At 39.2% G+C, this 72,089-nt stretch overlaps 1 long non-coding RNA gene and 1 other non-coding gene across 2 annotated transcripts; both read right to left on the reverse strand.

The window, feature by feature from the left end:
* Positions 1-18,987: 18,987 nt before the first annotated feature.
* Positions 18,988-41,888, reverse strand: LOC123644539. Its single transcript, XR_006737171.1, has 3 exons — positions 41,877-41,888; positions 40,555-40,747; positions 18,988-19,960 (listed from the first exon to the last, which is right to left on the reverse strand). It is a non-coding gene; the product is annotated as an uncharacterized LOC123644539 (long non-coding RNA).
* LOC123645305 lies at positions 38,690-38,796 on the reverse strand. The gene has a single exon (XR_006737498.1). It is a non-coding gene; the product is annotated as a U6 spliceosomal RNA (small nuclear RNA).
* Positions 41,889-72,089: the final 30,201 nt, after the last annotated feature.

Raw genomic sequence — 72,089 nt, forward strand, 5'->3', positions numbered from 1 at the left:
AATAAGGTAAAATGGTGACTAATGTGTTCCAGTTTCAGGCTGGGACAAGATAACCCTTCCCAGAAAGCTGGTTCACTTTTTTCAAAGACAGAACTGTGCTGTGCAGTTGAAAGATCAGTTAGGGATTTCCATTTTGGTCGGAAGTCTGGTAAATGTATGCTAATTTTCAAATACAGGGTTGACTTGGACTTCCCTAGTGTAAGGAGATTCTGTTTAGAAGTCAATGGAAAATCAATTCCTTGCTGATTTAAAAAATAATGCACTCACTTATTTTAAAAGTGAAAGAGAGCCGGAAATCAGACTTCCTTTTAAACTTGAACTTATCAGGCCACAAGAGCTTCCTTAGCAAAATGTTTTTCTTTTCTATTGCATACAGTGTAAAGTAAATGCTTGACATCGAGACCAGACCAGCATAAATGTTGTAATTAAATGTCATGATATTTCTATTCAGCATTCAGAAAATGATTTGCATCTCCCAGGAAAGCATTAGAGCAGCTTTTCTACTGCTCCAGTTCCGGAATGTTTTTCCTCAAGAAAGTTCACTGTAAAGGTCTGGTTTTCAGATTACCTTACTAAACTAGCTTTGGAATAGGCCTGAATGCATCTAAGGTGCTGAGTTACTTAAGCATTTCTACTATGGACACGTGCTATAAAGAATTAGACAGTAAAATAGTGATACTGCATACAGTGTGTGTTATTAGATGCTTCACAAAGTGTGCCACAAGAGTCATCATCATGACAAGTGCCTTTTGTTGTTCATTTTTATTTTGATTTCTTCATTACAGCAATTCAGATTCATATGCAGCTAATGTTTGTAGGCTCTTACTGTGTGCCAAGCACTGTGACTGGCATTTCATCTGTTATCTCATGTAATCCTTGCGATGAGCTTCAGAGGTTCCAATGACTTACTCAAGCTCAATCAATTGTGGGTGGCCAGGGCACTCACTTAAAAAATGGCAGAGCCAGGGTTTGAACCAAATTTTCTCAAGCTAGGGAGTGGTTGTACTTTGCCAAATCTGTGTTCAATAGAACACAGTCCTATTGCAAAAAGAAACCAGAAAACAGCCCAAAAGTTCTGCGGTCAAAGAAATCTGGGAAGCATGGAATAATAGTTAAATGATATCTTATAGGATTTTCTTAGAACTAAGAACGAGATTTCGTATGAGTCAAGAAGAGCCTAAGGTTGGATTATGTTCCAAACATTTTATCAATGAAATCCCTTTTATAAGGAGCCATTCATAGGACTCAACACACGTAGGGAGATGTTCTGACATATTCTGAGCTTTCCATTGTGTGCTATTTTCTGAACTGTTTGTAATATCTCAGAGAGCGGCAAAGCTCCTTTTGGTTCATAACACAGTCCTACTGTTCAAGTTATTTAACACCTACCTGGGAAAACATGGCCTATATCCATGAAGGCATTACAAGCCCACAGAGGGTAGATCATGCTAAGTTTAGTTCAAGCATTTCTACTTATCCAAAAGCATTTCTAGGATCCTTTACCTAAAAGCATGGATTTGGAAATGTCCTATGTAGTGAGTGTCAGACTCCGTCTTCTACGAATGTAGGTTCTAGGAGCTGCAAAGGGACTTTTTATGTTTCATTGTGTGATTCTCTGCTGGAACTTTACAGGCATCAAAATTCTGGGAAACAATAAACCCTTGTCCTCAAAAGGATCTGTTCTTTTTGAATATGTGTCTGAAGAAGCATAACTTCTCAATGAGTTCATTCAGTCCTAAATCATCTGAGAAGGAATCGAGAGAAAGGAGATTGAAGAATACACAGTTTCTAGATATGACAGATGATAGAATCCATCGAACTGAAGCAAAACTTCCTAAATCTTAGATATCCTGTGTTTCCCACAAACAAACCCACAACTTTGGCTGGTTAATGTGGATGTGCAGATGTGATGAGAACTGGAAGTCATGGGGGAGGGGGCAATCTCTTTGTCCGTTAACTGTTGTTAACAGAAAATGTACAATGTGAGACAAAGAAGGTGAAGAATGACTAATTCCCTCACTTTAGGTTATTGTGCCCACTCTCTGAAGATGTCACTGCAGCTGCACTTGTTTCCCATGTGTGAATGTGGCTAGAATTCTTGATGCAACTGAAGTTCCTTCATACCAAGGGCATAGTAAGTCTGTCTTCCGTATAATGTCTATACTAGCAGTGGGTAGTTCTTTAGTCCTGGTGACTGTTGGACTACAACCCCATTCATTGCCAACTCTCTGCAGCTATTGGTTCACATTCTCAGCCTCTTCCTTTCCATCAGTCACCTCAACACCCAGGGCACACCACTTGGGATCACATCCCCCTCTGTTCTAGCAAATGTGGCCACCATCTCTGTCAGCTAACTGCCAATTCAGCTTTTGTTGTTAACATATTTCAAGTTTTGGGATATATTGACACACATATACACACATGTAGCCACATGCAAATACATTCCTAGGTATATATCTTAACACATGTAATATACTATATGCCTATATGTACATAGTTATGTGACTTCATTTATCCATCATCTTCCATGAATGTGGGTGTAGGTAGAGGACACTAGATTTATTTGGGTCATACCATCATACCAGGCATTTGACTTAACTTCTCCAGGAGACCAATTCTTCATTTGGAAAACAAGGATGATAATAATTACCTCGCTGTGTAATTGTGATATTGTCCATTTAAAACCATTTTTCAAATTATGACAAGTAATCAATTTGTGCTATCTTAGTCATTGATTGAGTCAACACAAATATGTTTGAATCTACTATGTGAGAACACTAGGCAAGGTCCAGGGTGCCCAAAGTAAATAATGTCTTGTCTACCCACCAGGACATCGTACCCATTATAGAAGTACATAATGCAGCAATACTTATTTGATGACTCCTTAGTAGCATTTAATCACATCTTTCTTCTTGAAACCCTTTTCTCTTGTGTTCAGTGGAAACATAGTCCAGATGTATCTTCTCTCTTTTTATTTTTTCCCTTTCAATTGCTTTGGCCAACTGAGTCCTCTACACAATTTCTAAATGTTGGTGTTCCTGTGGTCTTAATCTCAAGCCCAAGCCAATCCATGACTTATATTCTCTTGTGCACTAACTTATCCATTGACTTTAAAGCTTATCTCAATGTCAAGACCTCCAAATTATTTTTTCCCCAGCCCAAAGTGTGATTTCTTAAATTCAAGATTGTTGATATTAATGTAACTAACTGGCTTGCAAACTAAACATGTCCGTATTTGAAATCTTGATTTGCCTTTTTAAATCTGTTACTACCCTTGCTTTTCTTACTGATAAATGTTACCTCCATTCACCCAGGTGAACAGACCAAACACTGGCCGTTATTATTTGTCCCTTTGACAACACATCCTTTCAAAGCCTATCATGAATCTCCCCACCTCCTCTGTCACCATATTAGTAAAATCTACCAGCACCATTCACATGAATTGTGGCAGTAATTTTCTAATTGATATCTCGGAGTCATCTTTCTCCAACAAAAATGTACTTCCTTGCTGAAAACTCTTCAATAGCATGCCGTTCCATTTGTCATAAAAAAATAAAAAATTTCTTAACACAGTGTATTAGGCTAGGTTGACCTGACTTCTTACCAGTCACATTTGAGGTCACCCCCTCGCTGCCATCCAATTACTTTAACATTCTTTTGGGTCTATGGACACACAAGCACTCCCCTGCCTCAGGATCTTGCATTTGCCACAATCAGTTTTGACACCTTCTCCCATCCACTCCATCTCCACTTCACTAAGACCTGCTCACACATCCAGGTTCAGCCTGATGTCACTTCTTCATTTAGCAGTTAGCCTGCCCTGACTCATCTATGTAAAGGAAATTGCCTCTGTTATCTTCTCTCATATGAGCCTGTACTGTCCTGTCGTGGCACTTATAATGATTATAGTTATGTATTTATAGTTATATCCTCATTGTTTATCTTCCCCACTTGAGAACACACTCTATGAGGGAAGAGATTGGGATGTTTACATTCCTGAATATCCACCCCTTAGTACAGTACCTAGCAAATAGCAGACATTTAGAACATACATATAGAATAAATTATGTAAATGATAATAAATATTTTTTTCACTCAGATAATTGAAGCTTGACCACTTAAATAACAGGTTTTAAGTAAAATATTTTGGAAGACAATTTTTATCATTTACCTGACTTCTTATATTGAAGAAATAAAACAACACCATTTTTTCTTGATGATCTAGTTAACCAAAGATCAAAGGATTAAAAAATTTAATGCATACAAGACTTACATTTAAGGTCAAAAACTAACTGCACTCCTAGCCCTCTGGGAGGTCGAGGCGGGTGGATTGCTCGAGGTCAGGAGTTCGAGACCAGCCTGAGTGAGACCCCGTCTCTACTAAAAATAGAAATAAAAATTATCTGGACAACTAAAAATATATATAGAAAAAATTAGCCGGGCATGGTGGCGCGTGCCTGTAGTCCCAGCTACTCGGGAGGCTGAGGCAGTAGGATCGCTTAAGCCTAGGAGTTTGAGGTTGCTGTGAGCTAGGATGACGCCACGGCACTCACTCTAGCCCGGGCAACAAAGTGAGACTCTGTCTCAAAAAAAAAAAAAAAAAAAAACCAACTACACTAGCATAAGTTGCAGAAATTTGACTTTATAAGTTAAGGAGAACATACCTCAGGGGTTTTAGTTTGACTCTAAATTCAAAATGAGTCAATAGCAGAATATGGCTGATAGACATAAACACAGGCTGTATTAGCAGAGCTATAGATTCCAAAATAAGATAGGTGAAAGTTTAGCTCTGTTCTATGCCTATTTTTCTTATATTTATCCCAGGACACCAACATTGAAGAGACACATACAAAAACTGCAGGGTATCACAGGAAGAGGACTAAATGCAGAGAGGCCATCTTATTGTTTTCATGAGTTTTCTGAGCTGTCTCATGTTGCTATTCTATACAACTCTGAGTCCAGCTGACATCTCCTGTCATTGGACAATTGTAGACTCTTAGGCAAATTTCTATATTCTTACTGTTCCAAGGACCTATTATTAGTCACTGATTCCCCAAACCTATACTGCTTTCTCAGACCTCTCCCTGAGCTTCAGATGATCCAAGGTCTGCTGAATATCTCTCCCTGGTTATCTCCCTGGCTTGAGGTAACTCAAACTTAAGCCAGTACCTCTCCCTAAATGTAATGTTTCATTCACAGTAGTACCACCCACCCGCCTCCAAATCAAACACTGAAGAGATTCTTGTCTTAGTCCGTTTGTGCTGCTATAAAAATACCACAGACTGGGCACTTTATTAAGAGTAGATTTATTTCTCACAGATCTGGAGGCTGGGAAGTCCAAGATCAAGGTGCTGGTAGGTTTGATGTCTGGTGAGGGACAGGTCTCTGCTTCCAAGATGGTGCCTTGAACACCATGTCCTCACATGGCAGAAGGCAGAAGGGTAAAAAAGGGCCTACCTTATTTCTTCCAGCCCTTTAAGAGGCACTAATTCCATCCATTAAGGTGGAGACCTCAATGCCTAGTAACTTCCTAAAGTCTCTACTTCTTACTAGTGCTGCATTAGAGATTAAGTTCCAACACGAATTTTGGAGGAGACATAAACATTCAAACCATAGCAGTATCTTAACTTCTTCATCCTCAGTTGCCAAACCAACTGAAGTGATTACAGTGTTTTTCCATCCTTTGAGAGCAACTGTCTCTAATGCCAGCTCTCTCACTCACCTACAGGTTGCAGAGGCTTAGAAAAGCAGAGGATTAAGTTGCCTGGTTTTTCCAGAAAAGAACAAGTAATTAGAATATAAATGGGGCTCTCTGGGTCCTCTCATGGATGTGTAGTACAGCTTTAAACAATTAATTTAGTTATGTGCATTTTGTCTGATTAATTGTGATTTCTATTAGACCAAGCTATTCCACACCACCATGCTTTGCTTATTTTGTTCCCTCCACCTGTAAAGCGCTCCCTATCCTCACTAATTCTCTTTGCGTGGAGAGTTCCCACTTATATGTTAAGTCTCACCCAAGGCCATTTTCTCCAAGGATGTCTTCTCCAGTTGTTCAGGCCAGGCTAAGCCTTCCTCATGGTGGCTGCCTAGCTCCCTGGCCCTGCAGCTGCCTGACATGTGTGAAGCTATGTTCTGATGGTTTGCATAACCTGAATGACTCCAAAATACCAAGCCTTAATATGGAATTAAAATGTCATGAGTAACTGTTCCACATTCTGGGGAAATCCCAGGGCCCTCTCAATGTTTCCAAGGATTCTGAGAAGGTAGGGGAGGGCGTTACATTTTCTTTGTCCCATCTCACTCTGAACCTACATACCTTTGTATTCTTGATTCCAAACCACAAACATGAGCTGCTTCCCTTCCCAAAGATGCTTCATATAGTCAAGTCTCAGTTTTCTCATCTGTAAAAGGAGAAGTGATGGGACCTTTCTTTGGATTGTTGTGAGGTTTGAATGCATTACTAGCACAGTGCCCGGTACCTAGGAAAAGCTCAATAAATGTAGGTTGCTCTTGTTACTATCAACATAATGCACAGGTAAGAGTTGTTTTGTTTTGATAGACTTTATTTTTTATATTAGCTTTTGATTCACAACAAAATTGAGCAGAAGGTGCAAATTTCCCATGTGTCTCCTGCCCCTGCACTGGCCTAGGCTCTCTCATTGTCAACATCCCCCACTAGAGAGGCATATTCGTTACAATGGATGAAACTACATTGATACATCATTAACGCCTAGAATCCACAGCTTACATTAGAGTTTGTCTTGGTGCTGTATATTGTATGGGTTTGGACAGATTTATAATGACATATATACACCATTATTGTATCATAGAGGACAGTTTCACTGCCCTAAACATCATTTGCACTTTGCCTATTCATCCCTCCCTCCCCTGACCCATGGCAAACACTGATCTTTTTGTTGTCTTCATAGTTTTGCCTTTTCTAAGCTGTCAAATACAGTCAGCTCTGGAACAACACAGGTTTGAGCTGCATGGATCCACTTATGGAGAGATTTTTTTTTTCAATAAACGTACAGGAAAATTTGGGGAAATTTGTGACAATTTGAAAAAGTCACAGACAAAACAGATAGCCTAAGAAAAAGCCTCTGTGTTTCAGTAACTGAAGATTTAATGAAGATCTACTGTAACAGGCTATGGTTCCACTAGATGATATATCACAAAAATTAAGAAAAAGTTAGGTATGTCATTAATGCATAACATATGTGTGGATACTAGTCTATCACTAACCACCCTAAAATGTACACAAATCTACCGTAAAAAGCTAAAATTTATCAAAATTTACACACATAAACGCAGACTGTACATGGCTCCATTTGCATTGGGAGATATGTAAACAAAGGTAAAGATGCAGTTTTAAATCATAACCACATAAAATTAACTGTAGTCCATACTGTACTGCTATAATAATTTCATAGCCATCTCCTGTTGCTACTGCAGCAAGCTCAAGCATTGTGAGTATCCACTTAAAATGCTCCATGATGCTCACCATCTCCATGTGAGCAGTTTGCCTCTCAGTAAATTACAAATCTCAGTAAAAAGTGATCTTGATCTCTCACTTATTTTTCATCATGTCTAGTGCTTGCTTTAGTTTTCATCATGTGTAGGGCAATACCGTAAACTTTGAAAAACACCAAGGGACCCATACGAAGTGCCACTAGTGATGCTAGAAGTGCTCCCAAGAAGCAGAGAAAAGTCCTGAAAAGAAAAAGTTGAATTACTTAATAGGTGCCATAGATTGAGGTCTGCAGCTGTGGTTGCCCACCATTTCAGACGGATGATTCATCTTATAAACAGACAACATACACATACGGTATCAATAAATACAGCACAGCACTGTATGTGTATTTTCCCTTCCTTATGATCTTAATATTTTCTCTAGCTTATTTTACTGTAAGAATACAGTATATAATACATATGACATACAAAATATGTATTAATAGATTGTTTATATTATCCATAAGGCTCCCAGTAAACAGTAGGCTATTATGAGGTAAGTTTTTAGGGCATCTACTCCCACATTGTTCAAGGGTCAGCTGTAGTTTGACTATGCAGCCTTTTCAGATTTGCCTCTTTCACTTGGTAATATGCATTTACTTGTCCTCTGTCTTTTCATAGCTTGCTAGCTCATTTGTTTTGAGTGCTGAATATATTCCATTGTCTGGCTATACCCGTTTATTTACATCATTTTTGAATCATGGTTTTCCTCCACTTGACTCAGGTCAAATTATTAATCTGGAATCATGACTTTTCACATAACTAGAAAATATGTTTTCTCCTAAGGCAAAGAGAACTCCACAGTCTGCTGCTTGTCCTCCCCACCCTACACTTCTCCCACCTCCCCATCGTCCTCCCTCTCCTTCTTCCTCCTACCCTCTCCTCTTTCTTCTCATCCTACTTCTGTGGCAGAGTTTTGTGGTCTATCTTTCCTGCTAGATTTCAGACTTTTTGAGGGCAGGAGTTATGACTTATTCATCTAGTGTGACCATAGCTTGTTACTGTGGATCTTCATTAAATCTTCTATTACTGAAGCACGGAAGCTTTTTCTTAGCTGACCTTCAGTTTCCTAAATGTGTCCTGGATACTGCATTGACTTAGTAAGTAGCCTCCAGATACATATTTCTTTGTGATTATTTATTTGTGTATGTGCACATTCATGTGTATGTTTGTGTGTGTAGGTGTGTTAAAAATAACAATGATATCTAGCACCATTAGGGAAACTGTGCATTACTTCATGTAAGTACTACAAACAAACTATGAGATATGTATTATCATCATTTCCATTCTACAAAGAAAACTGAGGCTCAGAAAGTTTAGGTAATTTGATTAATTTTAAAATAATCATTAAACACATTAAGTCATGAATTAAATCAAGACAACTTAACTCTGAACCTTGTGGTTTAGCTATTACACTATACAGATAAATACATGCACTACTTTTATCACAGAAAATTGCTGCTAAAAGAAATTTGCAAAGGCCAATGTTTCTAAAGATACTACTATAAAGATGTTTTAGCCCATATCTAATACAGAATAAGTTAATAAAATAAAAAAAATGATAATGAAAATTTAAAATCTTTTCTAGGAAACTAATCCTTGCTCTCAATCATTCTCTGAAAAATAAATCAGTAAATTAAACTCCATACCCAGACTCAGAAGAAAGAAGAAAATTACCCAAAAATGTCATTTTGTCATCTTTTTGCTTAGACGCATAAAACTGCCTTGACACTATGATTTACAATGGAGACAAGGAAAGATAACCACAAATCTTACTTTGCCTGTTCATTTACTGGAGTAGCAGCTACATTCTAGCCTTTTGCTGATTGGGTGGACTCAGTCAATGATCAGCTTCTAAAATCTGAATAGTAGTAAGCAAGTGGTAACATAGGTTAGCAATTTCTGGTAATGTGCTTTGGAAATTAACTAAAATAAGAGGTCAAAGACAAGAGAAGAGGGATGAAACATCAAACACACACACACAAAGTAGGCCAAATTCCTGATTTTGATAACATATGCCACATTGGACTTTAAAAGGTCTGTTGAGTATGTTTTTACATCTTAAGATTTCTTTGGTGAAAAGTCAACATAAAGAAAGAAGAAGGGCATCAGAGATTTAGTGAATTAAACAAATAAAGAGAACTGATGGAATTTCTGGCCTCAGACTCCTCTCAGTCAGGGGAGCAAGCATCTTTCAAAAAGGCTTAAATGGACCATGACTATCGTCTACACCAACAATCATTCTCCATTTTCCAAGATGCAATATGGTACGCACTAAAGAGCTTTACACTGGAATCTCAGCTGTACCATGGACTCCCTCTGTAGCTTGTGCAAGTGATTTCTCTAAGCTTTAAGCCCCTTGTAGGATTAAGAGGACCATATACAAGATATGCACAAAGCCCCTTGGGCAATGTTATTTCCCTTCTTGATCCTTATGGGTGAAAAATATAAGATCCCTGTAGTAAGCGCCCTGTTGCCACCTCTTCTCTACCATCCAAAATTTTTGTTTCCTTACAGTCACAAGTCTAGTCTAAAAGCTTTTCCATAAAGGGCCATTGCTGTAATCTTCCTGCACTTACCTTTTCTCTCCAGCTAACATCTGTCTCCTCAGTTTGATGATCAATCCATTCCTTCCATCCTCTCTACTGCATTGAAACATTTCTCTTCAACTTCAAAGAGCAAAACAAGCACCCTTAAGCTTCAAGCACTTAAAGGGTTTCCCATGGATTTTATAATAAAGTCATAGCTTACACTTCTAGCATTATTTTACATAAGCTTTCCACTCACTCTCAAATCCCAAATCACGGTGGCCTTTCCCATGCGAGAGTACACTAGCCCTTCTCCAACCTCATAGCCTTTGCACGTGCTGTTTCTTCTTCCTGGGCTGTGCTCTTTCCATCCCCACTTAGTTAATTCTTATCACCCTTCAGTTCTTAAGGGTCAAGTCTGCTTATTCTATGTCCTCATGGGCGCCTATACCATGAGTTGAAAACACTCTTTGTGATCATCATTCTATGGTCCTTCGATTAATGGTGATCTCATTAAACCACGTGAGCCGAAAGGGTGGGGATTCTTTGTTTCTGCTCATCGTGGTAGGGACTAAGTTATTCACTGATCTTAGAGCTCTCCACTGTCTAGGCAAAAGGTGGAGTTGCACTTCCCTGCCCACTCCAAGTCAGGAGAGGCCGTGGACTTGCTTTGGTCAATGCCAGGTAAGTGGAGATGAGATGTACCTTTTCACGTCACATGGCCAGTGCACGACTCACCATGTTTTCCTTCATTTTGCTATTGCCTACTGCTGTTGCCTTCATCTGACTCCAAACTCTGATCCCTACCAGTCCTGTCAGGACACTACTTAAGAACCAAGTTTATTCTAACTGTGACACAACAGTTATGGTCCAGGTGACACAAAAGAAGATAGACGAAACAGTAGCAAATTCAGTTCATAGCAAGCAATCAGAGCTGTAAGTACAGGAAAGAATAAGGAGAGTAAGAAGGCTGAGAGTTAATTTTTAGAAGATTGTTCTGGAGAGACCAAGAAGATTCGAGATGTGGGGTAAAGTGAGGACATGAAAAACAAAATGACATAAAAATTTTCTAAAAGACCTGTAAAAGGGTTAGTCTGATCAACACTGTCTCTCAAAGATAGATCAGTGCAATTGTGAAGAAGAATCACCCTTTCTACACAGAGCCACATTTCCAAGATGCCACATTGAACATCATAGAGCCCAGTAAGTCCATGATTCCAAGATGCAAGAAAACAAATGACAGCAAAATCTGTGAAATATCCATCTGTCTCCCCGGAGAAATGAGCAGCAAATTTATGGAAAATGAAGCCAGCCCCTAAGGAGATAAGACATCAGGCTGGAGGGCCTTTGAGATGACACATACAATCTCAAAAGGAGTAACAGGAAGGCCATCGTGTCAGATTTAATGTGTGCTGTGGGGAGTGTGGAAGGAAAGGCGAAACAGAAAAAAATGATTACAGCTGAAAAGGTTAACAGATTGCAAATGGAGGAGGGGTTTTGTTCATGTTTTTAAGCTCTTTAGTGGAGCTTGAGTGAAAGTGAAATGTCATAGGCAGTAATATAAAAGACCCAACAAAACCTACAAATTCTAAAATGGTGTGGGACCCAAGATGCAAATTACTCTCAAGGTTTGCCAAGAGCTTGGTCCATCATGATGACCAGGCAAATAGACTTTAGAGGGGAGAAAAAATCCAGACAGGTACGTTCTTAAGTGGATCTTTCATAATGCAAGGTTGCTATTAATATATACGTTACTCATCTCATCCCTCCAAGATCTTCATATGCATGAGGCTGTGCATGATCTATCTACGCCTACCTTACTTATGTCACCTAGTGCCACTAGCCTTCTGAGGCTCTATGATCCAGACACTGTAGTCTTATTTAGCTCCTTGGACTCAAGTTTCTTACATTAGAGTTGCTCATGTGGTTCCCTCACTGCACCTTACCCATATCCCTCTAGATCATCTGTTCTCCCCAGGGGACATTTGGAAATGTCTGGAGACATTTTTGTTTGTCACAACTGGGTGGAAGTGCCACTAGTATTTAGTAAATAAAGGCCAGTGGTGCTGCTAAACATCCTACAATGCACAGAACAACTCTCCACAATAAAGAATTACCCAGCCCTGAGTGTCAATAGTGCCAAGGTTGGGAAACTCTGCTGTAGGTAACTCCTAGTTAACTATCTTCCAGGTTTCTGCCTAATGGTCCCTGTTTCTGGGAAGCCTTCTTTGATCTCTGTGGTTAGTTTAGATAGTTTAAGTCACCTTACTATCCTACTTTGTAGCAATTATCACAATCGTAATTAAGTCTCTTTCTGTTTAAGTATGTATATAACTCAGTCAAGGAACAGCTGGAAGGATATACAGAAAGAGGTTTATCTCATTGATAACTGAACAAGAAAATGATCAAATTCCAAAGGATAATGGAAACACTGTTATCATTTCCCTTACTCTGTGTCCAGTCAGCTTTCAGTGGATTCCCCCATTCTACCTTCCTTTACTCTTTTCCCTAAGAGTCCAGATTCATCAAGAACACCCCTTTCACTCACTCCCATTTCACTCTGAGGTTTCTTAAATCCAAGGCTCAAGTTGGCACTTTCAGTTTATCTCTGGACCTCACATTCTTCAGTGTAGAGCACTGGCATGTACTACAGCTTTTTAAAAAATATTTTTGCTAATAACAGTCACCTCTCATAGATAATTTTGATGTATTTTCATGCCCTAAAAAACCCTACTTTAATAAGGGTGAACATTAAAAAAACCAAGTCCAAACAACTACTTCCTGCCTGCCTGTGGGGAAGGGCCGGACAAAGGAAGTTAAGAGGCAGGAAAAGTTCACGTATCTGGAAGTCAACACATACCTTCAACCCCCTCTCCCATGTCCTAAATGTTCTACCTCACTGTTTCCCTACTTCCTCCCCTCACCCTAAATCACTTCCAACACTGCCTTATTGCCTTAGTCCTTTTGGGCTTCCATAACAAAATACCACAGACTGGGAGGCTTATAAACAGAACTTTATTTCTCACAGTTCTGGAGGCTGGGAAGTCCAAGAGCAAGGTGCCAGTATATTCATGTCTGGGAGGGTCCTGCTTCCACGTTCATACATGGCTGTATTTTCCATGTGTCCTCACGTGGAGGGAGGGGTGAGGGACTTTTTAGGGTCTCCTCTATAAGGGCATTATCTCTTTTATAAGGGTGCTTCTCTAAAGTCCCATACCAATCACCTCCCAAAAGCCCAACATCCAGAAATCTCACACTGGGGATTCAGTTTCAATGTATGAATTTGGGTGGGGGTTAGGGGACCTAAACATTTAGTTCATAACACTTATTTTAAGCCTTATCCTTTCTTATTGCTACAGATCTTACTTACATAAACTTTCTCTAAGTTCATAATGTGGCTACTCTACCCCAGCACCTATTTATAATACACTGTAATGGATTTTTTCTCGTGCTTCTTCCTATGAAATTGTGAGCTCCTGGGGTTGAGAGACTATGTCTTGATTATCTTTATATGCCTAACATATAGCTGTAACTCCTAACATAAGCATAATGGTCATGTTTCCATTCTGAAAGGGTAAATATTTCTTGGAGAGACTCACCCTATTTTACAGCTGAGAATAATAATTTTACCCAAGTATATTACAGTGAGATTCTGATACATTTTGATATGTCCTTTAGTTGCAAATCTCCAAAGACAGTGGTCTAAGTGTAGTACCAAAACCTAATTCATTCTTTGAACTGACATTCATAAAATTGGAAAAACAATTGACTAAAAATGATATGGAAAAATACTTAACCCCATGAGTAATCAAATAAATACTAATTTAAAGCAATTAAATAGAATTTTCACTTTTTTAATAAAATGAGAATATCTGTGGTTGGCAAGAGTGTGAGTACACAACCATTCTCATCTGTGTTCAAAGTGCTAAAATGTCTTTTTTAAAGAAATTCAGCAATAACTAGCAAGACACTTGAAAAACAACTGATATCATCAATAAAAATTTGCTTACTGTGAATTCAAAAATTAATTTAAAAGCATCATAGCTTTTCCTCTTTCTCTTTCTCTTCTTTTTCCACTCTCTCTTCCTTCCCTTTCCTACTCTTATTGGTGGCATGACCAGGAAACAAGAAGATGGCAGGACCGGGACATAGCAGGGCTGAGGATGTGAGGGCAAGAAACCTAATGAAGAAGTACAACCCTCATGATAAATGTAGGGAATCAGGAAATCAATCTCACTAAGCCAGCAACCGTCATGGTTTCAGAATAAGTCAGTGTTGTAAGCCCTTCAAACAGAAAGTCATCCAAAGAAATCATTGGGGATAGAGGTTAATTAAATACATAATTAGAATCCGATTTCTTAGAAAGACCTAAAGGAAGACTAAAAATAAAATTTTTTCATTTGCACTTTTTTGGTTGTTTGCTTTGCTTTGGATATTCTAATACCTTGAAATTTATCTTTAAAACCCCAACATAAGATCATTACTTGTAGCTGGGCATGGTGGTACATGCCGGTAATCTCAGCTACTCAGAAGGCTGAGGTGGGAGGATCACTTGAGCCCAGGAGTTGGAGACTTGCTTGGCAACATAGTGAGACCTTACCTCTATAACAAACAAACAAACAAAGACAATTATTTTTTTAAATCCTCATTTTTTTACTCTTTAATAACTACTGGAGACTATTCAGATTTTTTCTCAGGCTTTACACAATTATTGCCAGTTACATTACTCTTTATCTCTTAGGCTCTTGATTCATTTAAACTGGACAGGCATGTATTAAGCACCTACTGTGTACAAGGCACTGTGCTAGGTAATAAGCATGTAAAAATGAGTGTGGCAGCATCCCTGTCCTTACAGAGCTCATGGCCCAGCAGAAGGGACTGGCATTTATGCAAATGGTGACAGTCAAATGGGAGAAGTGTCAGAGTTGACTGAGATACAAAGTATCACAAGAGCACAGGAGAGGAAACAATGTAGCACTGCCTGAAATGGCCCAGCACACCAAAAAAATGATGTCTGAACTTGGCCTTGATGGAGTAGCAGTTTACCAAGTAAAATAGAAAAGGCACACAGAGAGATCCAGAAAGTGCCATGGAGAATTCCAAGACCAGCAAGAGGCTTACGTGAGTGTGCAGAGCACACAGGGACTGGTTGGGGTTAGGGTGGGACTTAGTGAACACCATGCGTTTCCCTTGCTTTATAGAGGCCACAGGGAAGATGCAGAAACTCAAATGTGTCCAAGAAAGATCACTCAGGCAGCAACATGGAGGGAGAGCTGGAGCAGAGAGACAGAAGAGCAGCGGCATCAGGCAAGAGGAGATTGCAAAGGTCAAAGAAGAAAGCACGTGGGCCTAAGAAGAGCCTGGCACCAAGTACCAGCAGGAAGCCACTTCTGTGGAAAACCTCGGGATTCCAGCACGGTCCCAGATGCTCAGGGCACCTGAGTGGAGGGTCTTCTCCTCATTTCCGCCTTGATACGCATGGACCCTTCTCCTCTCACCCCCAGAAAACATGAAGAGGCATGGACAGAGCTGAAACAAGACGGTCTCAGATTCACAAAGGATAGGATTCAGAAGGGGAAGACCTGAAGGTAATACTAGTTTTCTGGGTTTGGAAACCAGTGCAGCTGGGGTTGACTTCCAGCAAGTGAATTGATTTCCTGTGCCGATTCTGTTTTAGTTTTTTAGAAAAAAAAAAAGATTCTGTTTTAGTTTTCTTAGAAAAAAAAGTTTTCTTTTTCTAATTGATAATTGTATATCAATATACAATTGATAAATTTATATATATTTATTGTGTACAACACAATGTTTTAAAAGACGTATACATTGTACAATGGCTAAATTGAACTAATTATGTATTACCTCACAAAGTCATTTTTGTGGTGAGAACACTTAGAATTTATTCTCTTAGCATTTTTCAAGAATATGATATGTTGTTACTAACTATAGTCATCATGTTGTAGAATAGATCTTTTGGACTTATACCTCCTATCTAGCTGAAATTGTGTGTCCTTTGACGAACATCTCTCTAACCTTCCCTTGACCACACCGTCCCAGCCTCTGGTCACCACCATTCTACTCTTCACTTCTATAAATTCAACTTTTTTAGATTCCACATATAATTGACATCTTTGGTGTATGTCTTTCTGTGTCTCGCTTATTTCACTTAACATGATGCCCTCTAGTTCTGTCCATGTTGTCTCAAATGACAGGATTTCCTTTTTTATGGCTGAATAGCATTCCACTGTGTATGTGTACCACATTCATCTGTTGATGGACACTTAGGTTGATTCCATACCTTGGTTATTGTAAATAGTGCTACAGTGAACATGGGAGTGCAGATACCTCTTCAACACACTTATTTCAGTTCTTTTTGGATACTTACCCAGAAGTGGGATTGCTGGATCATAAGATAGCTCTATTTTTAACTTTTTGAGGGATCCTGTGGCTGATTCTAAGTTATTAGGTGGAAATTAAGAACCAGGGCTTAATTTCTATTCCTAGAGAAATGTTTCTAGTAGGAAGACTGTCACATGTAACCACTGGGGCCAGCGCTAGAGTAGCCCTGGGAGCTGGGGCATCAGATCAGGCAATGGAGATCTGACTCCAGCTTCTGTCCTTATCAGCTGTCATCTCCTGCATGCTCCCTAAACTGTGTGAGCCTCAAGCTCCTCATCTATATAATGGAGACATTACCCCAGTGTTGTTGCTGAAGGCACAGATGTCATTTAAAGCCCTTAGTCCAATGCTCGGCACGTGGTACACACAAAAAAATATTGGTTGGTTGAACTGACCAACAAATATTATAGTTTATAATACTTTGAAAATGGACATTTACCTTTTTTAGTAGCTCTGATACCCATCTGATCCACTGGATCCTATAATTGGAATTAGGCCAAAATATTTATCTCCACTTTTATTAATATAAATAAAGAGGCAGGGTCAGAGAGACTAAACATATAGCTTCTAAAGATTGCACAACAAATACAAAGTAAACCTGAGAATAGATTCCATACCTTCAGACTAGGTTTTAAATGCTTTATATTGTGTCACCCATCCATTGTTCCTTCCTGCCTCCCACAAATATTTATTGAGTGTCTGTGATGAGTTAGTCCTTGTGGTAAATACAGTATTCTATGTTCTAAGGATGGAGGCTTAAATAGCTTGAAATCCTGCCCTGTGTGTCTTACCCTCCCCACCCCACCTTTTAGGATGGGGAATGTGGTCTAGTCAATGCTTTCACTGGAAATTAGTAGAGAGCCTGGCACAAAGTAAGTATGAGTTAAATGGCTAGCATTAATAAATGGAATCATTGATGAATGGATAATTCTAATACAATCTATTCCATGACAACTGTCCCAAGAATTATGGGTATTGAGAAGAAGGAGAGACCTCTACTCTGCAGAACCAGAGGTGTGCAATCATACAGGGGCTTTGAAGTCAGAAAGACCAGTTTTAAATCCTAGCTCTGTGTGAATTTAGGCAGCACACACTTCAGTGAACTTTGGAACAAACTTATCTGAAGTTTATTTTGAACTCCAGTGTCTTTATCTGCAAGATGTAGCCAATTATACTTGCCTTGGGAACTTGTGGGGATTAAAAGAGATGGCCAATTGAAAGCACCTGGCTTAGTAAGCCAGCACTTAGGAGGGGCCCAATCAGTAGTAGTGATTATTACCTGTGCAAGGTTACAAGAGTCGGCATTGATTTGAGATTTACAAGCATGGTAGGTATGCAGCCAGACCATCACTCTAACCAGAATTATGGCTAGAATATCCCACCAGGTCAAGCCACACTCTGAATGAACACAGGGTTTCTTCTCAGAGTGAGCAATCCTTTGCTGGCCTTCCCTTCCCCACTGTACTCTGGAAGTAGGAGCAAGTCCTGGCCTTACAGAACTGCTTCCTTTCCCTCTGGGTCTGAGTCATGCTGACTTGCACCCAGTGCAACTTTGCCCGTGTCATTAAAGCGCAGAGGCCCCGCGGAAGTGAGCGCTAGCTTTTTATCCTTCTGACTACAAAGTCCAGAGTCACACATAGAACAGAAATGTAAACACACTCTGCAAGCTTCTATTTGCTCTCAAATTGGCCAAAGTTTCCCACCCCCACACTCCCACCCTCAACCCTAAACCTCATAGACTGGAAATGCAAATGAGCGAAAGCTTCAATGGCTACCGATTCAAAGAGAAGCTTTGAGCTTGAAACCCAGGATTTTTAAAGATTATTTATAGCAATTTTAGTAAGAACTGGGATAAAAAAATCATTCTCTGCATAGTTTTGAAAAAGTATGAAAATGTTAATATTAATACAATAACTGAACCGAGGAATATAAAAGGACTAAAACCTAGACATTTAATAAATAAAAAATGGAAATAATATTAATGATCAATAATAGGAAAATGATAAAGTAAAATTGTGACACACCCATATATTGGAATATATGCAATCCCTAAAACAATGTTAGTTTTAGTGACATCAGAAAATATCTAACATACAATACATAAAAGCAAAGATTAGAAAATTCTGTGTATGGCATGATTCCAATTATTAAATATACATAAGATATACCAAAAAGACTACTTCTATATGGAATTACAATACTTATTTTTAGTTATGCTCTCTCTATATTCACATTTATACAAAAAAAATGCTTAAAATCATTTATATTGAAAAATGTTTTTAAAATGTGTAGTATAACTAATTTTCAACCACCTTTGCCCTTAAAAGGGAGATGAAAAACATACATTCAAAAAGAACTTCGTTAATAAGCACTTACTTCATAAAGTTCTAGTCATGCCCCCAGACATGAACTGGTTAAAGACTGGCAACAACAGTGGGTATGGCGAGGCCAGTGACGTCTTAGTTGCCAAATTTCTGGAGAACAGTGTCATACAGAGTTCAAAAAAAAAAAAATAAATCTTGGATTGTGCTTTAGGAAATCAAAGTGTTAATCCTAACTCTGCCACTACCTGTTCATTAAACTTGACTACTTTATTGACCCTCCCAGTTTTTTAGGTTTTTCATTTATAAAATGAGGGGAAATCATTTCTGTACATGTTCATTTGTTCACTTATTCAAGAAATATTTCTGGAGGGTCTAGGATGGGCCAGGTACTCTTGTGGACAGTGGGAACACATCAGTGGACAAAACAGATGAGTGTCTCTTGCCTTCAGGGAATTTATACTCCGGTGGGGGAAGGTAAACGACAGGCGACTAACCAAATAAATACGCAAAATAATATCAGGTGTTATGAAGAAAGATGAGGCTGGGTAAGAAGAAAGGGAACAGCCTAAGAGGTCTTCAAGGAGGTGATTTGCAAGTAGATAACTAAAAGGAAGCCATGCTGTTATCCGGAGGAAAGGGTGTCCCAGGCAGAGGGACCAACTCGCCCAAAAGCCAGGAAGCAAGAGTGTGGCTAAAGAGAGACTCAGGCAAAGCATGATGGAAACGAAAATCAATTCTTTGCCACTGCCGTTTAACCAAATAGAATCCACGGGAGAGGCTGTCAACAAGCTCCAAATGCGCTGGGTGCACTTGAGCTCTAAAGTCCAAGGCCTTAGCACAGACAGTGCATTACAGAAACTTCCTCGGCCCCACAGCCATGCTTTGAAGGCCCGCTGTGCAACTATTAGCTGATCTCACTTAACAAACAGTGACGCAGTCACCAGGCCTGTTTGTGCCCAAACAGGTGATGATTTTCTCTCCACTGACTCCAGTCAAGGACTTTCTGCTTCCAGATTTCAGACTCCAGGTGACGTTGAGCACAGAGGGTCAAGTGGAGAGTGAACAGGACACGCACAGGGCAGGTGGAATGATCTGTACTCAGCTCGCATTTCAAAGAGTCCACTTTTCCTCCCCCATGTCAAGCACACAGCTAGTTTGAATGCTGCAGCGTAGGATGATTCATCAATTTCCAAACCCCTGGGAAAGGAAGCTATTGTTTAGATATTTTTAATATGTTTTACTAACCCCTACAGAGGTAACTATAGCTCAGGAAGATAAAACTGGGATGAAGTTAAGGACAAAACAGAAGCAATTACTGTCATCCATAATTATAAGCCTTATCATTTACTGTGCACTAACAGTGGCATTTCCAAGCAAACGCTATTAATTAGTGAAATAACAAGGCACTTTATGTTCGTCCCAATTCAGAAAAATTCAAACTACTTCAACAAGTCAAACATAGGTAACTCAGCTTAATTACTTTTTGGTATTTTAATAGATGGGGAAATTGAGGCATGGGAATTGAATGAGTCGTGAAAAGAATTAAAGTAAAAGAAGTTTTAGTGAAAATGTCATAGACATCAGATTGTCACCAAGGATAGCCGTGCATTGGGATAACTTACAGAGATGTGTTAGAGTAGAAAGTGGAGACAGAGACATGGAGCCAGGGGGATTAGGTTAACTGCTCGTTACCAACATCAGCTTTGGCGTGTGGTCTCATCTCTCTGAGCTGGTTTCCCTATCCATAAAATGGGGCTGTCAGTCCCTGCCTGACATACATGATCGTTCTGCAGAATAAATGAGAAACCTATGTGCTTGCAAAGCAGACATGCTTTGTCACGTGGATGGATGCTGCCCAGAGCCCAGGAGAAGTACTCTTTCAGGAGGAGGAGTAGGACCTGCCTTAACCTAGAATGTGTGGGGCTAGATGATTCTTTCTAAAAATAAAAAAAAAAAAAACAACTTTTATGCAGGGATACTGGGACCACACAGCCGGAAGGAAATGGAAATCATCTTAAGGAAGCTGTTCACAGTTTACTTGGGCTTTCAGCCTGAGGCATGAGAAAGAATCCTAGCAGGTCCATTTTCCATAAAAAAAGATACAACTAGGAGGGTGTGGAACAAAGTGGGCCATGCACCCAACCATCCAATGACTTGGTTCTGGAATGAAGTGATTTGTGAGAGCATTTGTAGGCCTGCTTTTATGAAATGCTAGAGATTTGTGACATGGAGAGGTATTCGTGGCTAAAATGTTAGCTCTGTACGATTAGAACTTGTGGCATATATGTAAAAAATGGCATTCACAAATTTCTTTACACACATTAGGAAAACACATAAACTGGACAAATATAAATAGCAAAGGTGTCCAGGAGTGTTTTCCCATGTTATTTTCCTTTTATTTTGTTTTGTTTTTAAATAGGGGTCAACCAGTGTGAGGCAAAACAGAAGAGAAAATAATCATCACACTATAACATAAATCTGAGACACAATCTCATACAGCCGGTTTGCTTTTCAAACTTAAAGAAACGGAAGCTGTGAGAGGTTTAGTTGCTTCCCCCAGATTACAAAGTGTAGACAGTATTTCATCGGGATCCAGACCAAGATCTTCCCTTCTAAGCACAGGGTCTTCTCACCCCATACAACATGGCTCATTGCAGATGCACCTTCCTGAGTCTCAGCCAGCTCCTCAAAGGACAGGAGGACTGTCATTTCTGAGTATTAAGTTCAGGCCACCCAAGATTCTCATCCCAGAGAGAAAGAAATGAAAAGCAATGGGACTGAGCAAAAGTAAGATGGTGTTTGGACTCAGATCTGCGATCTCAGATAAGTCACTGTACTTCCTGGGCATCAGTGTCGTCATCTGTTAAATGTAGGTAACAGAGGCTACCTCACTGCTTTGAGCATCATATTTTAAAAGGAAATTATATATGAAAGACATTGATAAAGAGGAAAACAGTAAAGAAAAAAATCCCTGTTCTTTCTCCTTCTACTTTCCTTCCTTCTTTTCCTCAATGCTGTTGTTATTCTTAACAACTTATCCTCATTCAATGGCAAGAAAATAGCCTCTCATTTCATCTAGGGCTTCATTACATATATTCAACTTGATTCTTTTTATTGGATTCTGGAAGGATGAGCACAGTAATGACTGTTTGATATTGGCATCATCTTTCTTAAAGCAGCGCCCATCTTTCTGAGCAGCCTGAATGAAGGCAGAAAGCAGGACAGCAAGACTCTACATCTATCTCTACTGATCACTTAATAGAAATGATGTAAAGATTCTATGCTTTCCCCTTCTGCTGCTTGCCATGAACTATAATATTGTATTCTATTGCCTTGAATTACTTGCGATAAGGAGGGAGTGTTCGTTAAATATTATCTAGCTAGTAATACCCTTATTTGTATAGGACACCTGCTATCCCAAGGTTTCACCGTACCCTATAAATATCTTATTATCTAAAAGACACATCCTGTGCCATCAATGAACAAATCTCCTCCACAGCCTCAGTTTCCAAAAGAGGCAGGGCTCTTTGGCTGTTTTTCTCTGGCCATTATCCTGCCCCTTAGAACATATTTTGTCACAGGCCCAGAGGAGTTTATTTTTCTGCTGAGATCAGGGAGGCAATGAGGTCTAAAGCACTGGGCTAGGGGCAGGAGGTCCATGCTTTGACAGTGATCGTGGTAATTATTTTGATGATGACATTTTTGATCACTTGCCACATGGCTTGCAATTCTTATGTCCTAACTGGTTTAGTCCTAACCAAAATACTGGTTAGAATATGATTTATATGGGTAACCCAAGAACCAACTAAGAATGATATAAATAAAAGACAGTATCAGTATCATACCTAAAACACTTCCAGCGGTAGGATGCTTCCAGGATGGGTCTACACCTTTGCATTCCACCCTCTTCAGCCTGCCGGATTTGCCCTCAGATTTTTCTCTTACTGAACACAAGGTGGCTGTTGTAACTCGAGGCGTCACATCCTCACATAATAATGTGTAAAATTAGAAAAGAGGAATGAATATCCCTTTTTAAGTATCTCTCCTAGAAGCGCCTCAGAGAACTTCCCTCCATGTCTCCTTGACCCCATCCCAACTGAGCCATTCACAGGCAAGGCGGGGAAATTGCTACACCTGGCTTAAATTGGCCAGTGCATGAGGGCATGTGCATGTATCCATACATGCACACTCACACACACATATATACACACACACACACACACCCCATTCCATGGCTAGGGCTGAGGAGGGAGCCAGACTTCCTTAAAGCAAAAGAATGGCAATTAACTCATTATGATTTAGGTTTCATTAGCAGGGAAAAAAATAACTGTCAGGTAAGTAGCTATCACTAGCCCAATCTCACATATGAAGAAGCAGAGAATAGTTATTAACTGCATCAGTCAAGGTAAATTAACCATTGTGACAAAAAATGTAAAATTTTAGTGACCTAGTACAATAAAAGTTTATTATAGTGCAATGACAGTTGGGGGTAGGAGAGCAGGGCTGTGATCCACATAGTCATTCAGGGACCCAGGCACTGTCTGCCAGTGAATGCCCCTCCCCCATGTCCTTGGACTTCTCCCATCCACCTGGGAATAGAGAAAGAGCAGGATTGTCCAGGGAAAGCTGTGGGCCAGGCCTAAAAGTGGCACATATCACTCAGCTCATACCCGTTGGCTATTATAACTCAGGCCCCTGGCCACAGCCAACTGCAAGGGAAGCAGGGTGTTTAAGGGTAGGCTGAATAAGAAAGGGTAGCACCCTCCCGTGGCCACAGAGCAGGTGGCCTAGGGGACAGGCCATGGCAATTAGATCTGAACACATGGGTGGAGCCTCTTATCCTGATGATCCTCCTACCTGTGTCGCACTTTCAGCTACCAATTTGTTCAACTTTCCTGTCAACATGTTTCCCACTGAAATCATTTATAGTAATACCTGCTCCTATAATGGGACCTAAACAGTCCTTTTGAAATTTACCCCAGATCTCGCCTTAGGTCTCAATTTCTTTGACCTCTCAGTGACACAGTTGGCTCCATGTTCTGGAAACACCATCTTTCCTCAGATCTCAGACATTACTCCTATCTTTCTGTCAGCCCATTCTGTCCCATTGCTGACTCTATTTTCCCCTCCTCTCAAGCCCCAGTCCTCTTCCCTCTACTGCTATCCTCGTGGAAAACATTGCTCATGATGGTGGCTCCATTCTGGCCTCTGTGTTAACTTCTGCAAAACGTACACACTTACTCTGAACCTCTGGCCTGACCACAGGCAGTAATTCAGATGTTAATTTTATTACTATGACTACCTTTACCTATATTTACACTACTATTGTTACTACTCCTACAAATATCTCAGTACATACCAGATATTATGGTAAGTGCTTTTCTTATTTTATCTTTAAACCTCTCAAGAACCCTAGGAATTTGTTTTGCCTCCTGCCCTACTTTTTTTAGAAAAGAAAGCTGAGGTTTGGAGAGAAAAATAAAATGCTATTAAGTGGCCAAACAGGAGTTCAAAACTTGACAGTCTAACTCCAAAACCAAAACTGTTAGCCCCTAAGTGCAATTGCCTATGAAAGCTACAGAATTCTGAAAGCCACATGCTGTAAGTTCCCTTCAAGCACCCTTGAGTCTGACACAGAGCTAAGCACGCAGTAAGTGTAAACGTGTGTTAAATTTACTCATCACACCAAAAAGCAAGCTGATCTGCTAAAAAAAAAAAAAAAGACCTACTCTTTTCCAAAATTGTTCTTACTTTTGCCATTCTTTTTGTAATTGTTTGTATTTAAACTGTTCTATCCTTGATATATGCTCTTTATCAGGCCCCTGAACAATAATATCAGCTAACATTTATCAAACATTAATCAGGTTCTAGGCAATGCCTTTTACATTCTAACACAAGAGGTAAGTTTCATTATTATTCCCATTTTACAGATCGGAAGTTTAAGCTTAAAGCTTAAGTAGATGAGATAGGGTAACAACCTAAACTTCTAAGTCTAACTCTTATCCACATTCCTATCCTTTAAGTTCTACTGCCTGTGGCAATGCCACTAACTCTACTACATTCCTTTCACAGTCCCTTGAGGATGTATTTGTTCCTTCCTCAGTTCTGTTGTCAAGACCCAGAGTAGATTCTCAAGTATCTGATTTTGGAAACAGCCTCCATCCTAGGCTATAAGTCCATCCTTTTAAATTAATCTTACTACTATTAGCTAATTATTATTTTTTAAATTTTAATTGGCTCCATATCTATCCTCATCTTGTCTATCAATATCTTCTTCCAAAATCTTTACTCTTTGCATTAGGCAGGTCAGAAGACCCCTTGTGTCTACCTAGGTCATATTTATCATTCACTCTATGACTTAAACTTTATAAGGAGTATCAAGTGGGGCTTTTAAAGCATCATGCACCTCAAACTGTGAAAAAGGTATTCCAGATCAGTAAGGCACCATCTGCCAGAATTATTCTCATTGTTTCAGCAATGTCTTCCACTTTGTTGGCTCACAAAAGCTACCCAGTCTGTATTCATGGGACGTACTTGATCAGTAAAAAGAACACAGACTTTGGAGTTATTCATTCATCCAACTACCACTGCTCTATGAGTCAATCACCTACTAGGTGCTAGGCTCTATCACATTACCTGGAGGGAGGTCGTGAGAACTGAATGAAGTAAAAAGCCTTTAAAACAGTGCCTGGCAGGGAGTCAGTGAGCCACACACATGTGAGTCCAAATTCCCATTTCCTCTTAAATAAATGAATGGGTGAATGAATTCTCAAGGTCATTTTCCCTGCAGTATTTTTAAGCTATGTCTCTTCTCTCTGGCTGTGTTTCAGAATCTGCCACTTGGTGCATGGATTGACAGTGATACCAGCTTCTTCTGCTCTGGTGTGGATCCCACCAACTGTTGGTTTTGCTCCTGTCTATAAGCCCTGCATTATGCTTTTCAATCAACATTGATCCAACAAATATTTATCAAATGCCTACAAGGTGCCTGGCACTGGGATAGGCTCTATGGATGCAATAACAAGCAAAGTATATATGACCCTAGAAGAAATAAACAATAACAATTAAGTGTGAAAAAGGACAAGCTTGGGAAGTACAGGGTGCTATGGAAGAATGCACTCAAAGCAAAGCACAATATATCTATAATGCAATATTCACCTTATCCTACATGTGTGAATAGTCTCCCCTTTTCTTTATGTCTGGTTAAATCCTACCCCTCTTAGTATGCTATGGGGTGTGGACACAGAAAACAAAACAAAACAGGACTCAAAATGACATAACTAGCATAAGACAGGTTTTTCTTTACTCTTTATTTTTTTGGCTTGTATGACTGAATAGTTCACAGTTAACTGATTTTAGGAGAAGCTTTTCATCCAGTGACTCAAGATAAAACCAAGAATTGCTTTCTCTCCATATCTCAGCTCTAATCACCCAGCCTCTACTGTGTTATTGGCAAGCTCCTTGCCTGTTGGCTGTGGAGGTCGCACGCTTCCTGGCTCACAGCAAGGAGGAGAGTGTCCAATAAAACTCTTCTCAGCTTTTGTCTAATTGGACCCCCTTAAGTCCTGCAGCTATTCTATGAATAGACAGAAGAATGTGTGATGAGGAGTTAATATTGAGCCACATGTCCCACCTCTAAACCACGGATGGGGTCAACTTCCCTAAAACATACAGTATTCCTGAGAGAGGAGTCAAGTGTAGACATTAAGTATACCTCTTCATATTTACATTATAGTTATTACAAAATTGCTGTGCATTTTGAGTTTTAATCCAAACTCCTGCCATCAGCAAATGAGGGTTGCTGTTTCTCTACATTCTCACCAACACATGGTATTTTTTTAAAAAAATAATTAACGTTAACACTAAAAGATGTGAAATGGAATTTTACTGTTTATGGGTTATTCTTGTCTCTTTTTTCATAGATTGTCAGTTTAAATAATTTGTCTATTCTATAATTAGGTTGTTTTCCCCCTCCATGTATGTTTTACTCATCAGATTTTTTTTCTCTCAATTGATTTCTGGCTAATAATTTTTACTAGTCTATATCTTTCCGCTTTGGTTTTGGTGCATTTGCCGTGCAGATGCTCTGAATTTCAAGGTACACAAAGTTGTCAGTTTTTTCCTTTACAGTTTGGTCTTTTTGTGTCTTATTGAAAAACTCCTTTTCTTGCCAAAGATAGTGAAAATACCGTATTTTCTTCATTTATAAGTTTTGAAGTTGTGTTATTCACCTCTATGTTCTTAGTTCGCCTGAAATGCATTTTAGTGGATAATGTGAGGTAAGGGCCTTATTTATTTATTTATTTATTGAACTTGGATGGCCAGTTTTTCTAGTACTATCTATTGACTTGTCCATTCATTCCTGATGATTTTTTACATATTAAGTCTTCACTTATAAATAAGCCTAATTCTGGGTTCTGTATTCTATCTATTAATATCATTTTGTGCTTTCTAACTTCCTTTCTTCTTTTGTGCTTCTTTTTCCCGTCCCTCCCTTCTTCCAAAATGACCAGATTATCTTTATTCCTACTCCTTTCCTCATGCTCTACTGATTTAAAAGCTATGACTTCTACATTCTGTTATTTAGAATTATCCCTAAACTTGATTTAACAGTGTCAAAGTTCATAGTGGATTACCTATACCCCCACAATAAAATAAGCATTCTAGCACACTTTAACACCTATCACCCTTTTTTATCTTTCATCGTGTTGATAACTAGTATTTTAATTCCATCCTTCTTGGAACACCTCAATTAGTAATCATCTTGATGTTTTCTACAGTAAGCCTTATTTAGATTCATTTAGACACTTCCCATTTTTTTTTTTTGCTCATTATTGCTCCTAATATTTTTCTCGTTCATCCTTTCCACATTTTGCAAATATTATTTAACTGGTTTCCAGCATCCATTGTGACTGTCAGTCTAATTGCTGCATCTTCATAGGTAATCTGTCTTTTCTCTCTCTGCTTGCTTTTACATCATCTCTCTGTGTTTGGTATTCTGTATTTCTACATTATGTGTCTAACTGAGGTTTGTGTTTGTTTTATTATCCACAGAATTCATTGTGATTCTTTATTCTGAAGACTCATAATGTTCTTCTATTTAGGAAACTTCTAAGTCATGATCTTTTTAAATGTTACTTTTCTCCCATTCTCTCCATTCTCTCTCTCCCTCTCTCTCTGTCTCAGATAACCTACTAGATATATGTTGAATAGACTTATTATATCTTCCATCTATCTTAACTTTTCTTTCATATTTTCTATCTTTATTTTTGTTGAATCATATTCTATGTAATCACTTCAGATCTATATGTCACTATTTTTTTTCTTCTGCATCTCTTTGTTGCATACCCCTTCCATTAAGCACCCCATCAATAGCCACATATTTTTCATCTTAAGAAAAGTTCCTCTGTTTTGTTTTGATAAAATACACTTTGTTTTTGTCCACAGTACATTGTTTTTTCATTTTGGTTGTAATACCTTTTTGTTTCTCTTTACTGTATTCAAATACTTTCTACTTTATAGTCCCTCTCTGCTTGTTCCATTGTATTTAATTCTTGTAATACTGTGTTTCCAGTGAGTTGGGTTTGCTGGCTTGCCCTCTTGATGTAGCATTTCCTCACACGGTTTATAATTTGTGATTGTGAGCTCATCTTCAGTGTAAGTTGTTTCTTTCACTTCCAAGATCACACAGACTGAATTATAAACATTTTATGTTTTCATCCATGGTGATACCCAGTTGCTTCATGAATCTATAACTAGTTGTTGTATTAGTAATTCTATTCAGGATTTCCATGCCCTGTAGGAACTATAAATTCAAACCCCTCAACCTCAAGTGGTATAGCCTTGTGTTTTGATTTCCTTTAAGAGATATTTCATTTCTATCCAGGGTCCTGGGCAGAGGAAAATCTTATATTGCTTCTGTATATCAGTGTTTGGAGTTTTTCAGTACCTTACTAATAGAGGTCAAACTCCTCATAGGACTTTGTATCTGTAAGAATGTAAAGTTTCAGCTCTCCACTGTACTCAGGCTCAAGATTTGATGTTCTTGATCTCACAGAGACATTCAAACCTCAGCCATAAATCATTAAAGCCTATGTCTGCCTCCAGCATCCATTGTAAGTTGCCACAATGCCAACTCAGATATTTCCCACCATGACCACTTTGAGTTTTTTCTTAATTTGGGATATTTAGAAATTTATCTTTATGTGATCTTGCCTATGTCCTTTTAAAAATGCTTATTTTAACCATATTTATATCTATTTGGGGTGGGGCTTCCCGGGGAAACTTTTTTTTTCATGTTATTAAACGTTAAATCTGAACATACATCTCACTTATCTATCTCTCCATCCATTTATCTATATTGCCCTGGAAACTACAAGCTCCTTATGGGCTTGAATGTTAGCTTTTTTAAAATTGGGTAAGGTACACAAATATTGCTAAGTTCTAACTCTCCTACAATTAGGTGTACTAGTAAGTAATAAACAATCTGTGTTCCAGTTTTAATCTAAAAATGGTGATACCTACCTCTTAGAAGGGTTATGAAAATGAAATAAAATAATTCATGAAAAAGAAAACCTAGCTAAATGTCCAACATGTAGCAAAAACAAAACAAACGAAACAGAAAGAAAAATAACTCTCAATAAATGCTAATTAATTTTTTAAAATGTGTTAAATGAGCATATAAATAAAAAAAAAAGAGCCTTAACACTTCACACATTAAGAGCCGTGCACCCCATATTCTAGAAAGCACAATTTACTCAATATGGAAGCAATGTGGTTTTATTCTATAACCAAAGCCATGTCAGCCCTAGCTGGTATCCAGGCCTTAGAAAGTACCCATAATGAGTCGCCTGACTTTGGAATCTAGGTAGCATTTCCTGGCTTCCCTCCATGCATTTATAGAGCAACAGCTCTCTGACACCCTCCTGCTTGTCAGATGTGTTAGAATTACGGGACAATAACCTCCCAAGCTCCTTTAGGGACACTGTTACCCATATGTAATTTACCATGCTACCGACACATAATCACAATGTCATCTTGTCTAATATTAGGGGGAAAAAGACAATTTGGGTTAACAAATCTCAGGCTAAAGAACTAAAGTTGAGGAGTAAAACAGGTTAATACCTCATTAAGACCAAAGATTTAGAGGAGGCAGCTTCTCTGAGGAGATCTAAAAACCCACTTCCCATTGCATATGCGGGGTGCTTAGGTTGCACTCTAGGTGTTACCTGCTCATCAAATGTTTCCATGCTGTGGCCTTCACCCAGGTTAAATTCTTTATCTGTGCTTTAAAGTCATGTCTTCTTGAAAGAGAGGGGGAAAATCAGAGTAGTGTCTCATAAAGTGTGTCTTGTTTGGGAAACGGAAATGAGGCTAGGTGACCAGGGGGAGGGGGGAGTCGGGGCTGGGAACAGGCCTGTGACTTTCTCCTTTTGGTTTCTCCCACAGTGACCTGGCAGCCACTCTGTGTGACCTCTGTCTGAAGACATGAGAAATAGCTGAGTGGAAGGTAAGGAAAACGGCGCCATGTAGCCTTGACAAGAGATTGGAAGGAGACATTACAAACATCCTTTCATAACCGTACAGTGCTTGAGGAGAAGTAGACTTTTCCTGTGGTGTCCCCAAAACACAAAGTATATGCCATCAATTATTTAGCAATCATTTATTGAACACTTTCTCTGTGTAAGGTTCTGTGCCAGCAACGGAAATGCTAGTGGAAATTTAGTACAAATGAATATTATATGCCCAGTGTGCAGTGTTTTATTTTTATTATGATACTTAATTTTCACAGTACTGCAAAGGACAGTACTATCTTGTATCTTTAAGAACTATATTATGTTGATTCCCAGTTGCTGGAGAGCTGGGGAAAGCCGAATTTTGCTCAGTGTGGAAGACATTATGATTTAATTGAAGACAATTGGGCTTTGTAGCTAGATAAGCCTAGGTTTATTCCTTGTTCTGCCTGTTAGTTTTGTTACCACGATCAACTTAATTCAAATTCTTCTAGGCTCAATCTGTTGGTGCATAAAATAAGAGTAATAATAACTACCTCGTAGGATACTTACAGGATTAAAATGAGATATATTTACATAAGCATATTAGAAGTTAACATTTCTTGAGCACTTTTTGTGTGCCAGGCATATGCTAAACAATTATAAACATCTTATTTAATCCTTACACTTCTAAAGCACAAAGAATTCTAATTTCTTTTAGAGAAACTAAGGTTCATAAAGATTACTTGTTTGCCCAAAGCCATACAACTAGTAAATGCCATAATTGGCATCCCAAGCCCATCTGTCTTACTCTACTCTGTCCTTAATACTGTCCTTCGAAGGATTAGGAAAGACAGAAAAATAGTAGAAATATTTGCCATTTTTTGAGGTTTCGTAAAAGTGGTTTCTGCATTGTAAAGGAAGTTAGATGAGGTAGTTTCTAATGTATGTCCCTTTCAATTCTAAATCTAGTTTCTCTATAACAGATTTCCTGAACCACTAAGTTAGAAATAAGCATGTGTTGGCAAAATTTGGTGTGGTATGAGCACTAAGCCACAATTTGCTGCCTTGCACATGAGGGACACCTACTCCTGCTAACTCTTCGTAAAGAGCATTCCTTGGTCCAATCTCCAGCCGTGTTTCTTAGACCTTTATTCTTTGGATTTGTTTGAATCATCTTCCATTCCCCTTCCTGACCCATCACTAATCTCCGCTCACACCTGTAAGCATAGTTTCCCAGGAACTTCCCCCATGCTCAACACTCCGCACCTGAGTTCTTCTTAGCCAGAGGTCCATATTGGCCTGGCCACTACCTCTTCCGAAACCCTTTCCCTGAGGCACTATGAATTTGGTCTCACTCACTGACCACTCACTGGCAGGAAAACCTGCTCACCACAAAATAATTTCCTTTCAGGCTACAGTCTTCACTAATAGTGTGTGCAGCTAGAAGCCAGGTCAATATTGCAGGTGCCCCACCTGATTTTTCTGTCAGATTTGATTTGGCTTCAGGAGAAACAGAGATCTTTAAATATAAGTGAATCATAGAAAGAAGAAAACAGTTTTCCTTTCACACAGGGAGGACAAATGTTAAGAGCTGGAAGGGGCATTGGAAATGCTTTGTCCAATTGGTGAATTTTATGGTGATGGAAACTGAGGGCCAGAGAAAGAAGAACATATATGTCTAAGTGTGTCATTCTTAATTTCCCCCGCTCATTTTGATTGCTTTTTTCTCTGTTCCACACACTCATAGACATACACATGCACACACACACACATTCACACATACACACAAGCTGAAACTATACCATCTAAAAATTAATCTGGGTAAATAATCTTAGATATTAAAAACATAACTATTTCACATTGGGTTAAACTGAAACATTAGACCTTTTTTTAAAAAAAATTAGACTTTCTTATTAGAATATAGCTCAGTAGAAAGAAAGGAGAATTTCAAGTCTACCTAACTTTGGTTTGAACTGACAATTTGCTATTTATTCACTGTGTGACCTTGGGTAACTTATTTAATGTCTTTGGATCTCATTTTCCTCTTCTACAGAGGAAATACAATTAATTTCTTCCTCAGAGGACTGTTGAGAGGATTAAACAAGGCTCTGTAGGTGAAAATGCCTATCCTCTGGCTGGCACATCATAGGGTATTCAATAAATAAGAGTGGCTTTCCCTGAACAGGGTGAGGTTCAGGACTCTGAAGAAATGGGGTTTTGGTAAGTGCTGTGGTGAGGCAAAGTGAAGTAAACAAACCCTCAACAACAGACCCATATTTGGACTAACCACACCCAGTGGCACATAAGTAAGATACATGAAAGGAATAAAAACATAACTTGTTGACCCACAGGTAATGGAGATATTGCGTTTTCTTTTCTTTTTTTTTTTTTTTTGAGGCAGAGTCCTGCTCTGTCACCCTGGCTAGAGTGCCATGGCGTCAGCCTAGCTCACAGCAACCTCAAACTCCTGGGCTCAAGCAATCCTTCTGCCTCAGCCTCCCGAGTAGCTGGGACTACAGGCATGCACCACCATGCCCGGCTAATTTTTTTTTCTATATGTATTTTTTGGTTGTCCAGATAATTTTCTTTCTATTTTTAGTAGAGACGGGGTCTCACTCTTGCTCAGGCTGGTCTCAAACTCCTGACCTCGAGTGATCCACCCGCCTCAGCCTCCCAGAGAGCTAGGATTACAGGCGAGAGCCACCGTGCCCGGGCGAGATATTTCTAGAAAGCCAAAGTCGCAGCCTCTCTAGACTGCAGAACATCAGAAGGTGTCCCCGTTGAGCAATGGACACAGCCTGACTCACCTGCCTGACCCTTCTAGCCCTGCAGCCCTGGCCCCTGGAGGTGTGGAAAGCACAGGGGCCCTCCTTGAGAATGGTGGCAAAGCAGGAGGCCTGTTTTCTCTTGTAGAACTGGGAATCTGAGCCACTGCCCCAGGGGAGGTCACTAGCAGCCTTACTCAGACTGATCTGAGTCGGGATGAGCCATGATATTGAGTTCCAGTAAAACCCACAGAATGTTCTGAACTTGTGACTAAGTCTGAGCTACATAAACAACCCCAGATATCCACTTCAAGAAGGATGGCTCTCTGTGGTGTGGCCTAGTAATCTCTTTTCTCAAAAAAAAAAAAAAAAAAAAAAGAAAAGAAAAAAAACCAAGGTTCTACTTTGCAATTTTCAACATTCTTTTAACAATGACAGGTCCGGCCCCTATTTCATGGCTATCATTGTGGTAGGAGCTCTGACCGATAGGAATGCTACTAACTGTGCTCTCTGAGGCCCAAGAGCCCCGCTGTGGTGGTCCTCACTGCGGGGGTTTGGGTGGGGCTGAGCAGACAGTGTACCACTCCCGTGAGTAAACTAGAACAGCTTCCCTTTCATTGATTTTATTTTATCAGCTTTCCTCATATTTTATTAAAAAAATAAAAAATTAACAAATAAATAAAATAAACTGTATGAAATACAAAAATAAATAAAAATGTTAAAGGGTCTTGCTTTTGTTTGTAAGTATAGAAAGAATCTATGACAATAATATTAAGTTAAAGGAAGGATAGACATATCATTTAATGCTGAAGGGGGAAATATAGCTGATGTTTGTTGTTTATACTGTGGCAGGCACTGTTTTCAATTAATCCTCACGTGATCCTATAAGTGAGTACTATTGTTAGCCACATTTTAGAGAGAAAGCAGCTGAGGGCCAGAGGATTTGAATCAACTTGCTCTGGTCAGGCAGCCAATAAGTGGCCCAGATGTTTAATCCCAGGAGCACTGATGTTAGAGTGTGTGCTCTTCTCTGCCACACGACGCTGATTCTTCCCCCAAATCTCCATTTGTATTTGTATTGTCAAGTCCAACCACTGACGCCTTTGCCCGGCTTCCTATCTCTACCCCTGGGCTTTATTATATTCAACCTCTGCTCAAATGTTTCCCCCAAAGAAGGGTCAGCCTTCCCTTACCTGGCTACCCCATCTAAAATAGCTCCTCCTCCTGTCAGGCTAGTCTCCTTTACTCCACTTCATTTTCCTTCTTAGAGCTAATCCCAAACTGACAACTATCAGATATGTATCTGTTTATGGTCTTTGGACTGTGGACCTCAATCATGTCAGCTTCCTTGAGGGCAGAGGCTTTGTAAGTTCGCAGATTGCTGTTCATCCCTGACAGCTGGACAAAAACAAGACCCTGCAGAAATAAGTATGTAAGGGCATGCAAGAGTTGAAGATGGAGGAGAAAGATCTGGAATGAGAGAAACAACATGGTATGGGGTGTAGATCCTAGAATGTGGTGTCAAGACAGCTTAAATCACAATCACACCTCTGCTGTGAATTCTCTGTGTGACCATGAGCAAGTTTTGGTTTCCTCATTCATAATAGGGATAATTACCCCAGACTCACAGTGCTGTTGTGGGGATTAAATAAGATACTATGCATCAATAAATGGTTCTTTACTGTCTACATAATTCATTTCTTTTTGAGAGCTAGTGCTGGGAACCTAGCTGAGCATATAGTAAGCACTCACTCAATAAATATATATTGGATGCTAGAATGCCAGTCAGAGCTAATGATTGGAGACCATGTTGTGTTATGAAAAAAAGCATGTGAAAAGAGCAAGGAGACTGGCAACTATATCCAATTCTGCCACATGACTAGCTATGTGCCCTTGGACAAGTTGCCTCCCCTCTTGGATCTTCCTGGGTAAAAGGGGGAGGTTTGGCAAGATAACCTCTAAGTTGCCTTTCATCTCTGGGATCCACAAAATTGAAAACAACATCCCACAGTTGATCTTGTTTCCCTTGGATTTCCAGCAGCAAACCATCCCACATTGATTGTTGTCAGGAAGCTGGAATGACCTTTATGTTTTGTATTGGCTTCCTAGGTTCCAGTCAAAATATAAGTTCTTAGTGCTACTCATATTAGAAAATAACGGTTGGCATCTTGGCCAAAGGATGCCGATATTTACAATGGACAATTAATTCACTCTCTTATCTGGGTCTCTGGGGGTCGTTCTGGATTGGTGAGCCTCTTGACTGACTGGGTTGAAGGAATTCCATCACCTCTTGTACTTGCCTCAATCAATGGGGAAGGAATAAGATGTATTGAAGTTGTTTTGGAGACTTCTGTTCCAAGTCCACCTTGGAGAGTTCAATGGTTTTGTTCCTGTTCCAGGGGAAGGGTCATTGTTTCTTCTGACAGGTGGATTTATTGGAAAAGGCTGCTGCCAAGGATTTTGCTGGCTTAAGAAGTCCTATTGGTGACCTGGTATGAAAGTTCTGTGTTCTTAGCCATCATTTCAAACTAATATTTTACCTTTGTCTTGTATTCAAAAACCTAAATGGCCATCATGACTCCTAAGAATTTGACAGAGTAATCGTCGTTTTGTGAATTAGTGTTTTATGGTCAGTAAACTAGTGAACACATCTCACTCATAAAATACAGATTATTGGAAAATTACTGTAATCCTCACCTTCTGTGTGACATACAAATAAATGTGTAATATATAGCACTTTTTTATTTTCAAAGCATTTTCACATGTCTTATTTGATCCTCATGAATGCTGCATAATTATAACTCCACTTTTCATAAGAGGCAGCTGAGTCTCCCAATGCCTTTAAGACTTGACTAAAGACACATTAAATTAAAACTTGGATTTTTCTCACTCAAATCTTTGGAAAAGAACCAAGGCAAAAGTCCCTATGTAGAGCAAAAGAAGAGATGGTGCTGTTTGCAGCATCCTCTCAACTTTCCCACTCCCATGGGAGACAGGGAAAGTCCCAAGGAAAGAAGACATGGCCATAGTAACAAGTAACCCACAAAAGCACCAGAGATTACGGCCTGAGCTGCTTCCTCGCCCTGTGGAAACAGGGAGTGGGAAGCAAGAAGGGAAGGGAGGGACTCTGAAGACACCTGCTCAGGAGTCAGACAGTCCTGGGTATGGAAACACAGCTGTGCCAGCTGAGAGTTGTGTGACTTTAGGCAAACCATTTTCCTCTGCATGCCTTAGTTTACTCAGGGATAAGTAAGAAAATCTCCCTCATATAGTCATTATAACAATCAGATACAGTAATGCATGAAAAGTGCTGGGCACAGTCCCTGGAACAAATTGGTAGCTGTGCTGATGTGTGATCATGAACAAACCACTTCACCACATTGGGCTTCAATCTATTTATGTATAAATTATGGTGGTTGGACTAGATGAATTCTAATGCTTTTTTCTTCAAGCCTTGCGTATGATTTATGACTGTAATTCATGGAATAGAGGGAGATGAGCTTGTGATGGACTTATAGAGTGACATGTCACTATGTGTGTTAAGGTGGGTAACAGGATCTTATAAGTGAGTAGACGGTGGCTGTGGATACTACATCTTGTTGATATAAGGATAATAGTAATAAAAGCTATCTTTTATTGAGCTAATATATATGTTATCTCATTAATTACCGATGAAAACCCTATAAAATAGGAAATATTAGCTCATTTTTACATAGGTAGAAAAATGAAAGCTTCAACAGGTTAAACGACTTGTTCAAAGCCATCCAGATCACCCATGGTAGATCTAACCTTGTTCTGTTTGGCTCTGGCTGTCATGCCCTCTGGAGTATCCTGTGCTGGCTCTATTCATTAACATCACCATTTACTCTCTACCTGACCTTTGTTTTTTCCTTATTCCATGTTGACTTCTCCATCTGTCTTCATCTTTCTACCTAATAAGAATATGATGTATATTTTTTAAATGTACCCTCTACTGCACTGTGTGCTTTTGTAAGTGTGTGAGCTATTATTATCTACTTAAATCTATGTCTTTATGGCATAATTCAGCATTTTAATATTCACTTTGAAAAGTGTTTTGAGTCACTTCCCTGCAAAGGTGCAGTATTAAATTACATTCATTATTCTTGCTAAATGTAGACAAGTCATGGTTCAGGTGAACTAGAAAGTAACTCCCATTATCTTCAGCACATTCCATCACATTCGTTATTCTATGTGACATTTATCAACACAGCATTTAGACATTTTAAAGAAAGAAAAAAATCACTTTAAATTCCAAAGCATTTAACTAACACTGAGCCAAATTCTGCAGGTGAAAAAGTCACTTCCTTGCTACAAGTTCCACACATTGCCTTAACTCTTTTGGAGCATAATGAGCACATGTAAAAGCACATGCTAAGAATCAGGGTACGGGAACTATTAAACCTATCTGCTGGGATTTAGGTTGCATCATGCTTATACCTATGCTCATGTTATTCATAATTCTAAATGGCTCCTTGTGTACCATGGGCACAGCAGGGGCTGTGTTGACATTCTCTTAGGTCCCCTTTGCCACCTCCATGTGTTATTTTTCCATCTTGTGCAAAACTCTTTGTTTTCTAAGGTGCCATCTGGCCATACTGCCTTCGATCTATCCCCTGGCTGGCATTTACCAACCTCACTTCCATTATTTATGGAGAAATTGCAGACTTATTATCTACTCCAACTTTAACCATTATGGGTGCTGAGGGGACAGTCAACAGTGTCTTAAGCTGGGGTCTCCAGAAACAAATCTTGAGATGAGGATTCAGGTGCAAGTGACTTATTGAGGCAATGTTCCCGGGAGAATCTGGCAAATGAATGAGGTAAATGGGGCGAGGTAAAGACCTCAGATGAAGTCCTATGGAAGGCAGCTTCATCTTTATACTGCAATGTATCTCTGGAGTGTAGGTTCTGCCTCAGAGGCCAGAGAGCTGGCGGTTCCTATCCCTGTATCCTTCAGCTGTTGGTCTAGGGCCACTGGGTATGGGAAGGGGGGTTGTAAACCCGCAGGGACTGTCTGCAAATGAGAGAAAAGCTGCTCCAGTAACCTGAAGGCTATATTCCAGAAAGAAGACACAGAAAACTCAATGAAGTGGGAAGAGGCTCATGGAAATGGCAAAAGGCATCCAAGGGAATAAGGGTGTGGTACCAATAGTATCCACTAGAGGCAGCCACATGGATAAGCCATCCAAAACCTAACATCCTAATTCCTTGATATTTGTGTGACTTTGCTAGGGCTGCTATAACAAAGTACCACAAACTAGGTGGCTTAAACCACAGAAGTGTATTGTTTCACAGTTCTAGATGATATAAATTCAAATTCAAAATCTGTCAGCAGGGATGGGTCCTTCTGAGGACTGTCTGGGAAGAATCTGTTCCTCTCTCCTTGGTTTGTTGATGGCCACCTTGTCATCTCCCTGTGTCTCTTCACATCATCTTCCTTTTATGCATGCCTGCCTTTCCATCCAAATGACTCCTTTTTATAAGGACACCAATCATACTGGATAAGGGGCCCACCCTATTCCAGTATGAACTCAACCCGTTATATTTGCAATAACCCTGTTTCCAAGAAATGTCACTTCCTGAGCTACTAGGAGTTAGAGCTTCAACATATAATTTTTTTTCTTATTCTTTTTATTTTTTTATTTTTTTTTATGGAACGCTTCATGAATTTGCATGTCATCCTTGCACAGGGGCCATACTAATCTTCTCTGTATCGTTCCAATTTTAGTATACATGCTGCCAAAGCAAGCACAACATATAATTTTTTTTAATTTCAAAGTATTATGGGTGTACAAATGTTTTTGGTTACATGGTCACTTTCGTAATGGTTGAGTCAGGGTTATAAGTGTGTCTGTTATACAGATAGTGTTCATTGTACCCGTTAGGTAGGTTTTTGCCCATCCCCTCCTCCCCACTCCCCCCTGTTTGATTTCCATTGAGTTTTACTTCCCTGTATGCACATGTGTGCTCATCAGTTAGTTCCAGTTTTATATTGAGTACAGGTGTTGTTTGTTTTTCCATTCTTTAGATACTTCACTTGTAATAATGGTCTCCAACTCCATTAATACTGTTGCAAAAGGAATTAAGTCATCCTTCTTTATGGCTGAGTAGTATTCCGTGGTATAGATATACCACATTTGTTAATCCACTCATGAATTGATGGGCATTTGGGTTGATTCCGTATAAACTTTGAAGGACACAATTCAACTTACAACAATATTCTTCCATTTTGAAAAGTTTATTAAATCCCACTTCCATGTCTACATTCAATATTTTACCTCCTGGTACTGCTCTCTGGAATCTTTAACTCTTTATTTTTTATTCCTATCATAGCTGTTTTGTGTCTTTCTTATACTCTTTAGTACTTAATGGATGTAACACAGAAGACAATGCTATAAAATTTAGAGGGTTGAGAAAATGCTTTGTAAATTATAAATCCCTATATGACTTTTAATTGCCATTTATTAACATTCATTTAAGAAATATATGTTGAGCCCCTATCTTGTATTTAGCACATTTCCTGGTATTCCTGATTTTGGAAAGCTCTGTATGTGAAGGATGGATTTAAGGAGGGAGAGAGTAATTGTGAGGCCATTGTAGTGATTCAAATTCAAAAGGATGGGATTTTGGATTAGGGAACCACAGAGGAGATGAGATGCAAGGAAAGAAATCAGTGTGAGACACAACCCCAAGGATAATTGTAAGGACTTGGGGTGGCTCATTAGATAATGACGGGGACATCATGGGTAGAAAAGGCAGAACTTGATACATATTTTTTTCTATATTAAATACATTCACATGTCACTAAACTATTGGAAGAAGTTCTGAGAAATACGTCCTTATGCAATTTTGTCTGTGTGTGAACATCACAGAGAGTACTTACACAAACCTATATGGTACAACCTACTACAGACTTAGGATATAGCCCATTGCTACTAAGCTACAAGCCTGTACCGCGTGTTACTGTGCTGAATACTGCAGGCAATTGTAACACAGTGGTAAGTATTTGTGTATCTGAACATATGTACACATAGAAAAAGTATAGTAAAAACATGTTATAAAACATAAAAAAAATAGTATAGAGCACTTACCATGAATAAAGCCTACAGGACTGAAAGTTGCTCTGGGTGAGTCAGTGAGTGAGTGGTGAATGAATATATTAAGGGCCTAAGACATTACTGCGCAGTACTGTAGACTTTGTAAACATGGTACACTTAGGCTACACTAAATTTATTTTAAAACATTTCTTTCTTCAATAATAAATTTAAATTAGCTCACTGTAACTTTTTACGTTAAAAACTTTTAACTTTTAACCCTTTTGACTCTTTTGTGATAACAGTTAGCTTAAATTGTAATACATTGCACACTTGTAAAAAATATTCTTTCTATATATCCTTAGTCCATAAGAGTTTTTCTATTTTTAATTTTTTTCTAATTTTTTCTTTACTTTTTTAAACTCTTTTGTTAAAAACTAAGATACAAACACACAAATTAGTCAAGGCCTACTCACCCGGGGTTAGGATCATTGATATCACTGTTTTCCACCTCCATATCTTGTCCCACTGGAAGGTCTTCAGGGCAGTAACATGCAGGGGGTTGTCATACTCTAGGATAATAATGTCTTCTTCTGGAATACCTTCTAAAGGACTTGCCTAAGGTGTTTTACAGCTACCTTTTTTTTACTTCGTAAGTAGGAGTACTCTCTGAAATAATTATAAAAGTATAGTATAGTCAATACACAAACTAGTAACATAGTCATTTATTATCAAGTATTACTTACCATACATAATTGTATGTGCTCTCCTTTTATAGGACGGGCAGCACAGTAGGTTTGTTTACACCAGCATCACCACAAACAGGGAAGTAATGCATTGCACTATGACATTACAATGGCTGCGATGTCACTAGGTGATAGAAAATTTTCATCTCCATTATAATCTATGGGACCACCAGCATATGTGAGGTCAGTTGTTGACCAAAATGTCATTAAGCAGTGCATGACTGTACAAAGTGCATCCAAACAACACACAATTTTATTCCTATGCTACTACTGTTTCCCTATCAACTTCCCCCCAAAAGGTGAACTTTTCAGCAAATTTCCTTCTTTATCTTGCCCTGGCTACTCTCCAGCCTTATATTTTTCCATTTTTCCTTATACCCTTGTTCATACTTTGCCAAACTACTTAGAGCTCAGGTCCTTACCCTTGTTTCTTACTTTGTACCTGTTCTCCTCTCTCCCTGCAAAGTCCTCTCCTGATATATCCCTGACAAATGCCCACACCACAGCTGAAACAGGGAGGCCTGCTTGGATTCCCTGGAGGAGATCCAGCCTCCCCTGCCGTCATGCTGTCTTTGCACCTCGTAAACCCTTCTATCAGCATCCTTCTCACAGTGGATAGCAATCCTTTCTTATGTATGTGTCCTCTCCATTAAATCAGAAACTCCTTGAAGATTTACTTTTGTATCCTCGGTTTTTATCACAAAGTCTCATCCTTGAATGGATTCAAGAAATGTTTTTAAATGAATAAAGGAATGTAAACACAAACTCAGTCAGATGCTGGGTAAAGGATGCCTAGATATTTGCATTGTTCTCTGGCCATCACTGTGGATGCCCACGGGCATTTCCACTGTGTGTTCACTCCAGTTCTGAGAGAAGAGGCTCCCTGTACAAGAGAGGCTGGTGGTTAGAAAGACAATCTCCCTCACAGCCAAGGAACAGCTTCTCACATGGCCGGGGTTGCCAAAGTTCAACAATTACCCTGTAAATTAGCTACTTTTTCTACCCAATTAGGGTACTTCTGTTACAATTCTGATAGAAATATATTGACTTACTTTCAATTTTCCATGTTTCAGAAAGACTTGAACACTAATATCTGGAAACTTGTAATCAAGGAAGCATAATTTAATTTTGAATCTATGAATTCAACCCTGAGCAATGCTTGTTCATAGCTTTTTGACCTTGGAAAAGTTATTGAAAATCTCAGTTTCCTCATCTGTGAATCAGGGGGAATAATAACTGACCATATAGCATCTCTTTTAATAATGATTAAAAACTATGAAGCCCACAGAATAGGGCCTAGCTTTGTTTCCCAACAAGGACTGTATTGACATATGGGGAACACCCCATTCGTGCAAGTCTTTTGCATACATTGTAAGACATTAAGCATTCTGGAAACTGCGCTCTAAATGCCAGTGTAGCACCCCGTCATTGAGGCAGTCAAAAATGCCCCCACTCACATTGCAATAAGCCCCATCACAGTAAGAGATAAAACTTATCAAGGGCTACTACATGCTAGGGTGTAGAACTTTATTTGACTCATTTCATTTACTCCTCATAAAAATTTTATTATGTACTGTAAGGTTAAACAAATTGCAAGGTTATATAACTGGAAAGTCAAGGAGCCTAGTTTGCAGGCTTGTGAGTTTGGCATCTGAGCAGTCCTGACTGGAAACGTAGTAGGTACTCAGTAAACTTTATTTTCCTTTCTTCCTCCCATGTGGTTTCATTTCCAGTGCCTTCAGCTAAAAGCTACAGGTAGATTTTGTCCCCATACATCTCTCTCAGGAGACCCCAGATTTGCAGCCCTCACTGGCCTAAACCCAACCTTGACAATCAGATTAGAGACACCGTTTTCTTTTTCTAGCAGTGACAGATATCTCAGGGCCAAAATTGTCTTGCTGTAACATGGCCTATTCCACCAAGGGTTTTTAGTGGGGATAAATGTAAAAAATATTAGCTCACACATTTTTCCTCTCACTTAATTCTCCTCTCCTTTCCGTATCTTCAGGGTCTTCCTCTGCTCTGGGGAACACCTTCGTTGATTTTTGTTACTGCTGCCTAGCTGATTTTTGTTAATTCTGTATTCTATGTGGGCATACCAGATATAACGCAGAAATCGCCCCATCAAATGTAGTGTTGTGAGGCAGACATGCTCTTTGCCACCTGCCATCTGCATGGAATAGGTGTTGCAATGGTGTTCAAGGTGGTGGGAGTGAGAGATGGGCAGTTCCCCCTAGGTTAGGTGCTGGGGTAGGAAGAACCTTGCACTTAGGGAACAAAAGGACTTCCTACGCCGTCACTCACCTCATGAATTCAGGCTGCTACCTGTAACAAGGAAGCACCAAAATGAATGCTTCTTAAGCTCGTCTACTTTAAAATTATGGTAAATTCCAAAAGGTAGTCCCAAAGTCAGTAAAGATGCTGCAAAGACAGGAGTTAGAAGGGTGCTGGGAACAAGAGATGGACAAAGTACAAGGTGAGCTCCATTCAGGACAGTGTGCATTGAGCCTCTGCCTGTGTCTAGTGGGTCCAGAGACGGGGATTACAAGGGTGAGTGGCCTTGTCCTCCCCAGAGAGGTCAATTGGTAGTTAGTTATTCATTTAAATGAATAAGAAGGAGAAGACTGTAGGGTTTTTATTTATTTATTTTCAGTTTTGGTTTTGTTGTTGTTTGTTTATTTGGTTTTGGATCTGTGTTTTTCTAGACCCCAGAAGGCTTGGCCTAAAAATACAGCACTGCAATCACTGAGGTGCTGGGACAAGCATCCCAGTGCCTTAGGAATGCCCACAACATGTACACATACTCCACCGCAGTGCTGTGTCTGAGATGACGGCATCACACGGGGGAACATCGGTGGTGTTGGTGGGATCAGGTTCACATCCCAGTAGTCTGCATTTCAGTGTTGTGATCTGGGATGGCTGTTTGCTGTCTCCCAGCCTTGACTCTTCCCTCAGTTAGTGGAGATGGTATTATCTAATGCCCAGGGCATGGTGAGTATTAAATTAAGTAATCTGTGTGTGTGTGTGTGTGTGTGTGTGTGTGTGTATGTGTGTATAAAATAAATATATATACACAAACGTAAAAAGTACATTGAATATAATATAATTTGTATATAATTACTACCTCTTGAAGAACTCTCAGAAATCATCTCTTCCAAACTTCTGAGAATACAGGTGCAGAAACTTAGGTCCAGAGATGCAGTCATTTACCCAATGTCACTTTTTCTCAAGGTTCATTCAGCTAAAGTCCAATTTCCAAAAGTTTTAGCCACAGGTTGAAACCAAACCAGCTATGTGCCACATACTATGCTAGTTCTTTTCACAGTGGACCTCTGGGGATAAAGATTATAATCTCCTTTTCACAAATAAGGAAACTGAGTCTTGGAGTCATAAACGGCCTCCCTTTCCAAGATCACACACGTGATGACAACAGTGCAGATCACTGCGCTTGTTTAATTATACTATCTGGACACAAATGTGTCCATTATTTAACAGTTTGATTGTTTGATTTCCAGAACAGACACATTCTCAATTTAAAAAGATACACTGATTGATTTCATCTGTGTAGGTGGGGTTTTTTAAAAATCTTCAGGAAGGGGAGTCTCTGGCTTGCCCCAGACACATATATCTGTTAATTGTGCTTGTGGTAGTTTCAGGGTCATGGGAACAAAATTGTACCCCTATAGCATTAAAATACCTAGAAAAAAATGAGAAAAGGGGATTTTCTTTATTTCCTTAGCTTACACAGAGATATCTTTGTTCTAGATAAGCCCCTTGGAAACATGAATGGCCATTACAACTGTATTTATCTAAAAGAAGGCAGATAATTTTCTGAAGGACGAAGTTGATCTTTCAAAAATTCCGTAGGGATCAGGAAGCAGTAGAGGACAGTAGAACCAACTTCCATTTCCGTGGCTAAAATTCCAAGAAATTTTTAACATCTTGTCAAGCAAAACAGTTCTGGGAAGATTTTAAAGTCCACATAGGGGATACTTGTACCTGTCAGCCAGGCTTACTAGACCAAGAAGTCAATGAATGCTTTAATGTCAGAAATGAATGGGCTTTAAAAACTATCCCTTTCTAGAATGGACACCCAGTCACATCTTGTTTTTCCTGACAATGATACCAGGATAACTCACACTCAGGAAGGTATGCACTTAGAATTAATTGTCAGGAATGGAAAAGGATTCATTCATTCAATCACCTCCAGTATTACAGACCCGATGCATCTTTTAGGAGCTATGAATAGTTTTCCTCTTCCAGTTTGCCAACATCATGACTATTTTTACCTTTGCACTTATTTACGAATGATGATCAATGGCTACAAAACCGGCAAAGTTGTGTGGCCTAGAGCAAGGTGGTTCTCCAATGTGGGTTCATTTTCTTAATCTTCAACATCATCAGGTTGGAGTAGGCAACCTCACACCTCTTCCAGCTCTGACATTTAAGGATTTAAAACATGGTCCGCAGGGGAAAATAAAAGCCATGACTGTAGCCCATTAGGTACTATGGTCTGGGTCAATGATACATACAGGGCTTCCCCCCATTAATCTATCCATCAGTTCCTCTTTCTCACACTCCCATGACAAACATGTCCTAAGCATCTCCTCTGTGTGTCTCAGCTGCCAGAAGGCACCTGGGCTACTCAGTGAGACAGAACTGTGTGCAGACATTAGCAATCTAGTGTGTGGCAATATACAAGAGCACTGCAACCAGTTGGGGGCCAAGAAGGACAGAGACCACCTTCATATGGAGAAAACAAAATAAGCCGTTCAATAAAGAAAAATAAACCAAGAAGATAAAGAGCCTACCACAGAATTAGGATTGAGGTAAATCTCAACTCCATCACTTACTAAGTGTATATGAATGTGTGTTTCATCTCACTCAGCCTGTTTTCCCTTTTATTCTATGAGGGTGGTGATAACACTTCTCAAAAACAATAATTCCTTCAAAAGTGTTTGGGAGGACTTAATGAGGTAATCAATGAGAAAATGCTTGTAAAGAAGTCTGAAAATCCTTTTTGTTTATATCCACTTTCTTCTTTCCCTGCTCATTAGCACAAAATGCAATACCCACCAAGTATAAGTACTTAGAAACCCTTAGTTGACATTTTTTTGCCTAATTGTAATGCTCATCTCCAGCCCACAAGAGTGAAATTACTGGATCTGTTCTCTGTCCTTAGAGATGGCAAAATCTCCCTATCCCTTTAGGCCTCCCTTTCACAGCCTCCTCAGGTCTGAGGGAGGATCAGACCGTATTCATGACCAGCATTGAGCCTGCCTATTTGGAAGGCTGAAGCTGATGAAGCAAATCCCCAGCAATTAATTTCCTGTCAACTTTAAGTTCACAGTGCTCTATCTTCCCCTCCCTCCTGTGATATCTTGCAAAATAATACTTCCTCATGATCATTTAGCAGCTGCAGCAGAGAGGGACAATAGAGCTGAAATTAGCATGATGGGTTTTCAAGAATTCTGAACCAGGTGTTGGAATGGAGGAACCAAATTCAAGATTGAGCTCCAGCCACTAATGAGCTGTGTGAACTTGGTTAAGGTCCTTCGTGTTTCTCAGCCTCAGTTTGTCCATCCAGTTTCATAAGATTGCTGTGAGGATCAGAAGAAAAAAGAGATGATGGATATAAAAATATCTTTAAACACTAAAACCTTGCACAAACATTAGCTGTGTGGATAATTAATATTAACATTGATAATAAAATATATTAACACTTCCTGAGCTGTATCCAGCAAAAACACCAAAATGAATTTTCTTCATTTATTCCTCAGGACAAGCATATGGGATAGTGTGCGAGGTGGTGATCTTGCTTGTTGATGGTCCCCTGGTAGAAATGGAACACATGGAATTGGGAACTGCATGGCCCTCTCCCACAGTCTGATGGTATGCAAGACAGCAAGCCCCCAGTTGCTAAGCTTTTCCAACCTGGTGGGGCACTCACTTTTTGCACACTGCACAGATCTCTGAACTTTCCAACACCTCCATGGGAACCAGGGAACCATTGCCCTTGTTTATTTACTGATTTGTGGATAAACTGCAATAGAAAGCAACTTGAGCTAAATCTGAGTTGTCATCATCCACCCAGTTTTTTGATGTTGATCATTCCTTTATTCTGAGCTAACTCTTCCCTCCTCTGTGCCTCCTTTGCATACCTTAGATAAAATTCTATAGTGACACTCACAAGGTGTCACTGCATTTGTCAGTACTTGCCAGTCCCATGCTGTTAGCTTCTAAGCCCCTCGAGGGCAGAGACCAGTAATACAAGTCTGTGACTCATAACAAGTAATTAATATTTACTGTGTGTGAAGGTATAAATGGATGAGTCAGTGAGTGAGGGCGTGGGTGACTGGAGAGATGGATGAATGTGTCCAGGTTGCCTAGAACATGGTAAAGAAGTGCATGTCATCTTCCGAAGTAAGTTTGACTTTGGTATCAGAGCAGTTATTAATAAAATGACTTGACTTTTACTTCTAAATTGGCCCCTAAAGCCCACCACCAGGACCACCATGGTGCTTTGGTTATTTTGTCTCCTCTTCAATGTTTCTTCAATCCAGTATTCTGGTTCAACCAAGTTCTGGTCCTGATCACTGAGGTCTACCACTTGGGCCGTCTCTAGATTTAGCTTCACAAGGACAGCTGCTCTTGGCCCCGGCGATTGTTGTTACCAAGGACAATCCCTTTCACCACATAACACAAAAGACCAGAGGATCTGGAACTTTCTGGTGGCTCTAATGCCAATCAGGTATTTTCCCAGGTGGTCTCCTTGCCTTCATCCTACCTGCCACAAACTGCAGAGAGATCCCACATTGGCTACTTAAAGCTGAAGGCATTGTAGTACATAGGTCAGCAAATCATTGCCTACAAGTCAAGCCTGTCCTGCTGCATGTATTTATAAATGAGGTTTTATTGGAACCTAGCCTTGCTCATTTGTTTACAGATTGTCCTGGCTGTTTTTGGATTACTGCAGAGATGAGTAGTTGGGACAGACACCATGTGGCCCACAAAGCCTAAAATATTTACTATCCGTCCCTTGACAGAAAAAGTTAACCAAAGCATGATCTAGTAGATAAACTCTCCTTTGTGGGAAAAACCAGATGTTTAAGTTATTTGAGTGACTTGCTGTCATTGTACTTGGTTCTGGACTTGGTGGCTAATGGTCCACCATGTTTTTCCCTACTCTAACTCCAAATCCTGACAATACCCAGAGAAAACAACTTTGATAGCATTGGCTTATTGTCAAGTAGAACTCACGTGATTCTAAATTCTAAAAAGACATTTATATAAAGAAAGGGAGAAAGTGAGGGAGGGATATAAAAAGAGAAAGCAGCAATAAACACTCCTGATATTAGAAGATCAATCCAGGGTTCATGGAACCAGCCTAGCAGAGTAAAAAGAAGATGGATAGACTTGGGTTCTCTACCCAATTTTAATACTTATTACCTGAGTGACTATGCAAAAGTCACATACCTGAGTCTCAGTTTCTTCATCTGTGAAATGGTCAGAATGATATTTACCTGTAGACAGCATTTGAAGTAACTGTATGTGTGGCAGAGAAGAGCAAACGTACATGCCTTTGATCCTGGATAGAAGTCTTCCTAAGGTATCTTTTCCTGGGCACCATGACTTGTCCATGCCTCACATTCATAAGTACCCATATTTACCACGGGCATTCTCTACTTTATGACATTTTGACGTCAGAATGACACCAGCCGCTGTAAATGAGATGCCAGTATGTGTTGTTACCAGCCTGAAAATGTGTGGATTAAAAGTGGCAGAGAGTAAATCACTGACATGGCAGGCACAAATCACAGCCAGAGCACAGTAAAGGCTGGAAACCTAATTGAACTGAATGCCATTCACACAAAGCGAAATCTGGGAATGCTGCCAGCATCTTCCCAGAATAGTAATTTTTCATTTAAATTCACCCCATCTTTCCCCCTTAAGGCAGATATCCTTCTATATCATCATCTTAACTATCCAACTCTTCCTCCCCTCCCTTCCTTGTGGCAGAAACAACTGGATTCTTCCTGGGCTCAGAAATATTGTTTGTAGACACCTACAAATCAAGGTGGTTAGCACTGTGCATCTGCTTCACAGAGACCAGGAGATGAGTCATGGTGTAGGAACATGGAGAGCTTTTCCTAAGCTGCCAGAGTGCTATCAGACCCCTAGGGCTAAAGAAGAGTAGAGAAAGTTTTCATTCTATATGGCCCTGGTGGTTCGAAGAGAGGCTGGTTGTTCCAAGCTCCGTGATGGAATAATTCCTGCAAGACAGTCAAGGAGGCTTAACTTTATTGCTGTTGACCCAGTACAGAGTGCATTCAATGAAAATTCATGACTTTCTTCATTTATACCCAGAACATCATCTATAGGGATTACAAAGTGTCTATGTTGGAAGTGAGCCTGAAGTTTAAAAGCCTAAAATACCATTTGAATTTAAAAACTATGTAATTGGGACTCTGGGCAAGAATGAATTTAACCCATATTTGATTGTTAAAACAAAATATACAGTACCATGGTGTGCAAGCCTAAACAGTTGCCAAAAATCTTAGAGATATAATAATTGAATTAATTAATTCAGCAAACATTATGAATCTTAACAAATATAATAAAGTTAACATTTGTATGAAAGCTTAAAGATTACAGAGTACCTTATGTCACTGAGTCTTACAATACTTCTCTGGAAGAAAAGTACTCTAATCCTTAGTTTACAGGTGAAGTAAGCAATTCTTCAAGAGCAAGGTCATTTGTTCAAATTCACATGGCTTGAAAGTGATGGAGCTGTGAAAGAAATGTGTGTCTTTTGATTCTACATTACTCAACTCATGCCTATCTGCTCTTCCCTGTCCTCTCTGAATTCAGGGGAATTGTATCTTCGTTCTAAATTCTCAGACTATTCTTTCTGACATTCTGATGGGAAATGGTATTTTGTTAATTGTTTTCTCAACTCAAATTTATTGCCACAAAAATACTTAAGAGTTTGGACCTTCAGGGGTCAGTTTCCTAAAGTTGCCTCCAGAGATCAACTCTTTAGATCAGGAATCCGCAAACATTTTCTATAAAGGCCAAAAAAGTAAATATTTTAGACTTTGTGGGCCATATAGTCTCTGTTGAAACTACTCAGTGCTGCCATTGTGTTGGAAAAGCAGCTATAGACAATACATAAACAAATGAGTATGGCCAGTTACAATAAAATTTTTATTTTCAAAAACTGGCAATGGACCAGACTTTGCTAACCCTCCACTTTAGATCCATATTTGCTTTCCGGTAATCTTCCAACCTGTGAGAGTCCTCAAACTCAGGACTTTTATTATCTGTCAAGTGTCTTAGTCATTTATGGAAAATGCTCATGTTATCTACCTGTTAGGTCAAAGAAAGCCCATGTCAATTATAAAAAATAAGAAGCCACATAAGGATCAAAAAGCTGACAAGATAAGTGGCTACTAAGACACAAGCAGAACAGTAGCTCAGCACATTCACAGCATAATGTAGAAAAAGGATCTCGCAAGTGCTTTTCTGTCTTGAGTAACTTTAGGATGTAAGGAAGTAAAGCAAGGAAAGGAATTACCATTTTAAAGTGTTGATTATAAGCCAAGTACTGTGCAAGATATTTCACATATTTCTTTATTTGCAGGCAATGATTTTACAGCTTTCATTGATGGAGAAACAGATCCTTGGATTACTGAATAGCTTGCCCAGGTTGATACTACTAGCAAGTGGTTAAATTATAATTCAAATTCTTGTCGAATTCCAAAGTGAGCAAAGTGAGGATTCCTTTGATTTGCCATGGTCAAGGATGAGCTAACATCCCCACTGTTATGAATGCTAGGTCTTATACATCCCCAGCTCTGAGCACAGAATAGGGACTAAGAACAAGTTTATGAAAGATATCATTGAATTCAAAGAAGATAAACAAATGGCCAAAAAACATATGAAAAAATTCTCAGCATCACCAATAAACAAGGATATGCAAATTAAAATCACAATGAGATACCACCTTACCCCTGCCAGAATGACTATTATTAAAAAGTCAAAAAACAGTAGATACTGGAGTGGATGCAGTGGAAAGGGAATGCTTATATATTGTTGGTGGGAATGTAAATTAGTACAACCTCTATGGAAAACAATATGGAGATTCCTCAAAGAACTAAAAGTAGTCCTATCACTTGATCCAGCAATCCCACTTCTGGGTGTCTACACAAAGAAAAAGAAGTCATTTTATTAATATAAAAAAGAGCTGCACCAAAATGTTTATCATGCCACAATTCACAATTGCAAAGATATGGAATCAATTTAAGGGCATATCAACTGATGAATGGATTAACAAAATGTGATATATACACACATGTGTGTGTGTGTGTGTGTGTGTGTGTGTGTGTATACAATGGAGTACTACTCAACCATAAAAAGGAATGAAATAATGTCTTTTGAAGCAACTTGAATGGAAATGGAGACCGTTATCCTAAGTAAAGTATCTCACGAATGGAAAAACAAATACTACATGTTCTGGCTTATAAGTGGGAGCTAGATGATAGGTATATATGGTCATACAAAGTAGAATATTGTACATTGGAAACTAAGAAGGGAGAAGGTGGGACAGGCTTGAGGGATCAAAAATTACCTATCTAGGACAATGTACACTATTTGAATCATGGGTATACTAAAAGCCCTGATTTCACCACTATATAATTCATCCATGTAATAAAAAAAATTTGTATTCCCTAAATCTATTGAAATTGAAAAAAGAAATGAGCTATCAACTGACCAAAAGGATCTTAAATATATGTTACTAAGTGAAGTAAACTAATTTGAAGAGGCTACATACCTAGTATGATTCCAACTATATGACATTCTGGAAAAGGCAAAACTATGGAGACAGTAAAATGATTGGAAGTTTCCAAGGGTCCAGGGGATGGGGGAGGGAGGAATGGGCAAAACAAAGCTTATTTTAGGGCAGCGAAACTATTCTGTATAATACTGTAGTGGTGGGTTCCTGTTGTTATATATTTGTCAGAGCTCATGGAATGTACAACACTGAGAATGACCGCTAATGTAAACTATGGACCTCAATTAATAATAACACATCAATAAACATTGGCTCTTCAATTGTTAACAAGAAAAAGATATCATTGAATTCATGACCATTTTGCTCAACTTCTACCACAACGAAAGTTAGACATGAATATTTAAACTCTCCAGAATCATTTATTGTAAGCTATTGTCCCTTCTCCTGTTAACCAACTCAATTTAAAAAGGCTTTATAGTCATTCATGAGGGAAAAATACATCATTAACCTATGTGACTAATAAATTGGCAAAATCAATGTCATGAGACTGTGAGTCAACTATGGGCTAAATAGGAAGGCAAAGCAGGTTCCAGGACAACCAAGGCATTTCCCAGAGCTAATAAATGATAATGATGTACAATTTTATATCTTTGAGTGAGGATGCAGAGATGTCAGTGCTTAATAACGTGTCTCTATTGCACAGCCTCTCTGTTTCTTCTATAACCTAGAAAACACAGATTTCACAAGGCAGGAGATCGTGGAGTATTTTCTGGAACAGTTGTTATTTCTGACGATTTTTCATAATTGTCTTTCTTTTTAACAGCAGTGTGGGAGCCCTGATCTGATAAAAAATCACTTTTCTAAAGAATGCCTATTAATGCTACATCAAATAAAAGACAGTAAACCAAGCTCCTTGGGGTTTTAATTCAAGATTAGGACACAAACAAAATTTCCATTTATTACTTCCAAATAGTTTGAACTGTTTGGAAGATCCAGTGATTTAACACATCATAACATCGTTTCTCAAACTGTATTGACTAGAGAGTTGGCATCTTGAAAGAAGACAGTAGGTGACCCACAGGAGGTGTTATAGAGGGGGAGTGTAGAATGACTTCAACCGTTAAATATTTTAGGAAGTTTTATTAATTACCTATTAATGTACAAAAAGCTACTCCAATGCTTATTGACTTAAGACGACAAACATTTATCACCTCACAGATGCTGGGGGCCAGGAACCTGGCGTCAGTGGGGCAGGATGCGTCTGGCTCAGGGGCTCTCGTGAGGTGCTGGTGAGGCTGTCAGTCGTGGCTACAGTCATCTCGAGGCTCCACTAGGGCTGGAGAGTTTGTTTCTAAGCCCCTTCACTTGGCTGTTGGCAGCCTCAGAAGATCCACTTTCAAGTGTACTCATGTGGTGGCACATCTTGGATGCTCACCATGTGAGTTTCACTAGAGGATTCCTGAGTGTATTCATTTTCTTTGTTTAGATCACATGACAGCCAGTGGTCCTAGAGCAAGAGGGAAGCAGAGAATGCTCCAGACAAAGCCATGTTTATATATATATATATATATATATATATATATATATAACCTAAATCTAAAACGATATCCTAGCACTTCTGCCATGTTCTATTCATTCCAAGGGAAATTATTCAGTCCAGCTTATCCTCAAAGGGAGAGGATTGCACAAGAGCAGGAATAGCAGGAAGTGAGAATTGTTGAGGGTCACCTCAGCAGTTGCCTAGCACAGAAGTTCTGGATCAAACAAAATTAAAAGTTTTCTCAAAACTTCTTAGAGCTTTTAGTACACAAATGTGTTTTGGGCCTCCCCAAAAGAGCTTTAGAGTAGGAGTCAGCAAACTTTTTCTTAGAGAGTGAGATGGTAAATATTTCAGACTGTGGTCCTTAAGATATCTGTCCCAGCTATTTGATTGTGCTGCTCAAAAGCAGTCACAGTCCACACATAAACAAACTGGTATGGCTGTGTTCCAATAAAACTTTATTAGCAAAAACACCATATTTTGCAAATCCTTGGATTAGAGGACACAACTTTAGTTGATAACATTGAACAATAAATGACTTTCTGTCCAGGAATCCCTATCCCACTGAACAGAGTGAAAGGCTGCCATATATGTGTCTATAATTTTTTCAGTACATGTAAAAATGCCAGCAATAATGAAATACTTTAAGCACTTAATGAAATACCATTGTTTTTCTTCCTATTTTAGAATCATGGAACATTTTAGTGTCTCTTACAATTCCTGGAACTCTAGATTATTAATTTCATGATGGCAGAATCTGTGTCTATCTTGTGCACCTCCCACCATATTTCCCATGTCTAGCAGAGATGGAGTCCTAATAGGCTCTTAATATTTTTTAATAGATGGGTGGATAGTTGAATGAATCGCAGCAGTCCATGTTTCTGTTTCCTTCTCCTTTTTCATCATCTACATTTTACCTCTTAAAAGGTCCACGTTCTAAAAAATGAGATATCCTGCCTTATAGCTGACCTCGTCCTATGGAATCTCCCTTCTCTCTTGCCCTCAGTTGTGCCTTTGCCTGCAGCTCAGAGTCATTATAATGATGGCCCCAGAAGGACTCCAAATGCGTCTGCTCACTCTTAGCCTTGGCTTTACCACCGGAAAACTTGAGGAGGGCAGGTGAGCAGGAAGGAAGAATGAGAAGAAAGAGAGATGAGAAAGGGAGAAAACCAATGTGTTTCACAAGCCCACAAGATATCATGACTGAGACAGGCACTTATATATACATTATGTTATCCAACACTTAGAACACAACTTTGAAAGTGATATTACTGAATCCATTTTGCAAATGAGGAAGACATCTTGGAGAGGTTCTGTGATTTGCCCAAGTGACACAACTAATGGCTGAAGGAGAAACCTGGTCTGTACTGACTCTAAAATTCATTCTTTTATATCTAGGCTAACACACATCCCACTTTGCCTGAGATAGTCCCAGTAGGCACCTGCTGTCTTGGCACAGTTATTAAAATCATCTTTTGTACTCTCAAAAGTGTTTCTTTTTAGATAAATAAATTATTTAGTCATCTGCCTATAACCCTCTGTTTCTCTGGGGGTAGCTCAGGCTCCTTCCACGGAAATAAATACAACCTGGTCAGAGGCCATGGCTGATATTTTTACTCCACAGCCAGGAGCATTCCAATGGGGAGAGCAACAATTGCTCAAAATAGGGTATGGAACACTCGTCAGGCCACTGGGTGTTATATTGTACATGTTGGGAGACAGAGGACGTGTAACATGAATGCCATCAAAAGGGAGCACACACAGGTGCAGGTACATAGAGAGGCACAAGCATATACATTTATTTTTAATCCATCCTCCAAAGCATTTTGCTTCCACTTGCCTCATGGGAAGAATTTCAAATGCAGTCATTTCTCCACATAGATTCTCGTACAACAAAAGTTTCTTTCTTTCTCCCCTAGAGTCCTCATTACTCTTTCTGTTGTGAGTTAATACTGTCCACTTGGAAGTTCACATAACAGATTCCTAATTTGGACTTGGCTTAAGGAGGCCTCTCTTCCCTGGCATTTAATGCGCACTTACCATTCAGTGTATCAATCTTAGGGCATTATTAGTAATTCCTTTATGATACTGATCACTTTATATCTAACATGGTAGTTTGTGATCCTCTTCTCTTTTCTAATCAAGACGTTCAACATTCTTACAGTGCTTTTCAGTTTACAAAGAGTATCACATACATTATTGTGTTTGATCCCTACAACAGCCCTATAAGGTTACTCAATTGGTCCACATTTTGGAGATGAAAAAAAAAATGAGATTCAGAAAGGTTAAACAACTCACGCAAAATCACACAGCTAGTAAAAGTTGACAAGGCTGGGAGAACTTGCAGAAAGAGATAAGACAATTCATCTCCATATCCTTCAGAATGCCTGGCTTACGGCAGGTAATGACTGGCTGAATTAATGTACAAGTATATAGGACTAGCCTTCCTAATTAAATATGGTCTCTGTCCTAACTATGACAATATTTGAAATCATGTCACATGAGAAATGATGAAGAATTATGTTTAGATTGGGGACAATGTCTTAAAGAAAGAAGTTGGGAAGAATGGAGAGCTCCCATGTGGAAGAATGATTGAATTTGGGTGTTGCATCAGTGGAGATTGTTGTGTAGAGGTCATAAATATTTCAAGTCAGTATGGGGACACACATTCTAGCAGATAAAATTATCCAGACTTTAGAAGACCCTCATGAGGAAATGATTTTCCAGTCCCAGGGGACATTTCAACAGGAGCTTGACACACTCTTGGCTAGAAGATGGTAGGCAGGATTTAGCATTACATATGGCAGTTGAAGGAGCTGATCATTATTGTATTCTCCTCTCACTATAGGAATCTGGGACATTCTATTCAGATGCATTTCGATATCTGAATTTCATTGAATTGTCTCCTTAATGTGCCCAAAGTCTGTTTGAGTTAACATGCTGCTGAACATTCTGCAATACTGACACAGTGTCCATGAATGCTGCATCTTTGTTCTGTCTCCCGGCAACCATTCTTGTTTTGATGTTAAAGCATCCAAGCCTTAACCACCCATATAGTAACAACAGGTGTGAACCATTTAAAGATGGCTGCATCATAGTACAAGAAAAAAAAATAAAACGAGGCTGATGTCACTGGGACAGGCTGCCCAGAGACTACTCATCACAAGGGGGCTTGGCCCCTTCCTCAGGTCCTGAGTCAAGGGATTATACACTCAGGAAACAGTTTCAAGACACTATTCCAACCTGAGGCCGATGGGAGAAGAAACTCCACTTAACCTGAGTACATCTGTATTCCGGTTCACCCGAACACATAAACCAGCTCATTGATTCCTGAAAACAACTGGCAAATAAGCAGTAGGAGAAGATGGAGTTTACAGGTTTTTAGCTTTCACTGGGTAGGAGGTAAGATATAGGTGATTCATGAAACAGCTGAGTAAACCTGGTAGGGAATTTAGAGATAATGAAAAACAAATTCTTAATTTTATAGATGAGAAAACTGAGGAATCGACAGGATAATTGACTGATTCAATGTCACAAAGGGTAGGTGCTGGACCCTGGGCTCCTCACTCTTATGCCCTCCCATCTGCCACTTATCTTTGTACCAGCAGAAGGCACAGGTGTGTACCTAAGTCAGGGCCCAAGGACTGCATAGCTTATAGTAGTGGAGGACACCCCAAATCACAGGACTCAGGAGAATACTGCAATTTCCCAATGTCACATATACTCATTTCTCTTTCCTAAGGCATATTTTCTTTCTCTGTAAAGGCAGGGCCTGTCAGTGATCCATTCAATTCATATTTACCAAAGGCCTCGAGAATCAGTAGGCTCAGTGGTGAAGAACAGGGTCCCTGAAGTCAGACTGCTGTGTCCACACCACAGACACAAGAGGTTCCCTTGCTGTACCCTCTAAAGTTTTCTGATCCTCAGTTTGCTCTTGAATACTCTTCGTGTACTGAGCCCTGTTCTAAACACTTTGTATGTATTGTCTCATTAAAACCCTTTACTCATGCTCTGAGATAGTTCTGTGATCATCCCCTTTTTATATAAGCAGAAACAGAGACATGAAAGTTAGATAATATGTCGAAAATCATGCTAGCAACCTCAGAATGAGGATAGTAAATCACTTAATTCAAATAAATCCCCAAATACAAGGCAAATTTTCAGTAAATATTACCCTCACCTACAATTTCTTCTTCCTCTACCACCACCACCATCAAGACCACAGCTCTACAACAAAATTTCCCATTCACTGTCAGCTGCTAGGGCCATGAAAGGGATCCTTCCCCTCTTTACCCTCAGGAGCTACATGGCAGCCGGAGAGGAAGACAGTGGTACCTAGTAAAAACAACAGTGTGATACATGATCTCCAAATGTATCTGTATGCAGATTGCCTCAGAGAGGTCAAGACTTGTGGTTCACTTACTCAGCTTGCTCACAGTTGACCACCAAAACTGACAACAGGGGCAAACACAATGTCCTGCAGAAGTCATTGCTGCTTGCTCAGAAATCATCAACTAAGAAGGACTGTTAGGGACTTCTTGTCCCTAAACAAGAAGATGTTATCATTATTGTTGTTATTAGCCTTTATTAGAAACTTACTATAAATTAACTATGTCCTAGGTCCTTGTTTTACTCTATGTGGGTTGCTATAACAGAATATCATAGACTGGGTGGATTTTAAATAATAGAAATTTATTTCTAACCATTCTAGAGTCTTGGAAGTCCAAGATCAAGTCACCACCAGATTTCGTGTCTGCTTCCTGGTTCATAGAGAGCTATCTTCTTGCTGTGTCCACTCATATGGCAAAAGGAGCAAGGGGGTTTTCTGAGGTCTTTCTTATAAGGGCACTAGTCCCATTAATGAGAGCTCCACCCCATAACCTAATCACCTCATGAAGTGCCCACCTAATTTGGGTTTTTTTTTTTTTGCCCACAGAGGTGAATGGAATGACATGCATTTTATAGATGAGGCCACTGAAATTTTCAAGGGTTAAGAAATGTGCCCATGGACACATATCTGGAAATTCAAAATTGAGCTTGAATTCTAGGTCTGTCTCACCCTGCAATATGTGCTCCTTCTAACACTCTCCTAGTAATAACTCCAGAAACGCTTTGAAAATCAATTTTTTTTTCTACTCTAGGACACACCATGTAAACAGACTGTTTGTGAGGCTCTCCAGTGGCAGAGAATAAATGAAACGGGTGCACTTAAAAGTATCATTATTACTAACAATAAAAAATTTAAATTGTTCTAGGAGTCAGAGAGATGTTTTGAAGTCATCAGTATTATTCATTTTAAGGAAAAATTCATTCCCTTGTGTTTCTGGGCAGGGAGCCCATCTGAATAAGATCATAAATGCCATGGCTACTCCGAGGTCACCGTAAAAAAATAATAGACCTTGATGATAAAGGAACTAGTTAGTCATTGATTCCATCCCCTTTGCCAGCAAAAGAGACAATATTTAAAGAGCAGTAATCATTTGTATTTAACTTAGGCTCAATTCTTCTTTGGAACTGGGTCTCCAAACAGTCTGCCTACTCACATGATCTGAATTTCTATAGTTTTGAATGAATTGTAAAGAAATGTAAGCCCCCATGACTATTTTTTTATGATTAAAAAAGATCATCTACAAAGTAGAACTTATGCTTTCTCATATCACTCTCAGAGAGCTGAATGAGGAACCTCTAGAACAGGGGTGGGGAGAAAAGATGGAAATGCTTAGAATTCTGGTTCTGCCACTTCCAGTCTGTGCCTAAGCACAAGCACAGGCTGATGGATTCCATTCCAAGATTGCTAAGAATGTTGTCTGGAATTAAGTTCAAAGTTACTTTCACTACTAAACAGCCAAACAATCCTTGTGAAGGACACATAAGACCATGATGCAGATGAACAGACACAATTCGTTGTGTTCCCTTGTTATCCGCATAAGTGGGCCTGAAGTTGAGTGGCCACAGGGGAGGTGAGGTGAGAAAGCCCTGATGTCAGAGTACCGAGAAGGGAGATGAAGCAGATGTTTACACTATCAAGCTGGAGCAGGGGGCGGGGAGGGGCAGATCATCCTTAAAGACCAATAAATAAGGCAAATCCTGTGGTGCCATAGTTCACATCCTTCCAACTTCTAATTTTCTTTCTGCATCCTGAGGACTTCATCAGGTCTACTCTTCACCTACAACCCCTAGTGCAAGTTACTTAAGCTCTCTGAACCTTAGTTTCTTCATCTGCAGTATAAGGATAGCAACGCTTCTCTCATTGGCTTTTTATTCAGGTAACGTTAAACGAGACTGCCTATAGAAAGCAATCTGGCATAAAGTAGGTGCCAAAAATTATCACTTTCCTTTCCACTCTGCCTTTACCTTCACCATCTACACATGCTCATTCATGTACCCTTACCTTTCAAGGCTCCTGGGTTCATATGAACAACTGTGTCTCCACTATTATCACTTTGAAGAAAGGGAAATTCATTCACCTCTGAAAGTTTCTCACAAGGTTCCCATCTGGACATGCAAGGGCCCCCACTTGGACTCTGTGCAACCCTCAAGGCTCTCATGTTTATATAGTGCTTTCTCACTTGCAAGAAGCATTCGCATATGGGATCCTTGTTTGACCTTAGGACAGAAGCAAAAGAACAATTATTACACCCATTTTACAAAGTCCAAAACTGAGACACCACGAGGCAGAAACAGACTTGTCTCTGTTTTAAGGGGGTTTTGAAGGCTTCATCTCAGCTCTTTATATAGTTCACACAACCCATCAATTCCTGGATCTGAAATCCAGCCAACCATTCAAGACGAATTACATTGTGTTGGACTATCTTCTTATTGATATGCCAACAGATGGTTTTGTCACTTACACTTTTCAATAAAATAATTTATCAACTCTTGCATAATTAACAGCAAACTTAGAAAATGTGAGAATTTGATAGGAAGGATTAAAATCATATTCTGCAGTTTACCCATGAGAAAACTTGGTCTCAAAGAGATTAAATGTCACAGGTATTAATTACAACTCAGCATTCTTTCCATGGGAATATACTTCCCTGGGGAGTTGATTGTGCATTTCCAGCAATAGGTGCTCACTGCCTCATGAGGTTTGCCTGGCCCTGATAATTCCTCCTTATTGTAAGCCAAAATCTGCCCCTGTGTCAATGGAGGCTTTGTGCCATTAATTAATTTTGAACTTCTTTGCAAATCTCTAGAGACAGAACCATTTTTATCTGCAAGTATTCTGTTATGTGTCTGATATGATAGGACACATGCAAATAAACATTATTTTTGGATGTTGCCTGCTAAAGCTTGCCCCTGCCTTACTGATCATTAACCCACTATATTAAACCCACTATATGGTTGGTTCTGCAGTTGGAACCAAGGATTCGTGATTTCCAATCCAGGACACATTTTGTGTACACAAACAGTTGGTAAACTGCTTCTCAAAGAATCATAGTGTTCATTTATGCATTCATTAATTCCAGCAAAAAATTATTAAGCTTTTATCATGTACCACATACTATGTTAGGATTAGAGAATGAAGCTTTATAAATCAGGCATGGCTAAAGTGACCATACAATTATTGTCCAAAATGGGACACTTTGGGGAATGCAAGGGGCAACTATAATAAATACTCAGGACAACAGGTGTGTATCAGGACTGTCCAATATACCGTGACTGGTAAATTCAGGTATGTGGTCACCTAGACAGTGCCCCTGTCCTTGCAATATGTTCTAAAGTGTGGGGAAAGACAGGCAATAAAACAATAAAAAAGTAAAGTTATGGAATAAGTCTTAAAAAAATAAATAGGGTGGAGGAGGGAGGGCCATTTTGGAAGGAGCAATCCCTTAGTGGGAAGGCTTCCTCCACTGCAGAAGTGATATTTGAGTACAGAAGTAAAGATTAAAATAGAAGTACTTTCAAGTACTCAAGTAGAGAAAACAACTAATGCAAAGGCCTTTGGGTGAGAAAGGGCTTGCTATGCTGAGGATACAGAGAGGAGGCCATTACAGAAGATGTAGAAGGGGAAGCAGGCAAGAGTCAGAATATGTAGGGAGGTATATACCACAGGAAAGATTCTCTGGGGGGTGCGTCAGAAGTTTCACAATATTTGACTCACATATCTATTATATTTGTAACATTTTTAAAAACTATAATGACATGCACACTCATGTTACTTAAATTTTGAAATCTAGAGACTCTCAAATGTGTATTATCTTGGGTTAAGTTAACCAGCTTTTGTGCAGACCTTAGAAAGCTTCTCTCCCCATCTCTGTTCATGTGCTTAAAATTCACAGAAATATATTATTTAGAAAGGTTTTTAGTTGGCATTTTTTCTTCTTGGAATGCAGGCCCATACACATTGGCTTGCATAAAATTGCATGCATGCACACAAATACTGCACTCGATTAAATGCCAGGAAGGGGTGAATGTACTCAGTCCATACTTCCTCACAGCATGGTCTAGGTGATCCAATAAAAAATATATGCATTACATGGAACATCAGAGTGTCACTGTCATTTTTATTATAGTGCTCATAGGTTTTGGATCCTGTAAGTGTTGTATTTATAGTAAGAATATGGGCAGTAGCTATATATTTTGAGTGATTCAACTTAGAATGAAAAAGACTCAATGCTCTCTGAAGCTTTCAGTCAATTTAACAAAAGAATGTGCAAAGATTGCAAAGCAAGTTTTTACCTAACTATAACTTTTACATCTATGTTCCCATATGGGAACTAGGCTTACTCGATAGTACAAAACAAAAACAAGAAAGAACCAAAAGTAAATTGAGTATTGACTCCAATATGAAATAATTATCATCTCAGATCTACAACTTTACATATTTGCTTCATCAAAACAGACTCAGGACCTATTTGTTGACAGTAAAATAAATGTAATAAATTAAAACTTCTGAAATAGTGTCATGCCAATTACTTTAATGGGTTTAATAATTGGGTTTCCACATAAGATTTTGTCTGAGAAAAGAGGTTGTTGATAAAGGTACTTAAATATAAGGAAGATTCACTTTCCTCCCCACTCTCCCCCGCACCACACACACTGCGCTGTATATTTGGACCTTGTGGGGAAAATTCATCTTGGTCAACCTCAGCTGGGTCATCAGCAGATGGGGTTAATAATAGCTTACTACTTCAAGAACAAGGAATTGAATCAAATCAATGTTGACACTCTTGTTTGCTAATCAACAATTCTACCATCACATAGTCCTGAGAATGGGACCTACTAGGACCTAGGGTGTGGTAGTTGACTTCTAGTGATCAGAATTATGTCATCCTGTGAGGCCCACAGAAATAAAACACAGGCAAACCAGAGAATCCTTCCAGAAAAATGCAGCTGTCACCATCAAGAGATAAGTAAGTGCTGTGCTTCTGAGCTTCATTTAAAGAGTCACATTTAATCCATCTCTTCCTTGAAAACTGACTTTATTACCATGGCTTCAAGTTCCACAGAAGAAAAACCGCAAAGTATGTGCAAACTAGATGAACAGTCTGTGCTGATGACAGAAAAAATAGATCATTAAGGTGCAGGGCAAGCCAGACAAAGTGTCTTCTGTGCATCTCCTGGAACCATTGGTAAGAATTAGGTGCTAAAATCTGGACCTTCCATTGGCAGCCTCCAGAGAGGCGGAAGGGTAGCAGGTCTCCCCCAAGCCTGGAGATGAAGGAAAGGCAAGATTTGAATTCAAGAATCCATATTAACAGGACAATTTTGTGATACAGCTTCTGGGGCCCAGAGGAAGTGTGTGGGGAAAGGAAGAGATTTATTACCTTCTCCTATATTTGTCCCTGCCTGGAAAACATTAAGAATTCATTGAATTGATGTTTTCTTCAGAAGCCAACATTGTGAGATTCCACATAAGTCATTTAAAACCCTTGTGCCTCAGTGTCTCCCGTTTGTAATAAAGGGATATACAAAGTGTCAGCAGTGTAAAATCTATCTAAAAAGTAGATCCTTGGAACTCAAGATTAATACTTCTATGAATTTTTGAGAATTCTTGAAACTTTGAATACCACTCTCATGGAATTTCTTTCATAAAATGCAGTGATGTGTACATGAAAAATTGAAATCTGTGATGTGCAGATACTTGGGAAGTGTTACAACATATCTGAAGTTGAAAAGAGAAAAATAAAGCCTGGGAAAAACCCAGATTATGATATATCTAAGTAAATGGTTCTCAGATTATTAGATTCTATGAATAAGTAAAAAGTTTCATTTATTTGTTTTTTTAACTAAGAGATTGTAAGTTTTCTAGGATTTTATTTTAGCTAAATAAAATGATTTAAAATAAAACTCCCACAACTGTTATCTAGCATCATTTTGTAAAGCAAGATTTTTAATTTAAAAAAAGTTGAAAGGGCATAATCTCAGAATAAGACAGTTCTTTTCAAGCAAGGACAGTTGGTAAAACTAACACAAATGTAGGAAAATGCAGAAAAACTTCAACATACATTGAAAGATGATAATATTAAAGAATATATAATTTTTGATACTTGTCTGAAAATTGTGCATCTATAATCAACACTATCACATGAAGTAAAATTAGAATATGCAATTTGATCTGTCATGCCGTTGTTGCAAATCTATTTTCATGTGATAAAAATGAGAGCAATGCCCTGAATGCTATTTGTTCAATTAAACTACAAATTTATCTGAGACTTTAGCTCAGCTTTAGACCCGTGACATGGGTCTTGGTCATGAACAACACTATTTTACATACCAACATTTGAAACCACTGTGACGTCAGTGATATTCCCTGCTCACAATCCCCATGATTCAAGCCTGAGCATCTAACAAAATTAGAACATCAGCCCTTATGAGATATTATTACTAATCCCATGTTTCACAATTAGATGGAGAAGCCATAAAGAGGTTACATAAGTCATTCAAAGTCACATCATTTCTTAATGGTATCCAATTCAGAAACAGTGATGTCTGGGCTCCTAACTTGCATAATCAATATGATTTAATAATAGTTAACATTTTTGATCATTTATTATGTACAAAGCATCATGTAAAATATTTTACATTCATTATCCTATCAGATCCTCCCAATAACCCTATAGGACAGGTTCCATCATTATTTCCATTTTATAAGAGAAGAAACAGAGGCCCAGTGGCCAAATCACTTGCCCAGGACCCAACAGGAATACAAACCAGGCCATCTGATTCCAGCCCTGCCTTCTTAACCCTGATATACACCTCTGCATCTCAGATTTCCAATCATCACAAGAACTTCTATTGCTACAAAGCTATCAGCAGGTATTGCTCCTAGCAAAATGGCTAGAAAACATAAAAATGATAATTTTCAAAAAAAATTCATAATTTTAAAAACATTGGCAAACTGAAGAGGCAAAGAGGACTGGATGACAGAACTGTAGAGAGGAGCCCTTTTTAAGAAGAACTGAGATTCTATCATTTTCTTCTCTGAGGTATCTGCCAATTCTGGATACAGGCTAAGGCTTGGGCTTGGGCTAGGCCAATGGTCTCCAACAGAGGGTGTGGGGGTTCAGGGGAGAAAAACCTGTAGAAGTTTGACAGCCACAGGGGCTCATAGAATATATTGGAACCTAGAGGAGTCCCCAGGGAGCTATGGAGGCTAAGACTGGCCTGAAAAGGCAGAGTAAAATCTCCCCCAGTCTTGAGATACTGGGTACACAATATCCCTGTGGGAAAAGAAGCCTACAGCAAGCATCCAACAGGTTTTCCTCTCAAGACATGTGCCTTATTTTGACGCCACTTGGGGTTCCTAAAAGAGGTAAAACTCAGACCTCTGAGGGATAGAGATCATTCCTCCAAAAGATAGTAGAGATAAAAGGGAATAATAAAAATTTACTTGATTAATCCAGAAGATGGCAAGAAAAGAGGAATAAAGGGCAAACAGCAAAGTGGAAAATAAGTATCAAAATGTAAGTGTAAGCACAACTTTATTGGTAATCATATTAAATATAAATGGGTTTCTCATTCTAATTCAATGAGAAAAACTATCAAACAAGATTTTAAAAAGAAAAAAAAAGATGAGTCAATGATACGCTGTTTATGAAACATACTTAAAATTTAAAAGATGTTGGAAGTTGAAAATAAAAAAAAAAAAAACAGGAAAAGGTCTACCACACGTTTACCCAAAGAAAGCTGATGTGGCCATAGGAGTTTCAAATAGATAAAGGGTTGACTTTATAGCTAGAAATATCATTAGAGATTTTTTCTTAAAATGACACTTTATAATGATACAAGGTTCCATTGAATAGAAAGATATAATAATCCGAAATTTATAGACACCTAATGACATAGGTTCAAAATATACAAAGGTAACAGCAGTAGACAGGCAACAGATAGGAAAAGAGGCAGTCACACTCTAGTAATATTTGCAGAAATAAACCCGTCTGGATTCACAGCCCACGCTTCTCATACAAGGCCAATACTGTGCCTATTTCTCATGGCAGCCTCTCGCAAACTGTTATTATTGCCAAGGTCAGCGGTAGCTATGGTCACATGGGCCACACACAGTTCACTTTATGATGCTGTGAAATGCTCAGTTGTTGAAATGGAAGTTGCCCCAGGCAAAAGAACATGGACACTAGGTCCTTAAGGTTTTATCTCTTTTACTTGGATCAATAGTACTCGGCTTAGAACTCTTTGTAGTTGAGGTGATAACCAATAATAGCTTGTATTAATATTTACTTTGCAGAAGGATAGATCTTATGTGAGCCTAACTTTTGGCACAGTTTGATTAGCATGTGCACAGATGTCACACGTGCCATCCTTAGGCAAGGAGCTGATTAAGAATCTCTAGTTATAAAGGCCTCAGGACCATAACTGTTTATGGTTTTGTGCAGACCGTTTCTGTTTCCTGTGAACTTTGCTCCTTTAAAAGGCTCTTAATCAAGCCTAGAGATTTGCTATCTCCCTTCAGTTTGAGGGTAATTTAAGACAGAGGCAGTGTCAAGGCCAATCCTCCGCAAAATTATGAGGAAGGCAGTTTCTCATTGGCCATGGAGTGCAAGGAAGCAGTTTATTCCTGTTGGAGATATCCCCATCTCCTCTGCCCCTCCTAAGATAATTACAGGTTTCCCAGTATCTGTCCTTCCCTCCATCCAAACCAGCCCTTACTTCCTTTCTTATGTCCATTCAGATGCTGGTAACTAAAGACAGTTTAGTATGTATCTCCTTAAGGATATTTGATTGCTAATAAATGGACCCAAACTAAGGGATGAAACTTGCATAAAGCTAGTTTCAATAAAGCATGTCCTTGAAGCAGACAGCAAAGTCACAGAACTGGGAGGTGTTGGAGGGATTTCAAATAGCAAACCAGGTCTTTGCACACCTGAAGGGAGGCCTGAGGCAGATCTCTACCTCTTATTTTCAGAGTCCTGTCACTTTTCCAGTCTGTATTCTCACCCCTGGATTTTTCATTCTGCCATTCATTCACTTGCTTAACTGGTGTATAGCATGCACCCACCCTATGTGAGGCACTGTGCTGGGGCTTGGGGTAAATTACGGGACAAGAGCATCTCAGCCCTGAAGTTCTCCTCTAGAGTGCAGACAGACTTAACTAAATAACCCATCACAATACACAATAGTCACAGAGGGTGACAAAAGCATTGAGGAAGCACATTACCCACCCTGGAGTGTCTGGGGAAGGCTTCAAGGTGGAGATTCTATCTGAAGGAAAAATAAAGCAGGGAAATTTAGCCAGCAAGAAAGAGGTACAGGGAGGATGTCACATCAGGATGCATGGAAAAAATAGAACAAAAGCAAAATATTATCATGTTGCTTTGAGAAAAGTATGAGCTATTTGGAGTAGCTTAACAGAGAATGGCAAAAATGAATCTGAGGCCCTAAGCAGAAGTACCAGACCATTCTCATCATCATCTTAATCCTCCTCATCTTCATCAACATCATCCTCAAGGAAACTAACACAACCAAAAGCTTACTGTGCTCTAAACAGTTTGCAAGTTTCAAATCATTTATAGCAGATTGTGTACAATGTTATATGCCATACAAAGGTGCATAAAGTTTGTCCCATAAAAATAAAATAAATTTCACTCATTAGAATGGCTACTATCAAAAAAGCAGAAAATAACACTTGTTGGCAAGGATGTGGAGAAATCGGATCTTATGCACTGTTGGTGGGAATGTAAAATGGTACAGCCATTGTAAAAAACAGTATGGTAGTTTCTCAAAAAACAAAAATAGAATTACCAAATGATCTATCAGTTTCACCTCTGGGTAAATATCTAAAAAATTTGAAAGTAGAGTTTTGAAAAGATATTTGTACATCCATGTTCACAGCAGAATTATTCACAATAGATAAAACATAGAAGCAACCTAAGTGCCCATCAATAGATGAATGGATAAGCAAAATATGATATATATATATATATATACATATATATATATATGCAATGGAATATTATTCAGCCTTAAAAAGGAAGAAAATTCTGACATTTGTTACAACATGAATGAACCTTCAGGACATTATTATAGGTGAAATAAGCAAGTCACAAAAGAAAAATACTACATGATTCCATTTACGTGAGATGCTTACAGCAGACTAAATAGAGATAAAAAGTAGAATAGTGGTTGCCAGGAGTTTAGAGGAGGGGAGAAGGGAAACTTACTGTTAATGGGCATAGAATTTCTATTTTACAAGATGAAAGAGTTATGGAGATGGATGGTGGTGATTATTGTACCACATTATGAGTGCATTTAATGCCAGTGAACTGTACATTTAAAAATGGTTATGAGAGTAAATTTTATGATATGTGTATTTTATCTCAATTTTAAAAATTAGAAAAAAAGAATAAAAGGGAAGAAGAATTAAATTGAGTGGAAACACCAGCTTTTAGTTTTAGATGAATCACACTGGTGTCTGCAGGAAGAGTGGATTTAAAGAGAGAGAACCTGACTGGGAGACAGGTCTAAAGGCAGCTGAAATAGTTGAGGAAAAAGTGTACGAAATCCATAGTTGGGGCAAGTGGGGATAGAGCAGAAGGGAGAGATTCAAGAAATATTCATGAAGTAAAGTTGTGAACTTTATTATTGGATTTTGGCAGGTAGTGGGAAGAAGAAGATAAGAACAACTGGATTAACTATCAGTCTGATAGGTGAGCAGTCCAGGCAAATGGCAGTGTTGCTTTCTGGCAAAGAAAACACCAGAAGGTAGAACACTCTTTCTGGTTTAGATGAAGTGAGCTTGAGTGTGAAGGACTTCCAGATGGAGATGTCCCACAGGCCATGCCATCTAGAACTGAGGAGGAAGTGACCCACCTATAGGTCACCATTGATGCCATAAGCCCAGTGGAAGGAATATTGTGAAATACCAAGAATTAAAGAGTGGACAAGGGAATGGGAGTCCAAAAAGGAGAAGGTCTAAGACATACATGGAGAACATGATATTTTGCTAATAGTGACCAGTAGTTTAAATGAAGAAAAGAAGTCTGGTAGGCTAAGGACTGAAAAATACCCATGAGATGAGGCAAAATAAAACTTTTTTAGAAAGGAAATTATTAGGCACTTTGCTGAGAGCAGCTCCAAGAAGAAATGAATGAGGCAAATGTCAGTGAGTGAATTAGAGGTGATGTGGAGAGTGAACAAGGAGGAGTAAGGGATGACAATGTGAGTAAGGCACAGGGTCAAGGGACAATATTTTTGTGATTGTCAAATCTTCAGAAAAGCAAAAGGTGGAGTGGAAGGAAGCAGCTGGAAGGAAAAGTTGGAAATCTAAGAAAGAAAGGGAATAATCCACAAAGCAGCCTCCCAAAGCTGAAGGCCATTGTCAAGGGCACAGATGAGAGAATTAGCATGACTGTGAGGAGGGAATCATCACCTTCTAAGGCTGGAAAAGAGAAAGAAAGAATGGAAGTGGATGAAAATAGATATGTACCTCTTCGTGGAAGAGCACCGAACACTTTCATTACTGATGGTCTCAGGAGAAAGGTGATCTGCGGAGAAGAGGTTGATAAGGTGTTTGGAGAAAATGATAAACATTTAGAGGCTCCACTGAGGGAATGAGAAAGAGCTGGCAAAGGATGGATGGGGATGGTGGAGGCTCGTGGGGTTTGGGTGGGTGCTCAGGTTCCCAGGTTCAGAAGCTGAGAAGACACATTGTGACTTGCTTCCAAGGCTGGTACTCGGCTGGGTGAGAAGGCAGAAGAGTAGCATGTTTTCAGCTCCTCTGCTTTTTATCCCTACTCTCCCAAGGCATCCAATGCCTTTATTTAGCTAAGTATTTTTAGAAGATAAAAGAGAGATAGAAACTCAGCCACATGAAGGCTTTGGGGGTGTACTGTGCTATGATGAAATTGCCTAGCAACCCTAGAATTCAAAGCCTGGCTCTACCACATTTTATTAGTTGCTGGACCCTGAAGCAAGTCATATAATCACTTTGAACATCTGTTTCATCATTTGCAAAAGAACTTGAAACATTAAATAAGCTTATATTCCTACAACCCCTATGCATAGTAGGCATCAGAAAATTCCAGTTCCTCTTTCCTTTATGAGCAACTCACAAGGGAATATCCTTTGTAAAACTAGACCTAGAGGAACCCAAACCTAAGAAATTACTTTTTCATTGTTTACTTTCCAGTATGGCAGAACAATTGACTTGGAAAAATAAAGACCCATCCTCTCAGTCAACTTGATTAAACTCTGGAATACTGGATGATTCTTTCAAAAAGTAATCCCCACCCCAATCTTTTATTTTTAAGATTCTTGACTCAGTATGATTGAGTGTCTACATGACTTGAAGCCACCACACAACACCATTACATCCACTCGCCATTTTCCAAGGAGGCAAAGCCTGAATTAAGTCTGTGGCTGCCTAGTAATGTTGTCAGAGTAAATCTCTGGTTTATAAGGGGAGATTAAATTCTTGGAAATTATTTAACTCAAATTTCTAATAAACCAAAACTTCAAATACTGAAGGTAGGTAAGCCACTCTAAAGCAAAGCTTTTAATGAGTCAGTCTTCGTGATCACTTACACAAAATAATAAAATAAGAATCTTCTGTATTCACCTTCAGGATCCACCATTTCCCACTGTTAGCCATTGATGGTGGAAGGGTGCACATGACTAATATTCTCATGAATAAGCCAAACTGTTTCTTTCTGATTTTTGCCATAGGAAGTAACCCAAGTGTCTTCTGTCCTACTGCTAATACCAAGGCAGATCATCCTGTGAATTCCCCTCAGCTGTGTGGTAAATCTCCATGTGAGTCACGTCTATTTCTGCAAATGCTCTGAGTCCTGTTGACCACTGAAAGAAAGAAATCCATCTGGTGTCTTCTTTTCTCTGCCCTTCTAGTCACTGCTGGCTGCTAATGCTTTTGCATGTTCTATTCTCCTGTGCTTTGCAGTGGCTGGGTGGAGTTTCTAATACCTACTGCTCAGAAAAAAAGTTTCTTGAATTAAAGCTTGACCTGCCTCGGGTCGGGGGAAGGAGAAAACAGAGGAGATTCTCACAGTTGCAGAGTGAAGTCCTCTTAAAAAAATAGGAAGTAAGCAGAGTTTATCTTGATGCATGAGAACCAAGGAAGAATTAATTGAGATGATTGAAAATATGTAAAGTAATATATGTATATGTGAAAGGGCTTTTAACTCTCCATTGCCATACAAATCTTGACAGTCTTTGTAAAGATGTGATTATGTATGGGATGGGGTGGAACTAGGTTGCTTTTATTCTGTAAATATTTATTGAATGTATAGGATGTAGCAGGTACTAAACTGGGCATTGAGGATGTATCAGTGTATCAAACAAACACAGTCCCAGATTTTTGGAGATCTATAATGTGAGGTCATCCTTAAGTCCTCTTTCCATTGTTCTCTGATCCCAGATTTCCATGTAACATCTGTGTGGAGAGGTGAGGGAACATCTACCCTAGCGCTGAGGGTTGTCAGAATGAAGAGGTGGGTATCCCTTGATTTTGTCTCATTTGTGAATCTTTACGCTTGCTGATCAGTCCCAGGATGGTGCCTGGTGGATTGAATGTCATTAATGCAGAAGCAACTTGGAACATTCCTCCCAACCTGTTGCAGCAGAATTGGGCAATAAATGGGAGCAACCAGGAAAGGTAGGAGATGCTAAGGAAAGAGTAGAAGACAAAACAAAGTAGAGCTACCCAAAAGGAAGTTGTGGGAGTAATTAGAGACAGACAAGCCTCACGCATAGTAACTAGAAGAGCCCTGAAGGATCGTCTCATGAAATTACCCCATTCATGAGATTCATAAACTTAGGTTCAGAGACAGGAATTATTAATTATTAATAATTCACCCAGAGCCATACATCATATTTGCCAAGTGGCCAACTTCTTGTTATCTGGCCACTAACTGGTTATACCTCTCTTGATGTTTCACCTTAAGTGGTGCTCTAACCATCCTGTACTGTATAGTGATTTAGAACAAGTGCGTTACCGCCAGACTATCTGAGTTTGAATCTCAGTTCTCCCACTGACCACCAGAGTAATCTTGGGGAACCACTTAACCTATTTGCATCTCAGTTTCTTAAACTAAGAAAAGAGATAATCTTTGTATCTCTTTGTGTTCTTAACGGAACTAAATAAGTTAAAACATATATCTAAAACCATAGAACAGTGCCTAGAATACAATATGTGTTATGTAAGAGTTTATAATGTATATATGAATATGTTTGTGCTTATAATTATAGTCAAGTCATCCCTCAAATATTAGTTAAATTAAGCAAACCAATTTAGTGTACAGAATTTATTTCCTCCTCTGTTATTACTTGACTATTCTCTTTTATCTGTTTTAAATGTTCAGTGTGTCAAAGTGGTGTGTTTATTAGATATTCTTCAGGAAGTGGGCTGGGTTTGTATACACAAATCCATTCAACAGATAGGTTTTTATCAAGGTTGGAGGAATGCCATCCTCCAGGATACGTCTGCATTAACACCTGCTCAGGACATTTGAGGAC

This window comes from Lemur catta, chromosome 9 (assembly GCF_020740605.2).
Source record: "Lemur catta isolate mLemCat1 chromosome 9, mLemCat1.pri, whole genome shotgun sequence".
NCBI classification, from domain to species: Eukaryota; Metazoa; Chordata; class Mammalia; order Primates; family Lemuridae; genus Lemur; species Lemur catta.